The 59,626-nt window shown below is 28.6% G+C and overlaps 2 protein-coding genes across 3 annotated transcripts; one reads left to right on the forward strand and one right to left on the reverse strand.

Moving 5' to 3' along the window:
* Positions 1-9,620: 9,620 nt before the first annotated feature.
* Positions 9,621-27,423, forward strand: LOC112690583 (cryptochrome-1-like). Of its 2 annotated transcripts, XM_025564620.1 has the most exons (11): positions 9,621-9,830; positions 17,080-17,207; positions 17,292-17,470; positions 17,543-17,651; positions 18,319-18,461; positions 20,395-20,579; positions 21,044-21,279; positions 22,093-22,260; positions 22,789-22,929; positions 23,082-23,236; positions 24,907-27,423. In XM_025564620.1, the coding sequence occupies exons 3-11, from the start codon at positions 17,298-17,300 to the stop codon at positions 25,187-25,189; spliced, it is 1,593 nt and encodes a 530-aa protein (XP_025420405.1). In that variant the 5' UTR covers positions 9,621-9,830; positions 17,080-17,207; positions 17,292-17,297; the 3' UTR covers positions 25,190-27,423. The 2 variants fall into 2 exon arrangements, with proteins under 2 accessions (XP_025420405.1, XP_025420406.1); XM_025564621.1 differs by lacking the exons at positions 9,621-9,830; positions 17,080-17,207 and having other exon boundaries at positions 17,379-17,470; positions 17,529-17,651.
* An 8,141-nt stretch (positions 27,424-35,564) lies between these two features.
* Positions 35,565-41,039, reverse strand: LOC112690578 (histone deacetylase 6-like). The gene is made up of 15 exons (XM_025564614.1): positions 40,331-41,039; positions 40,053-40,233; positions 39,731-39,828; positions 39,467-39,640; positions 39,193-39,385; positions 39,081-39,140; positions 38,922-39,011; positions 38,765-38,871; positions 38,505-38,707; positions 38,314-38,435; positions 36,582-36,728; positions 36,370-36,518; positions 36,148-36,286; positions 35,946-36,072; positions 35,565-35,872 (listed from the first exon to the last, which is right to left on the reverse strand). The coding sequence occupies exons 1-15, from the start codon at positions 40,438-40,440 to the stop codon at positions 35,610-35,612; spliced, it is 2,163 nt and encodes a 720-aa protein (XP_025420399.1). The 5' UTR covers positions 40,441-41,039; the 3' UTR covers positions 35,565-35,609.
* Between the last annotated feature and the right edge of the window lie 18,587 nt (positions 41,040-59,626).

A 59,626-nucleotide genomic window follows, 5' to 3' on the forward strand; every position in this document is an offset into this window, starting at 1 on the left:
TATTATTATTATTATTATTATTATTATTATTATTATTATTATTATTATTATTACAATAATAATACTATTAAGTCACCTGTTAACACTAAGTATTGTTATTTTTATTTCGGTGCTAACAGTGTTTCATTTCGTTTAAATATATTATTTCTCAAGAAAATATTTCACAAGACTAAAAACAAAAAAAAGGTTGTAATTAGATAAATTTAGGTAAATCCACTGTTGAACATAGGCTGTCTCACAGGGTTTAAACATGTGACTATTATATTGCACCTACAATGGTGTAAGTATTTATGATTATACATATGATATATATGGATCGCACATTGCAATTATATACGAATGTTATGACGTGATAGGATACAATATGTTAGCAATAAATTATTAAGCAATAGTTTAGTAAGTTCCTACTATTTTATTCTAAATAAAATTATTTGTTTACTTTTATCCTAACAAAATATATTTTGTAGAATAGATGTACTTAATACTACACAAATAAAATATATTATTTATGTATAATATTATTGATGATTCCTATTGCGCTCTCTTTAGTATTCTGTAAAAAGCAATATTGAATTTATATTTCATAGTATACTGTTTACCTTTATGTTTATTCATAATTAATATTAATAAATAATAATGGTCTCTATTGTCAATCGTTTATTTATTTATAATTATCTTTAACTATTGAACTCAATCGTTAATTAAATGAAAGTTCTCAATAAAAAATAAAGAATTAATAGTATCAAGCTTATTATTTTTGTCAATATTTTAACATTTACCTATAATCATTTATTATTATTCTTCCTTCATCCATTAGTTATGTGGTAACAACAAAATGTATATCTTATATACGTCTTTCCAATGGGTGACATGCATTTGCTGTTATAAGGGGAAACTAGAGAGACCTTTCCTTCTTCCATTGGCCTAGGACTTAAGTTAGTCTTGTAATAGTTGAAATGTAAAAATCATAAATTAGACAATTGAATAAAATTATTTCGGAATAAATTTAAAGTTTTTAGGTGATTTTTGATTTTAACCGACTGACGGTTATAATTTATTATAACAAAAACATAATACAATCTTTACTCAAAGAATGAGTGCGTATATTATTATATGGGTAATAATGATGTTAAAAATATTGGCCCATATACTTGGTGTATAGTAGCTACTCGGCTTGTAGTTCAGCGAGAAAACGCTCCGTTTTTACGTAGGTATGTTATTATTTATTCCGAGGGGCTCCCTTCAAACCATGTAATTAATGTAATTCGTTGAGACTTTATTGGCTACTCATTACGTTGTGATAATGAGGAAGCTGCACAATTGATACCTAACTTTTGAACATGTGGCATATCTCAAAACGGTTCATTAGAGGTAAGTACATTAATTTTCATATAAATAATAGATATGCTATACAGTAACGATGTCATTATTTTACGCCTGCGAATCTCCAATGTACACGAAAATAATAATTAGTTTAAATAAATAATGTTGCATGCATATTATTGTAGTCGAATAAGTACCTATTTTATTTTGTTTTATGAATACAATTATTATTCAAAAACTATTATCAACTAAATTATTTTATTTTTATATCCGTGGTGTTATTTATCGCTTATATCAATAAAAACGATATGTTGTTAAGCCGGTTAATTAATAGTATATTATTATTAATTTAATAGTATTAAAAAAAAAATCATATGGAATTTTTCTTTACTATCTTTTTATGAATCTAAAACTCTGAGCTAATGCCTTCAGTATTAATGATCCCTTATATGTGACATCCCAGAAATCATATTATATTTAATAAATACCGTTTCTCTATTAGGGGTATCTTATATTATATAACCATATCATACCAGGAAAAAAAGAATACGCTATTTTCCCTTCCTTGAATTAAATAAATTAATAGCATTATATTGATGGCGTAAATTATGGATTTAGTGCTTCAACTTTGTTTAGTATGAGGGTGCATGATAGTGGGTGGTTGTGTAGAATTTCACGTTTAGTCATCTTTTTCATTTATAGTGAGCTTAAAAAATAAAGGATCGAGAACTTGTGCAAAGAGTTTGTGTGGAGTAACGGAAGATTTTACCGTAGGAGTTGGTAAGAATCAGGAGACGGCTCTTAGCCTTTATTTATTCTCTATAATAATGGATGTAGCGTGCAGCCGGTTACTAGACGGTGTAAAGTACTAAGTGTTAAGACTGGGACAAGTTCACTAAATATACTTTTAAAGAATACTTTTTACGATATTGTTGGTAATTTATTCAACACTTAGAAAAATCAACGGAATTACAACTACGAACCTATATAAACCTATAATAAATCTGAAAAAAGTTAATTATAGGTTGGATGAGTGAAGGTTAGCTCTTGAAGTTAAGGAATTGACAATTAGTAGAAATAAAACATACAGTACATAGAGTATGACTTTGGAAGAAGATACCAAGAAATTGAGGGTACGAGGAGACCAATGACAATAAGTGGATTATAGACTGAGATGGTTTGGGCATGTGATAAGACGAGAGAAAAAGTTCAGTAAGAGTTATTATGAAAATGAACGTTGAAGGGAAAATAAGAAGAGGAAGACAAAAAAAAAAGAGATGGTTAGATACGATTGAGAATGGTATAAGGATCGTTGATGTTTGCGTAGGGGATGTAGAAAATCGAAACGAGTGGAAGTTTAGAACAAGGATGATCGATCCCAAATAGTTGGGAGAAAGGCGAAGGAAAAGAAGAAGAAGAAGTAAGCTTGAATCACACGCGTGTCTCAGAAATCAATAATCAATCAGGTGTAATGATATAATATATTCACAATTAGTTTTTAGTTAATATTAATAACATATATTCTATTATTGCATATCGCATAGAATTTAGTGTTATCTCACCACAGAAAACACTAAAGATGGAACTACCTTTCATATATTTTTTAGCGTGTGGAATCACGTCGTCAAGGTTGATTTTGAAATATTTATTATTTTAATTGTAAATCAATGATCTAACGACGGCAAGCAGTCACATTAATTTTCATGTGCGCGAGCATCACGTGTGCATGTTTGTTGCACGTAACATTTTGATTTATTGTTCATCAATTCCCTCAATTCAGATAACCCCATAGTCGTTGTATCCGTGAACTCCTCCACTATTTCGGATAATAGAGGTAGGAATACTTCCACGAAGGATCACAAGTGGTTGACACAATGAACCATTGTGCTTTTGAGTAGCAGAAAATCACACAAAAACAAAAAAGATATATAAAATATGCAGACCTAACCACCTATAATACATTACAAATGATAAATAATATAAATTTTTCTTCATTTTTGATGTTGTCTAAAAATGTTAAGTATTCATAATCAATAAGTTTATTATACAAATTGATTAACATTTATAAAATGAAGAAATACCGAATGTAAAAAAAAAAAGTGTAAGTTTATTTAACTCTCGTAAGTTTTGTATTTCATTTATAATTACAAATCATTTTAGTTTATAACAAAATTTAAGAAAAATTCAACGATATGAAAATGTAAAATAACTGAAAAAATAAATTAAAGAGTATTTAAACTTCCTTGTTAATTCGTAATATATTCCATACAACATTATTCTTTTTTCTTGTTAACAATGTTTGCAAAAATATAGAAAAGGTTCTATAAATAGGTATTTTTTTTTCGTAATAGCGCTTCTTAAATAAAAAAATTTTTGAAATAAGAATTTTGACGTTTTATTAAATTTCACCGAGCAAGCGTTCTAAAATAAAACCCTTATTAATGCGTTTTAAAATTTGTGATTTTAATATTAAAGTACAAAAATTATTTTATTACATGATAGTAAACTACACTACACACTTATATAAAATCTTAAATTACGTAAGACACGATGTTCAACGTGTATGTGTATAATCAAGGCTAAAAAGTTCATAATTTGTTCTTGATTTTTAAAAAAATCAAGTTGAAAAGTCAAAGTTAAGTTAATTGTAATTGAGTTATATAACGAGTGACTTAATCTTTTTTTTTTAAGTAACTTTTTTCTTAACGAGTTTATTTATTTTTCTCTTTATATAAAAATCCTTAGATTTAAAGTAACATTTTGTGACTATGAAAGCTCTAAAAATACTTTGTTTCATAAAAAGAATTTCCACTGAACTCAAATTGATAGCGCCACTTAAAGTATTATATTGTGCTCTTGTAAGATCAATTTTAGAGTTTGCTACTGTTACTTGAGACCCTAATACAGTTATGTACAAGTAGGAACCGCATTGAAAGGGTTCAACGTAAATTTTTAAACTATGCTGCTAGGGTGCTTTATATTGATCATAGACCTCATGATTACGAACTAGTGCGTATCTTACTAGGACTATCAAACCTATCGGACAGGCGTGTTGCAGCTAAACAGATTTTTATATAAAAACTCATCGATGCTCTATTGACTACCTTGAACTAGTTCAAATTCACAATATCCTTTTTTCATACTATTATACATCATCAATTATTCCTGTAATAAACAATTTTTCAAGATCATGTGTATTGCTTAAGAATATTCATATCCCTCTTTCTGTTAATAATACGAGTACCAGTATGTATATATTTTCTTATTGTAATAATTCTATTTACTACTGTATTTTGAGCCACGGCCCGTTCTGATTATAAAATAAATTATGTTTGAAAATTTATTTATTCATTTTTAATGAATTTTAATTAAAAATTAAAATTTGTTGTTATAAATTTTATTATATTCATTCACAGAAATGAGATTTACAGTGATAACCGTAGTGGCGGTTGCAAATAGTTCAATCAAATCTCTTGTGGCCGTTAAAAGTTATATATAATAATATTTTTTTGTATTGCTTCCTACATGTTAGAAGTATTAACTCAAAAAAAGAAAAAGAAAATAAAAAAATATGCTTTAACATCTATGAAACTGAAATATTGATATATTCAACTTTTAACCAGTTAGTAACTTGTATACATATAATAAATGATAAATTAATACCTATTTAATGTTCAAACAAAGTGATAGTTTTGATTTCATAATAAATCTTTTTAATGTGTTTATTATTTTTTTTTTTTTATAGCGTTACAGGCCATTTAGGCCCTTTACTGTCAATACTAAATTCTTCCATTCTTCTCTATTATACGCATGGTTCATGTCTTCATTCCAATCTGTTTTCAGCTCCTTCATATCTTTTTTGACTATAACCACCGTTGCTTTGGTCTACCACGCGGTATTTTTCTGTTTAAATTATTTACAAAGTACCGTCTTGACAATACTGTTGTCGGCTCTCCAGACGTGGCCTGTTTACTCCAATCTTGTACCTTTACAAATTGTGTTATACTTCCTTTTCCATATAGCTGCTTTATCTGTTCATTTGACCTTCTCTCCCACACTTGGGCATCAGGGTTATACACGGGACCATAAATTTTTCTTAAGTCCTTTCTTTCAAATAAACTTAGTTTATTTTCATCTCCTGCTGTTGTAGCCCAGGTACAACAAGCGTATGACAGATGGTCTGAGATATGTGGTATATAATGTTTCTTTGGCTTTCCTAGACAATAATTTTGACTTTAGCAGATGTAACAAAACAAAATAACACCCATTACCAGCTTTTAAACAAAGTTTGATTTCATTATACATGTAATTTCTATTATTTATATTGACTCCGAGATATTTAAAGTCATGAATTATTGAAAGGACATATGATTTTTAATGTGTTTATATATAAATAAAATTATATATAAAAATGGAACCAAAAATATACAAAATGTCATCAATTGAGAACGGCTGGGCCGATTCGGTTCAAATTTTTTTAATTGTTCGTAATTGCCAGGAGAAGGTTTTTACGAAAACAAATTTTGTAAAAGTGCTATTGTTTAATAAATTGTAGTTTAATTTAATAATATTTGACCCGGTCGATAACTGCGCAATTGAAAATGAATTATTAAATAAAACTATTAAAAACTATTAATTTTATTTTTAGTATTAAAAGACGGGTATTGCATAAATAATAAACGACCATATCTCGCAACAGGTACCAAAACAAACAAGAATGTTAGTTCGAAGGATTATTATGCATATCGGTTGATGATTAGACGCGACCAGGGCAACGTTATTCTACGATAATAATTTATTAAAATTGATCTTTTAAAATTATATATATCGCTAACCATGACAAAATTTGTAAAATACAATATTAATCCTTTAATACAAGTCTCCTGGTAACAAATGTTGTATCTTGAGATTCAATTCGTTGACGTCCACATTTTTTGCTGCTAAAATTGCTCTTTCTGCTAGCTACTTATGATTTGTGTATTGTCTGTGTACATTGAGAAATATCTGGTTAATGAGAGCATCTTGCGAATCAATGATCGTACAGAAATCGGTCGGTAATTTTATGCATCCCGTTTCATCTGTAGTAACTTTTTCATCAACGATATCTAACAATTGTTTTGAGAATCTTCCGCATGCAGCTTTTTTTGATTAAATCGCAATTATCGAAATCGTTCACTCTCTATCTTTATATACATGTTGATCATGAATTATTGAATAATTATTGAAAAAGCTCACGACATCGTAAAATAACGTTGTCCTGATCGCGTCTAATCATCAACCGATATGCATAATAATCCTTCGAACTAACATTCTTGTTTGTTTTGGCACCTGTCGCGGGATCTTATTGTTTAATATTTATATAATACCCATAATTTAATATCAAAAATAAAATGATTATCTTTTAAATAGTTTTTAATAGTTTTTTAATAGTATCATTTAATAATTCATTTTCAATTACGCAGTTATCGATCTGGTCAAAAATTATTAAATTATACTACGATTTATTAAACAATAGCACTTAGGAGTATAAAAAATAGATAAAAACCTATTCGCAGACCTACGTGTGTATACAAAATTTCATTAAAATCGGTTAAGCCGTTTTTGAGGAGTATGGTCACAAATCCTGCAACACGAGATTTTTATATTCTATATCTAAATTTTATATCTAATCTTTGAACCTAAAAATCACATATGATGCCTTTAATAATGATGATTATGTAATATGCGTAAAAAAGTAAATAAATGTTCTTAAGACGAGAGAAATCTAGTAAAAATATGCGTTAATTCTTATTAAACTTTCGATTATCTATTAGTTAACTGTCGACCCAATTATTATTTTCGTATACAAGTAAAGTTTAAGTTACAGAAAGTTTATTATTTTGATTCAAGATTCTATTTAGTGACAATAAATTATATTACTTCCTTACTCGAACTTAAAGCCTAATATAAATTATTTTCGTGAAATGTATGTATAAAAAGAAAACAATGGTTATATATTTTATTAATGAATATTTATAGAAAAAAAAAAATTAATTATAAAATTAATACATTTTTTGTTCAGCTAAGAATATAGAAATATATCTAGAAGTGGGCTCGAATTTCTACTGGACTGATTTATAATATAAGATTCTAAGCAAATTGTTTTATGATTTTGAATTAATTTAATTTATTTTTATATTTATTTCTACGAACGTTTGAAAAATAATGAAATAATATTAAATATGTAATCAATTAATTTAATGTGTAATATCAAGTATTTATAATACGAATATATTAAGTACTTCATTTCGTTTTTTTTATGGTTTGAAAATTATACTCAATGAATTATATGGATTATATTCTAAGAAATGTATATTAATTTACATTAATTTATATTTAATTAATTTAATTTTTTATTTAATTTATATTTATATTAATTTATATTTTATTTTATAACCACTGAATTTGAAGTATGACATAAAGCACTGGTAACGGCAGTGATGCCGAACCCTATATTTAGGCAGAAAGACTCTATCCTTCAATAATATTTCAGTAGTGGGTGAGTTGGTCCAGTTTTATCAAATCTTATTTCTCTAATAATATTTTTCATGTAACGTAAATATTACTATGCTTTAAATCCAAACATGGGTCAGTGGTTAGGCCTCGTCTCGTTTTACGAGTACGTGCACAAATTGTTTTTTTTCGTCACCACTTAGTAACGGTAATTTTTAATTTTCATCAAAGTGAACGAATAGTTTTATGTATAACAATCAATATGTCATCATTTATGTATAACGTATTAATAAGAGGTAATTTTTTTTTTTAAATAAACTATAATCATAAAGATCATAAGTGTAAAGGTTCTAACCATGTATTTAAAATAACTTTTTATTCTTTAAATAATTACTTAGTAGACAATTATTAATTTATCTTTATTACATTTACAGATAATTTAACAATGAAAATTTCCCGTTTTTGATCTCGACTAATAATATATAGATGGGAAAATTCAATAAGTCAAACACGGTTGTAGGTATAAAATTATTACTTAAAATGTTTAGTTATACAACTTTACACTTATAATTCAAGTGAATATAGTAAATATAACAAATTAATTACGTTATACGAGATGTTAAGGTATAGCTAAATAATTAATATTGTTCATTTAATTTTTATTGAAATTCGAGGGATAAAATCTCACAATGGTAAAATTTTAAATTTAAGAGTTACATTTTCGAATATTTATAGAATGCTAATTGAATAATAAATGGCATTTAGTGTTTTATAAATATAATGCACAAAATAAATACAATTAAACTGATAAGTATTTATATAGTTCTCTAAATAATAATAATTCATGTAATTTTACTTAGTTCTTTTGCAGTATGCAGGTGGTATTCAGTTAGTGAAACTCCAATAATCTTTATTCTAAAATTCCTCTGACGTATTGATTATCAACAGATAATCTGTAAGCTCTCTAGTATTGATTACGAATGCGAATAAATTAACTAATTGTGTTAGTATACTAAGCTTCGATCCTGCAAAACAATAAGGTGTTGAAACGATTTTTTGAGAGCCCACAATATTTTCTTTAATTGAAATTTTTAGATATACATTTCATTAAAATTAAATAACTATTGAAAAGTTAAGTAGAACGTTAATTATATTTTCACGAATACCTATACTGTAAATTAAAATATTTCATTTATTATGCGAATAAATTATTCGTTTTTTGATATTTTTAATGTAACAAAAGCAAAATTCGAATCAATTTAATAGTTATTTAGATTTATCAAAGTAGAACGTTGTATAATTTCTTTGATGCATAGAACAAAATTATTATTGATAATATGTAATGTATTTTTTGCTACTGTTTTCAATCAACTCAGATCCAACGTTAATGCTCGTCGGTGGCTGGTGCAAAAGGAAAACATCAATGTGTATTATAATTATTTTACACTCTTCGCGCACAACTTTAAAAGTTTGAATGATTCCGAAAGTACAAATACAAATGTCGACCTACCGCTGAATTATCGGCGTTAAGGAAAACGGAAAATAGTGTAATCGTATGAAAATCAAAAATCGAAACAGGTGCGCGCGAGAAAGTAAAATGTATGCTTAAGAACGAGACGGCATTAACATAATAGTAATAATAATAATCATCAGCGTCGTCAGAATTATTATTATCATTGTTGTGTCGGACGTACCGCGAAACAGACGGAAACCGAATTATGCTCCCCGGTGGCAACGTGACCGGCCGCGTGCCACGTGACCTCAGCGGCGGCGCGTTAGTAGGTGCGTACGTAACAGTCGCCTCGGCGTCCGCCGTATATCCCTCACATTTCTACGAGGTGCGCGCACGTGGCCACGTATGCAACTCGCGCGGACCCATTCGGCACTCGACACCTATTCGACGTGATCCCTTCGCATCGCGCACCAACGATCGTCCGCCCGTGACGGGATAGACACGCGCGATATGTCGTGGTCGCCGTCGTCGTGCGTCAGTGGCGATCCGATGGACTTGGCAGGTAAGCGAACGGTTTTTGATTGATTTCGCGGCCGCGAATAGAAATCACGGTTTATAAAATAAAATAAAAAACTTCTCAACAGCCGAAACCACGATTTATTATCAGACAGGCGCAGCTCCGAGGGGGCACTGAGGCCATGGTCCCCCCAAGGGTTTTTAAGAATTAAATTTTTTTAATACATTTTTGTCCTTGTCAACTATAAAATCCCTATTATTTGATTAGATACCGACCAGACAATTTTATTTCGCCTAAAAAACCATATTATGACATTAATATCTGGTGTGTATCATAATTTAAAAATGTAGTTGGACTCTGTGTGCCTCAATACTAATTTGGGAAAACGACTATTATCAGTTAATACTTAAAATCCCCCCCCTCTGGTAGGTTTCTGAAGCCGCGCCCGTCATCAGTGGTGTCATTTGGAGGAGGGGAGGTAACTCGTGCATTTGCCGTAGTCTAGAATTAAGCTATTCTCCAAAAGTCGTAAATCAGTACATAAATACGTGTTTTATGAAATACTTTGACGTCTTGTTAACCAAAATGAGACGTTTACCTACTATAAATACAAATCATTATATTTTTCGACTGGTTTGACGTCCCCTTCCCTCCCTCGTCAATCGGTACTTTGGTAAAATGAGCCGGCCGAGTCAGCAATTTAATAAAAACCGACTAAAAAAAATTGAAATGACACTACTGGTTATCATCAAGCAAACAAATGTATTATTTATATATATATATATATATATATGTGTATGCTATAGTTTAGTACAAATAATTTTTTTTCAACTTTATTCAGACTTTTATTTGACAACTAAACGTGTAAGAACAGTACATTTTAAATTTGTTCAAATCGCGGCTTATTTTTTCTTAGCGGTGTATCATCATTTTGTACGTAATAAAGAAAAGTCTAGACAGAACCTTGTACTTGATGGCACGCATATATCACTTTTAATATTAAGAAATGAGTGAATTTAATTTTATCATTGCGAGCGATATATTTCATATTTATACATTTTTTCACATAGGAACTTATGAACTTAAATTATCAGTATATTTTCATGTGAGGTTTGTGTAGGACCTCACACATGTAATCAGAAGCGGGTTTTATCACTAACCAAGGGCTAATGGAAATTTAAGAATTTAGTTAGTTGATTTTTTAAATCTGTATAAAATTTTAGATTACTGAATATGTTTTTAAGTCCCTCATAAGTAAGTCATTTTTTTCACAATAATGACAAAGTTTAAATAGTTACATTATTGGTATCAATTTTAATCTGAAACCATTTTAAAATATAGGTAAATACGTATAATTAACAACAAATGTGAGCTATTTATTTATAAAAAAAATATATAAAATAGGTGTCATATTCATCAATGACCATTGACGATATTTTATTATAATTATTAATATATAATATTACTTTTCTTTGTAAAATAGATAGCTTAGTCCCAAGGGGGGGGGCTAATGCCCCCTTAGTCACCCCCTTAAACCCGACCGTGCATGTAATCGACTGTTTGCTGTTTTTCTTATGAGAACCTACGTAACCACACGAGAGCTCGTCAGTACAATACTCGTATAGTGACTCAGAACTTCCTATAGTGTATAGATTGGGATAGACAGATTTGTCTCGTTTTTACTCGGTGATGTGTGGAAAAGTACTTCTTTCTAAAAGCTGATTTTTTTTAGAATAACTGACTAATAAAACCTGAACACATTAGTTATCAAGTGACATTTTAGCATTTTAAAAACATTCACAAACTATGAATACTTATTAACCAAGCGCCACTACGATGGTGATGATGCAAAAAAAATTTGTTTAATGCATAAATATTCAGAATAATATTTATTTATATTGATAAATCTTTATTTATGTTGATATCTATATTTATGAGTGTTTATGTATTTTATCGTGTTTTCGAGATTGATGTAGAAACTGAAAAGGTTTATGTAAACTGTGACACAGGGCTTTATTGATTTTTAGTGCTCATAAAAATAATTTTAAGAGCATATTTTAGTGCATTATTTTTTATTGTAAAACAATTTTCTAAATAAATATTTTTTTGCATTTTATAATTTTATTCACTCTCAGCTTATTCATTATAGTACTAATATTGACACATGATTTCATTCATTTATACCTATATTATAATACTACATCCTCATTTTTACTAATAACATTAAATGTTGTGTATTTTCCTCAAAAAAATTTTTTTGCATCATCAGGACATCGCATCTTTTTTGTCATTGTCGTTTTCAGTTTATTCGTATTGCATAACTTGTCTAACAGTATACATATAAAATATAAACCCGTTTCATATACAGACGAATATTGAGCATATACATGTGCCCAAAGGAAAACAAAACTACAGTAACCAATATTATTATATAAGTATGATTTATGTATGTCAAAAAAAAAAAAAAAACAAATAACATATAATAGTATTACGTAAATGGTTATTGGCATTTGTACTCGGTTTAGAAAAATACGTAACATTATTCACCTAATCAAACATTTTTCATTCGGTCAATTTCACGTAGTGGTAATATTGACTTTAAGGTGCGTATTGAGCAGGGCTGTGTTGTACACCAAAGTTAATAGGTAATAATTAATTAAAAATATATTTAATAGGTATATAACTATGAATATAATCACTTTTTATTATATGTCATAGATAACTCATTATTTTGATTTAAATAATATAAACCAGACAATAACAACATATTTTAAATATTTGATTTATATTTTAAGAAATGCACTGTCAGTTTTATGAGAATTTTTTCTTTCTTGATTTGGCAATTTAAATTATTGATTAAATCTTTTTTTAGTAATTTCTCGAGTTGTTTCTAGTTTGATTGACAGTAATGTCGAGTCTCTTAAACGATCTTATATACGAGTTGATAACAAATCGAATAAGCGACAAATTGCAATTACGGTTTCTTAGACTAGAGATTACACCACTCTCAATGTGGAGAGCGTTTCCTTGTTATTTTCCTTCCAAAATGAATATTATATTTATATAATCGTATACTAATATTACAAACTATGCGCGCCAACGAGCAAATGGTGCATTTAAAATATTCTATAAGCGTTAGTAATTTTTTTAAATGATAAATTAAGTTGAGCATATTTTTTTCTGAAGACCCTGGTGTTTTTGAATTTCGTAATAGTGATTATCTGTTATTTGGATTCTCAACTTTCTTCGATTGTCTCTTTAGAGTCCTTTACTCATGGCTTATATCCCGTCATGCTACCTTATCGGTATACCACTAATACAAATCTAATTTAAATGATCAATGTATTATGTCAAGCCTATAATTTTAGGAATTGTTTTAAATATTCGGTGAAGTCATTTCGGCGACCTACCAATTCGACGATTCGACAAATGGTTGTGTATACAATTGTATTGAAATAAATCTTGAACTATCAAATATTATCGATTATTATAATATGATTATCATATGTTTGAACTTTTAAAAATTTTATTTCAACATTTTGTTTAAAATGAGTCTTAGGACAAGTAAAGATAGAGACATTTTTTCAAACCATGGTTTCATATAATATATGAAACATATTATGGTTTTGGATAAAGTTAGTGCTGGCGGTATTAAACCATTTTGATGATGCCAACCTAAAAATGGGTGTTCAGTTCGTTTACACATGGGTATTGATGATTTCGAGATAAAATTCTAAATTATAATAATAAGTCGCCGAAATGGTTTATCGCCAAAATATCCTAGCCCACTTATTGTACACATAGTGACTTCAAAATAATCAATGTTGGTAGCTGAAAACTATACATATTTCTTATTAAAAATCAATAACGTGGGTGGATTTACAATGAGTTTATTTTAAATGACTTGAGAATAAATGTTATTAATTATATAATTATCCAATCGGAAATGTTTTATAAAGATATAGCTGGTTTCAATATGATAAAGTCGGATATGAATTTATCATGTGCGTAAAATAATTACAATAGAAACCGTTTATGATAACACCGGTTATAGTGTCAAATTGGGAGAAATTACCTTAATAGGTTTGGGCAAAACTTATACTGCAAATACTAATTTGTATCGATTATTATGATTATCATGATAGATTATACGGATATTATGACGGTTATTTTTGATTATATTGAAAAAATATTTTATCTATAATGACTTTACTAAATTGATCGAAGTTACTATAACAGTAAATCATTTTAACGAATTATTAATGACCCAGAATAACGTAAATTCAAAAACAAATTTTTAAAAACTAGAAAAAGTTACTATGATAAATTTTTACTAGTTTTTTGAATGTCATAATAAACGGTTTATATTTATATTAGCTTATCATAATATGAAATTACTTTCATCGTTGATAAAAATGTATTTTTCAATAAATATACGTCAAAACTGCGAAAATCTAAATATTAAATCAAAAGTATAATAACAAGTCTATATTAAATGTGTATTTAGTAATTCAACATTTGCCTTTTGATTTGTTGTACCTCTTACTTTATTGTGCTGTTCTAAAACAATTATAATAAACTTATAATAAATGCTTCCGGTTGTTTTTTACACTACTTTCGACAACAATCATTATATAATATTTTATAATTTACTCTATTAAAATATGGCACTGTAAATTATATACAGTGACATGCGTACGTATATATTCGTTTTAATACTTGTAATAATTCATATTATTCTTTTCAATTACAACTTAGTCTATAACTTACAAGTTAGTCTACCGTCTAACAAATCGCGTGTACAAAAATGTGATAAAAAATATATAAGCATCCTAAGTTTGCTATAATTTTAATAAGCGTAAAAAAATAATTACAATGTTGTACTACTACAAATTTTCCCTTAATTAATAGTAATACAAATCTAAGTTATTGTTTGTAATCGTAATATTTTTGTGTCGATATTTTAATAAGTCAGGAATTATATGTGTTTTGAACCGTTTAGAAATATTCAAACTCTTTATGTTACACGATTAGCATATATCTCAATCACATTTATAATTCATTAGTTCATAATAATTTACATTCGAGGCTGGTTTCAAAAAAAGCTTCTCATTGATTTACATTTTATATAATAGTATCTTTTACTGTTTTTTAATGCATTATAACGGTCAAATATTTAGAACACGTAAACGTTACTGTTTATATTTAAGTTAATAGATTTTATACTTGCAACGAAAAACATCATATTGATAACTCGACATAATTATAGATTTTAGAAAGATTAATGGTCATATTCAAACACTTGAGCGTTAAAAAATTAAACAAATTCATGATACGGAATATAACAATATCATAAAAGTCTTCTATTATAAGATGGAGAAAAATTAAGTCAAAGAAAATAATGATATTATTTCTAATATATTTAACGATTACTTTAAATGTGTAGCATCAGACTTACCAACTAAAATAAATCAAACAAAAATATTAAAAAAAAAATCTTCTAATTACACAGAAAATTACATTCATAAAATACCTCTGTTAATTATTTACACAATATTGATGAACAAGAAATCGCAAATCACCTATCAGATCTAAAAAAAAATGGGTTTTCATCTGGAATTGATAATATTTATGTACCAATTAGTTTATTAAAAGAATACAAATAATTTCTTTTTCTTGTTAATCCTTTAAAATATGTATTGAAATTAAGTTTTTAACTATTAGCAGAACTATATTTATTTTTTTTATAAATGAAGCCACTTCAATTTTATAAACAATTATCATCCGATTTTTGTTATTTAAAAGAAATAAAAAATACGAGTAAATGAGAAAAAAATTTAAAAATTGATATATCATACAAGATATATCCAAACTAAAACGTTGTGTAAGATTTAAAACAGAGACGCAGAGTAAATATAACTGAAAAGGAAAGAAAGAAAAATGATTCATGAACTTCTACTAGCTACTTGTTTTCGAATATCCATAAGTTCGTACAATATAAAATAATTTCAACTATATTTCAGACCAGTGACTTTGAGAGTCACTGGTCATAATGTTAGTACCATGAGATGTCGTGAAAATGTTTAGTATTTCAATAAAAATAGATAAAATGCAAAATGGTTCAAACCCAATTATCTTATTGATTTCAAAATATAAAATATACTTATATGTATGTCTTGTATCTATAATACGTATAGTATGAACATGGATAGTAGGTATACCTAGTTCATTTTAACGAGAGTTAGTAAATTGGGTCCCAAATGACCTTATACAGTGGTCGACGCTTATAGTGATTACTAAGGGCTCGGATTTAAATGCCCTAAAAACATCAAAAAATTAATATCAGCTAAGATATAAGCATTTAGTACATAATCGCAAGATATCCATAAAAAAAAACATCATAATAATCGGTTATAACTGATACACGATTCCATTAATTGTTACAAGAAAAACAAAATTGGAGTCAAGAAGGTTGAGTTTTTGATCATACATCTACCGAAATGGAAGGCTTCCACTGAAGTCAGGAAGCCAAAAAAATTGCTTAGTTATAATTTTATAAAATCAACAATGGTATTATATAACAGCAAAAACAATTGCAATAAATGTTACACACGCTGTTACTATGATTAAACATTATTTTTTTTAAGTTACTTTATTCGTTCAAATATACTGTCGTATTCTGTAGTGTTTATCGTATCACATACATAGAACAAAATTTAATCATGAATAAACAGATTTAAAGGTGCTGCACGTCTTAAATTATTTTCGTTGAAAAAAATTACTATGAAGAATTGAATAAGAAAGTGGGTGTTAGATATTTTAATGTTTATTATAAAGATATGTTAAATGAAAGTGAAGTCAACTGAGAACAGACAACAATCAATTTGCTAAGTTTGATCTTCTAGATATAATGCAAGTACCTACAAGGAACAACCATTATTGAAAAGTGATGCCCGTATGCATACTTATTTTTATAATTATTTAATAAATCTTTATTAAAGAGACGTAGTCATACATAGAGAATAGGTAGGGAAAGTTTTACAAAATTATATTTTACTTCTGCGTGTGTACTCATTTCATTAAAAAACTAATTTTAAGTTTTTGTAATTCATGCAACTCATCATATAAAAAATATACGGGAGAAAATAGGAAAAATAAAGAAAAAAAACGTATGTCATTGAGTATTATACATTCAAACAATAAAATCAAAACTAATGAAAAATAAATACATGATATAACAGCAATAATTTATTTATATTTATTTGTACTGATACATTTTTTTTTGTGATTATAGACGATGATATTGAATAGCAATACCAAACAGCATTCCACGGATGAAAAATACTTAAAAACATATTTGTTCGGAGAATTACAATTAAAAGTTTTAACATGTACTAGCACTATTAATTTTGATACAGAAAAGTAGGTCATTTTTGTTTATCATTGGTTAACTTCTATTAACGTATTCCGAATGTTCCGAATAAATATTCGTGTGTTCTCCATTAGAGCATCATGGATTATAATGTAAAAAAAAAACATACCGTCCACTGGTTCCGTAAAGGGTTACGACTTCACGACAACCCTAGTTTGCGGGAGGGATTGGTCGATGCCAAGACATTCCGATGCATTTTCATACTCGACCCATGGTTTGCTGGTGCATTAAACGTCGGCATCAATAAGTGGAGGTAAACATACTCACTCACTATTTAAGTTGAGTAAACGCAGACGTCTTTACGTGTTTAGTGTTCGTGTTCCAGATTTCTGTTACAGTGTCTTTCAGATTTAGACGCCAGTCTGAAAAAGTTAAATTCTAGACTGTTCGTCATAAAAGGACAGCCAGCAGAGGCATTACCAAAAATATTTAAAGTAAGTTATCAAAATTATAGTTTTTCTTTATTATATTGCCTGAGACGAATTTAGGTGTAGTATGTATCTGTTTCTATACTTGTACTATGAATGTCCGCAAATAATTGGTTCGACAAGTGCAGACTTCTCGTACGATTGGTGTAAAATAAAGCAATATATTTTATTATCTTATACCTTAGAGCAATGATGTCCAACTTTTTTTCCTCGGTGGGCCATTTTAGTAAAAAATTATCTTAGAGCGGGTCACTAAATATAAAAGTACGAATAATATCAATATGTCATAGTAGGTTTACAATATACGTGTAGGTATATATGGAATTTGTTTTCAAATATCTTATTGATTACCAAAAAGATTATAGATAAATGCATATTTGATTAGAACGCTCTTTTAAGTGCACGGGTAATATCGTAAAATTTCTATTTGGAAATTTTCGAATATAAAATAAATAAATTTCAAAAAAAAGAAATCTATTTTTTAATAATTTTACTTTTTTATTTAATATTTTATTTAAAAAAAAAAAATTGTAACGGACCACGTTGAATACCTTCGCGGCCCACATGTGGTGGTGGGTTAGGCACCACTGCCTTAGAGTGTCTTGGGCAACGAATGTATATATTTATATTTTTTGTATTATGTGTTTTTTTAATGCTTGGAATATTTTTAAAGATGTGGGGTACGACGAATTTTACATTTGAAGAAGATCCCGAACCATTTGGCCGAGTAAGAGATCAAAATATTAAAGTCATGTGTCGAGAAATGGGAATTTCCGTTATTACACATTGCACACACACTTTATATAAATTAGACAAGCAAGTATAAAACATTTTAAATTAATTATTTAGTGTCAACAGCTTTTTACTTGGAAAAAACTATGCTATATACATTTAAAAGTGTTCAACGATTAATATATTAAAAGCAGAGCTTAAAACCGGTAACCGGTTTGTAAAGAAAACTGATAAAAAAAACCGTAAACTTGAGAACCGAAAACCGATAACCGCTTTTATTTTTGGAATGCTGGAAGCAGTTATTGGTTATCGGTAATCAAGGTAAATATCTAAATATTAACATCAAAGCGATTATCTCGTATTTTCAATCCCAGTTTTATAACCAAAACCTATTCCCGACCAAAATAATTAACGGTTTTTCGTTGTATTAATACTTGAATTATGTCATAATTATATTATAATATTAAGGTCGCTCCAAACTATGCATGTTTCGCGTTTCGCGTTTTGCGTTTCGCGTTTCATAGTGATTCGTAGCGTTTCGTAGTGTTTTGTAGAAAAATATTTTCGTGTCCTTTGATTTCGTCAATTTTACCGCCTCGTTCGCGAAACACTACGAAACCGTTTTCACGAAAAAAATTTTCGTGAAAAAGCTATACACACTATTCACGAAATTCAACGAAAACGTGAAAACATGAAACGCGAAACGCGAAACATGCATAGTGTGGAGCGACCTTTATATATATATATATATATATATATATATATATATATAGGTATAACTATACATTACAAAACGTCATCGTCGTGGTGTGCTGATTCCTATTACAATATAGTTGGTGGAATAGAGGCTTAGTCTATTTAGTCCATTTAGTATTTATGATATTTTAATACTATCGTTTTAATATCTGCTCATCCATTTTTTGGGGTACTGTATTATATATAATATAACCAAAAAGTTCTGTGGCAATCTATCAATCTTAGTGTCATCTTAGAAAATTATTATATTTAATTTCGATTTTTTACCGTTATAAATAAGAAAATTATAACAATATATTTTTTTATGCAATTTAGTTTTTTGGTAATCATTATCTTGATCATAATATGTTTTAAACTTTAAAGCAGTTTGAAAAAATAAATATTGAAATTGAGTGAAATCGACCAAATTAAACCATATTAAGCTTTTGATTTTGTAATAATAAAAGTTATATTATCAACCCACGAATCGCCTAAATAAACGGTGTTAAAAATATGATTAAAAAATTAAAAAATTGAAAAATATGATTTTTAAAAACCAATTTTAACCGGTAACCGATTACCAAAAAACCTTATCATCATCTTTTAAAGGATAACCAATTACCGGTTTTAAAAAACTTTCGGCATCTACCGGAGCCGATTACCAATTTTCTTAGGAATGGTTTTAAGCCCTGATTAAAAGCGTAAAACAACCAAAATTAGAATACATTAAATATATGCTAAATGTATTATAAATTTTATAAGTTGTAGGAGGTGACCCAATGCCAAACATACTCTATGGGGGTGCTACTCAAACACATTTAGAGGAAACGTTCTCAGAAAAATTATTATTTTCCATAGTTATACAATAATTTGCTCCCAAAACTCTACAACATATTGCCCAACATTACCAAGAAAACAACAAGATATCCTTGACATATTCATCTCTAAAATACCAAACCGTTTAACAACAGCATAGATAATATATCAAATACTCATTCAGACCATTCACCAGTACTTTTCACCCTCGATACTTTTCCTATAGAAATATTAACTATCCCATAATTTGTTGCTGATAGTTTAAATTTGAGTATCTAGTGATGAAATATAATTTAAAAGCAAATTTTTTTCAAAATCATATGATTGGTGATAAAAAATATAATATTTATATAATTTTTAAATCGGCTTTTTAATAATTCAATAGTACTAACCCGATCAATATAATCGTGTAACGAAAAAATAAATTATTAAAAAATGTTTAATTTATGATTATTGTCGGTTCTAGGATCATAAACATAAATGGCGGAAAAGCACCAATGACTTACAATTTATTTCATAAATTGTTAGAGTGTATTGAACCACCAGAGGAGCCTGTCCCTACCATAGACGAAGATTTTCTAGGAGGCGCTGTTACGCCGATTGAATATGATCACAATGATATATTTGGTGTCCCTACACTTGAGGAACTTGGTAAATACCTAATGTATTGTCAAATGTATAACAAATTAATAATTTATACAGTTTATATTGTATACTGTAGTAATACTATAGTAATCATAGAAATTGATAAAACGATATCATATGCATTTAAAATCTGAAAATATTTTTTTTTAATCACTATTATTAAAATTGTTATATTTACTGTTAATTCATGAACATTTCAATGGGAAAAATTTTCACAGACATAAAGTTTATTATTTATTTTCTTATAAAATAAATACTAACCGTACATATTTGTATATAGATATATTACAATGATTACCGGGAAGTTACAATATTATTAATTTACTATAATATTGTATACATTATAATATAAACGTAAATAGATAAAGTGATGTTTTAATCAAAATCCAATATAAAAAAAAAAACATTATTTTATGGAGATCTTTTGTTGTTATATTTTATTCGTTAACTTTTTTATTCGTCCTGTGCAGGATTTATAGAACCAAACAATCTAATTCGACAGAATATATGGAAAGGTGGCGAAACCGAGGCATTAGTACGACTACAGTGTCATTTGGAGCGCAAAGAATTCATCGCAACCTATGGCAAACCACAAATGACATCACATTCATTGCTAGCTAGTCCTACCGGTCTTGCGCCTTACTTAAGATTCGGATGTCTGTCCACCAGACTATTTTTTTCCAAACTAAACAACCTTTACCAAAAAGTAAATACCAAAACAATTTAGAGAAATGACTAGTATTTATGCACTTATAAACAGTGAAATATAAGACAGATCATATTTATAGGGCCTGAAACTGATTTTATACGACCGGTTATAAATAAATTAAAATTTTTTAAGACTAACATTTATATAAATCATAAAAATCTTAGAAAATAAAAATTGATTTTTAAAACTTAAGCTGGTATTAAAAAAATGATCTAGTCAGTATTTAGAACCAAAACCAAAACCCTAATCTATATGTACATCAAAATAGATACATTCCGAAATTATTATGTAATATTACTGATTATATAAAAATTTTTTCGAATGTATTCAAGAAATTATTAAGAGCCGTTTTAAATTGTTCAAATTTTATTTAATTCTAGTCTCATGTTATATCTTATGTGTATATTTCCTAAATTAAATATAACCAAACTCTTTAAAAATTAATTTTAGCCTAAAATTTATAAGTTATTATTGATATTAATTATTTTTAAACATTTAAAAATAAGTAATAAGTAATAAGTAAAATCGTGAAGAAACCGAATTAAATTGTTAAGATTTCAATTCTGGATAACACGATGGAAATTTTACTCGACGTAAACATTAACTAATCATTAAGTTTCCGTCATAATTTATTTTTAGAATTTGTAACAGTTAAGTTGATGAAAACTCGTTTGATAACATCTCCTCAATCCCGTTACGTGTATGATTACGTCTCGGAAACTTTTCACGGAATTGCGTATTGCCCATTATATTTTAAACACCTTTAACGATTATATCTAATGTAACTTAACCGTCCCGAACCTTGTACAGATCCGCAAGACCCGGCCGCCGTTGTCGTTGCACGGCCAATTGTTGTGGCGGGATTTCTTTTACTGCGCGTCTCACAACAATCCGAACTTCGATCGGATATTAGGGAATCCAATTTGCTTACAAATACCGTGGGACAAAAATCCTCTGGCTCTGTCCAAGTGGGCCAACGTAAGTATTCCATCATGATTCCGCGTGATACGTGCGTCAGGGACGGGTTTATCACTCACCAAGGGAGGGGATAATGGAGGTTCAGGAATTTAGTTAGTTATTTTTTAAATCTATATACAATTTTAAATTACAGAATATGTTTTTGAGTCCTTCATAAGTAATTTTTTTCACAACAGTGACAAATTTTAAATAGTTACATTATTGGTATCAATTTTAATCTGAAACCATTTTAAAAATACAGGTATACACCTTTATTATTTATACCTTAATATAAATTAACAACAAAAATGAGCTATTTATTTATAAAAAAATATATAAAATAGGTACCATATTCATCAATGACGATTGGCGATATTTTATAATAATTATCAATATATCAGTATATCATAATACTTGACTTTGTAAAATAGTTAGCATAGTCCCAAGAGGGGAGCTAATCCCCCCTTAGCCACCTTCTTCAACCCGCCCCTGACGTGCGTGATTAATGAAGTACGCGTGGAGTGTATCGACGGGAATCGTTTAACACAGGGCCAAACTGGTTATCCGTTGATCGACGCGATCATGATCCAGCTGAGGCACGAGGGATGGATACACAGCATAGCGAGATACGTAACCGCATGCTTTCTCACGTGGGCTGACTTGTGGCTGTCCTGGGAGGAAGGAATGAAGGTAGGTGTTACCGGTACGGAAGCAACAGAGGAGGACACCGCGCAGACGTCTCCGTCATAGTTACATTGACTGTATACATGGAACACGTCATCACGTGATTGTATCGAACGAAACGTACTTAAAGTTTGTTACACGTATAAATATATGTACAGGTGTTCGACGAACTGCTGTTAGACGCCGATTGGTCGGTGAACGCGGGGTCGTGGATGCGGTACTCTTGTTCGTCGTTTTTCCAAGATTTTACCCACAGCTATAACTGTCCAGTGAAATTCGGTCGCAAAATCGACCCGAACGGCGATTTTATAAGGTATATTTTATTACGGTTTGTTTGTTAGTCAATACAATAGTATTACTATTTATACATTACGTGTTTGAATTACGGTTTTGAATATTGTATCAAAGTAGTAGGTACATTTTTTTTTATTACTTAAAAAAAATTTTAAGTCAAAATCAAGTTCAGAAACTAGTTAATTACCCAAGTACAAATCATAAACTCAATATATTGGTGTAAAGACGATTATCTATATGCTGATACGGCTAATTTGATCGAAATCCCTTGAATGTAAAATAAAATACAAATGCGTACCTATGTATTTACGTTAACAGTTGAACGATGAATCCTAATATTGTATTAAACATTCATAGAGGGATTCTGTTAATTATAAATAATTTTTAAAAAAAAAAAAAAAGTTAAAAGTATAAATGACGGGAAATACATAATTCATTCGCATTGTATCAATGAGTGTGGAGTAAAAATTCGAACTTTTGAGACCAATTATTAAAAACACAAATAAGACAACAGTTCGACATTTTCTTTTGATAACATACAATGTATGCTGTTGGCTTGGAAGATAAACCATTTATCTTTAATTGTAATTCATTAATGAAAATTTTTGCCTCACATATAAACTCATGAGTAAAGATTATGATAAATAATAGCTATAATATTTTAGTTTAATTTTTATAAACTATTATTTAATTGGTCTAAAATCATATATTTTTGAACCCTAATATACTTTGACTAAATAACATTTTGAATAGGTTCTTAAGTTTTCTAAAATATATTTTACGATAAATACAGTCTTCGATCAAATAATATCATTGTGATCACTTTTTTTTTTCGAATGATTGACTTTTGACCTCATTATTTTCGATTAGATCACTTCCATCTTTTCATTACCTACCATCTGATTGTAAATAGCAGTCTTGTATTGTGTAGATATCTTTCGTGGTGTAATCGGACAACTTATATAACACCTAGATTTTACTATGTTGGTATGAACGAAAAATCTCCGATTTTTGTGTATTATATTTTAAAATTTAGTTTAAGGAAATTTAACTGTATGCGTTTCGTCAGTCGGTGGCCGAAAAAGAGACTATAGTAAATAAAAAACCTTAATCAGGTGTCATATAAGTTTCGCCGAGCCTAACCTCATTATTAATAATATATGATTTATAGAAAAAAAAAAAATTGGAGATTATGTATAAAATCTTTACTCCAGATGCCACACTCGTCGTTGTCGATTACCCAAGCCGTACACTGATATATTCACTCATGGATAAGTCTTACTTAAGACACTAACTGTAATGTGCACCGTTTCCCTAACAACAATTTTGCTGATACAATAAAACATATAAGATTTGATGTAAATATTTTAATAAAAGCAGAATCAATTGATATTATAAAAATGATTATATCAATAAATAATAATAATAATAATAATAGTAGTAATTATTACTACAAAAACCAAATAATAGTTTTTAGGGCAACTGTGTATTTTAAACGTTTGTAGTTTTCATCTGACTTGAGTGATATCTTATATCCAGCGTAACGTTTCGAACAAAGTTTTAGCATAACTCCCCAACGATAAGGCATAACCACGTAAAAAGAATAATTTCACCGTCATATGATTCGAAAAGTGTTTATGACATTATTATATTTAATCCACGATATTAATTTGTTTTTTCGTCCCACAGGAGATATATTCCGGCGTTAAAAAATATGCCTACTCAATACACCCACGAGCCATGGTTGGCACCAGAATCGGTACAGATAGCTGCCAATTGCATAATCGGTATCGATTACCCGTTGCCGATTATCAATCATGAGTTGGCTTCTAAGATCAATTTCGAGCGAATGAAACTGGCTTATCAGGAACTGTCCTTCGGTCAGCCGCGATTGGAAAACGGGAAAATGATTATACTCGGCTCACCGAGGAGATCAACACCACGAATGCCATGTCTTGCACCGCAAAAATAGCACAAAGACATAATTGTGTTTTGCGTTATGCGCATAATTTGGCTATTATTAATCCGAAGCACTAAATTGACACGACCCGGTAGTAGAGTCTGCAGGAAAATTATTATTGTAAGGCGACCGATCAATAGTTTCAATGAATTTAAAATCCGTTTCTACGTTGTAATTTTATTTTAATTGCACGTACAATTTTACAAGGATAGGGCATGTAGTATAACAAAAAAGTATACGAGTATAATGTTTCTTCACTTCACTTGAGTTATACATAAAAACATAATCATTTAATGCTACGATGAATTAATACATCTGTGATTTAACTTTTATTTTTATAAATATGCCGTATTCATTTTTATTAGGTATATATTGTATAGATTATAAATTGGTGTATGATAATATTAATTTTACAATGGTGTTCAAATTTAGTTAGAAAACTAATACAGATTTAAAATTAGAAGATTCATCATAATGAACAAACTGGACAAAAACTCTCAAATCCAATTATTGTCTTGCCTTGTGAAAGGGGTAACACCGAGAGGTCCGTATGGTCCCTCTCTTCTAATGGTTATATTTTCGAATTTTTTATTTTGTATAAATATATGTGTGTATTATTCATAAATTTAAAAAGAGAAAATGTATAATGACAGAAACGTGAATTTAATTATAATTTATTCCAAGTCCCTTCAGAAACTCTGGTCACGTAACTCTAGTAGAGCCAGAAAAGAAAATTCGTCGATGGAGTATTTGTACCTCCGCCATTATATTTATTACATGTAATTCGAAAAATAGTTATATAAGACACGTTTACGTCGCTATTCTAACTAATTGTATTCATAATGGTGTGACCAATGGGATTTTAGAAATCAAGGTTTGTCGATTTTTTATTGAACGAAATTTGAAAACAAGGTTTTTTAAAATAAAATGTCATACTTTGTTTCCAAATGTGTACAAGAGTGAAATTTTATAAATAATGAATTAAAAATATTTAACTTATGGATATTTGCTGCCAGGTACCATAAAAACTCATGTGGCTTCTCAGGAACTCAGTAAGTTCAATAATTAATCGAGCTTTAAATATTTATATTCTTGTGTATGCATATCAATATGCTGCCTAAATAGATAGAAATATGACATTCTGAAACCACCATTACCCCTTACCGTCATTGCTGCCAATCATTTATTTTTTCATTTTTCTTCTTACCGCCTGATTGTTTACTCAACCACCTTTGTGTGTGAACCCAGGATCGAGTGGGTGTAAGTAGTCTCATTACTCCATCTAACCCCCATCGTTAATTTAAAAGAAAATATTTACAAATAAGGTTTCCATCACGAGTAGCCACGTTCGTGTAATCTATGTATATTATACCCCCTTCATTTTTTTTTTCGTCAACTGATCACTCACATAATATACCAATATTGTACACATTCCTTTTATTTTGGAAAAGTTCATATACTCCCCTTATACCTATATTATCATAAAAATAAATTATAAAATTATATTATTATAAGACTATATTATTTAAAATTATTAATTATTACGAGACAATGACCCATAAAGTTGTGACGGGCGAATATAAATTCCCACACGAGATATATCAGGTAAAAATTACCCGTGGGTTTGTCTACGTAAGTTTCTACACGAAAAAAATATACCGGTACGTAAGTTCGTACATGATAAAAATTAGCGTAAATGGTTGTTTAATATAATATAAAATTAAAATGAATACAAATATTCTTCCCTCTTTATTTAGATTTTGGATTGACAACATACTTGGTGGGATGAAAATTTGTTGATTTTGTACCTTGTAAAAAAATCTAATCCAATTTTCAATTGAATCTTGTCCATATATATTTATTAACGTATAGTTATTCACATGAATACAGTGGTTAGATCATATAATGAGGAGAGAATGAAGTAGTTAGAGTAGCAATATAATGGAGACTACAAGGAAAAAGACCTAGAGGTAGACCTAAAAAAAGATGAATTGACGTGGTAGAAGAAAACTTAAAAACCCTTAGAGTTGAAGATTGGAAAGAGGCAATTCAAGATGGAAATAGTTGGCGAAGAGTAGTGATGGCAGTTAAATCTGTTAGAGAGTGGATATGCCCATAGAAGAAGTTATTCACATATTATACGTATTTAATATAATGATAATAATATAAATTAAATGTTGTGTAGCCAATTACAAAAGCTCAAATTTTTAACATACAAAATCATACTGTGTTATTTTAAGTTATTGTTTTAAGTTGAACTATAATATTTTGTTGTTTATATAATTTTGTTTCTTTTGCTTATATTTTAAGGTCTATTGGAATCTGATGTTCTTATTTGAATATATGTATTTATTTGAAACATATTTAACTTCTATTATTTAAAATATATGATGATGATAAAAATTTTAATTGAATTCGAAGTAAAAATTCTCACGAGCATTTGAAGTAAGTCTTCTATAAGAACTAGCATTAGTCCAAATATAAGGGCGGAAGTACATTATTCCTCTATGAGATTTGCCATTAAATAATCGCAAAGTTCGTTTTATTTTATCTAGTTGTTCGGTCATGAAACGTACTTTTGTTCGTGTAGGATCATACGTATGCAACGGTTTACCTGCTATCAAAGGCGCGTTTATGAGAGGACCGGGTGAGCACTGCTTCCCTCCTCGGTGGGCTGTGCCTTCCTCAAAATCATACCAGGATAAAAATTAAGACAGTACCAGTAGTGTACATTACAGTTGTCATACTCAACCATGCTGATTTGATTACATTATAATATTTGGAATGGAGTATATTCGAACTGATTGTCTCCATTCATACGCAGCAGTTCGAACTAATTTGCGATTATTTTAATGATTATTATAAAAGAAAACAACATTTCGAAGATATGGCTACAATTATCAGAAATGTCGATAAAGATGTGATATCAAATCATTTACCTGAGAACACATGGAGATTTGTAAGTCAGCTAAAAATATACGCGACAAAATAATTGGCTGAACAATGAGTTATGAACATTTAAAACAAGGTAAATTGAAAACAAATTTTTAAAACCTCTGAAACGAAGGATCCTCATATTTTAATAAAAAATCACGTTTGACAACGCAATCCTACTTGTCGACGTCGCCTCTGAGCTATTTATCAATATTTCCACCGAGCTACTCACTGTTATCGCCACTTAACTGTTAAAAACCATTCTCACATATTAGGGCAATAGATTAAATCATCGAAAAACTTAAAATACTTCAATCAGATCTCAATCAAACATATTCATAAATATTGTATTCCTAAATGTAAAAAAAAATATAAACTGGAAATTTGTTTCTTATCTGAACATCTGAACAACATAACTTATTTTTTTTATAAATTAATAAACGTAAATAATCAATATACTGAGTATTTGCCTACTTAGATTTAAACCTAACTATAACTATTATATATAACTATGTATGAAATAAAATGTCAGTGGTAGTTTCATAATGAGGCATTTATTTTATTCGATAATGGCTTACAATAACGCTCTATTTCTAATAAATAAATTATTTTAAGATTAAAAATGTATACTCAACATTATATTCGGTTTATTTTTAGGATCAATTACACTTTAAATAACATAACGAAATAGATAATTAATTGTATAGGTACCAAGTTTTATATGAATACATACATTATATATTAATATTTTATATTTATAATCTGTCCACGTACAAATGTTACGTGTTTTATAAATTATTGTAATTGTATCAAATGAAATACCAATAACACCATATTAATAATTTTTATTGTGCAATTCGATGTTATCATAGATTTTGCTTTTTAATCTTGATACATCCTTCTTTTTTTACAGAAAATTATGCGAGAGAACTGCATTTCTTTCCAATACGCTATTTTTAAATAGGTACCCATCGGATTAATAATTATTATTGAAATGTGTATCCCGAAGTAACAATCTTACGTGGTGGACTTGATTGATAAAAATATACAGTATAATAATCACTGAACAATTCGGGTTGACTATGACATCAAGTTTACATCAGTCACTAGTTTTTCACGTTTTACCGATGATAAAATCATCCTAAATTTTAATTTTACTTCAAAATATATTCTAATATGTGCCTTGGTTAGGTTAGTGGATTTATTAGGATTAAAAGTACCAGAAACAACTATAAGTGATTACAAATTTTTATTTAAACAGAGAGAAAATAGAAAATTACACGTGTTTACCATTATTGTCTGTTGTCAAGATTCATAACATTACAAGTAAAAACTTTCTTACAAGTATTTTTTTTACCATTTTAACATATCTTCTTTCTTTTTTTTTAAAAAAAAAAATAAATACTATTTAATAAAATTATCTCTTTCATAACAATTAAAATTATGTTTTGAGGATTATACATACAATAATAATAATAACAATATGTTTTACATTATAGTAATAATAAAAAAAATTACAATTTCATAACATTATCCATTTTATAACAATTAAAATTAAAAAGTTTTTTAGGATTAGACATATAATAATAATAATAATACGTTTCACATTAAAGTAAAATATTTATGTTAAAATAATGAAAAAAAAGGTACAGTTTAATAAAATTATCATTTTCTTAAAATTTTTTTTAAGATAACACATATAATGACATGTTTCACGTTATAATAATAAAAAATAATAATTCTAGCGCTTGATTTAAAAATTTACTTGGTATTTATACAATTCCCCCACTTTTCGTTTTATTTTAATTTTTATTTATTTTACTAATGTTGTGTACGCCGATCAAATTATACATATAGATACAAAAATATAATTTTTATAAAAGTAACAGTTAAAATAACGCATATGTTTCCGTAGTAGTTGAGTTATCACGGAAGGCCTTTATTATTTAGTCTTCAATCTTATGTACATTTAGTTTAACCTGATTATACATATTATCGCTTACGCGATAATTTGAACATAGTATAACAAAAATGTTCTTTTACATTTATCTTTTAATATATAAGCCTATTAACTAAATGGACTGCGCCTTGAGCACAAAAAAATCAGATATCTGATAAGCAAAAACCAGTATCTTAGAAGAAAAAAAAATAATATTTATTTGATTATTCCAAGACTTTTTATAATTGTTAACCATTATGGAAAAAAAACCAAAGACCTATTAACTGATAGATAAAAACGTGAATTATAAAAAAAGTAAAAATATTAAAAATTTGTTTTTTAACTTTGTCAAGCGTCTACTGCTCACGTATATGTACAGGGTGATTGTTTAAAAATGCTCACCCATGGTTTTTCTCCATTATTGATACATTTATTCAAATTCTAATTAATACAAGGCTGGGCATTAATGAATTAATAAGTTAAAAGTTAAGTTAACATAGTTTTTTGTTTTAATTATCTTAACTTTAATTTAACTTAATTGATATATCAGAAATGTTTATTAACTTAATTTTTAATTAAATTGAAAAATAATAATTTACCTTAACCAAGTTAAAAAATATTATTAACATTCTAATCAAATCATCAATGCATAAAAATTGAGTGAGCATACTTGAAAAATAACCCTGCATACAACTACTTCCCTTACTTCATTAATAAGTAGAAACATTTTATTATTGGATTTTTTTTTATTGACTACTGTATCAAGAAATTAAAGATTTTTCATATTTGTAGTTGTATCATTGATTATAGATAGTATAGATAGCTCACTGGATAGTTTTTCGATGGCATAGAATATAACTGCCGGTAGATAGCGATAAAAGAAATAAATTTATTTAAATTGATATTTATAAAATAATCCCGTATAGCTCCGTATCGAACCAATGTTGGTGTGCATCTGGTGGGAGAAACAGATAATTTTCTATTACTTATTAGATAAGAATATCATATCCGATGCGCGACGGGCGAAGACAAGTAGGCCGAGCTGTTTCCGTACCATCGCATCGTAATCATTGTTTATTATATATTTTGTATTATAATTTATTTAGTTTAATAGAAATAAGTAATTATAGTATTTATAAAGTATATGCTCGGTACTTACCTCTGTCTTATTGTAATACTTATTATTCTTTGTTATATTTAATTTAATTGATTACTGATGATTACAATTTTTAAAGTGAATTTTTTTTTGTATTATTGTATTCTAAAATCTCTTATTAGTCAGTTTAAGTGCCAAATAGCTGTGACATACGACATATTGAGATGGCTACAACAGTTTTCCATAAGTTGAAGTACAAAAATGAATGGTTATATGTAACAAATAACGATTCATTATTTGTCTCATGTGATGAAGAAACACAGTCAAAAACCCATATTCTCCAAGGAGCGGGAGTCATTGCATTAAACGAAACATGTCGTGGATATGCAAACCAAGACGTCTTGATTCCAGGGCGACTAGCAGGTAGAACACAATATTCCGATTTCATCCCTACTTCAATAATTAAGGAATTATTAGAAGATACTATACGAAGTCGTTATGTTAAAACAATGCAGTCACATCACATAAGAACCAGCCAAATGTATGATTTAAAGTTTAAATTTTAAACAACATAATGTATACACACGGAGCAAATACAACAAAAGGATCAATATGCGAAAATCGAAATGAAAATATATATATTTTTCGTCATTGGAGGAACAGCATTATTATTGGTAATCATAATAAATATTAGTTGTATTATGTGGTATACCAAACAAAGAACACTCAAAAATGCCAATACGAAACTAACACCATATTCAGTTCACATGGAGGACAAATGAACTCAAGTCAACATAGAAGAACACTCCATGGAAGCCACAGCACCAAATGTGGAAGATCTAGCATTAACTCCAAAGGAAGAGAGAGTGAGGAAACCTCATTTATGTATCCCAAATTAAAACTTTTTACTTAACCATAAGAGGTTAGATAGTCTTTATTTTAATTGTTTATTTTATTTTTGTTTGTTTTTTTGGGAGTCAGAGACTTTCAGCTTAGAGGGGAGGGGTGTAGTATGCTTAGCCGGTTCATATACTTCTGAGAGCACACAAAATACTAGTTGTATTCAAAGATACTCCAAAGAAAAGAAAAAAAGGATCCCTGTGCCATACCCAATTATTGTAAAATAATATAATTCCCATATGGGTGGAGTGGACTTAGCCAAGATACAAAAATTTAGAACATGAGGTAGCAGATGCAAAAGAGGACATTTGAACACGAGTCAAGAGTTTGTTAGATGATATTGGTAAAAATAATAGCGATATTCAAATTCAAACATTTGAGACAAAAAAACGATTCCAGTGCACTTGCATTTCTATACGATAATAAGGGCATCTGTAATACAGATGATTCTATAGTTCAATTTCAAAATTACTTGGCAGAACTACAATTACTTGTACAATAACTTGTAGTGAAATGTAAACTTTTTTTTGTACAACTGTTTTTGAAATTGTTAAGTACAATAAATAGCAGATCAAAACTGCTTGTAGCAATGTGCAACAATGTTAAAGATATTTTATTTTAAAAACTAAATTTACTTATTGTATAATAAATCATAAAGAAATTATTATTACATAATATTATTATAAAAAAATATATTTTAGTTACCTATTTATAATGTTTTAATTTAGCTTTAAGTCCAGAACTGTTAAATTATAGTACTTTAATTGAATACGATGATTTAGGTCAGGCACCGGCAACCCGCGGCCCTCGGAACTTTTTGCTGCGGCCCTCCAAATATAATTCATGGTGTTTAAAATTTTAATTTTGTAGCTTAAATTGTTATAAAATATATAAATAATATTTAATCAATGCGAGATAAGCTATGATCGAAAACGTAATCTAATCTTATGTAATGTATGTATCGTCGATTACGACAAATACGTATTGGTTATGGCCTTAGTGGCTTAGTGCAATTCGTTTCGAAACATTCCAACGTGAAGTTTAAATTTCAACTGTTTTATAATAACCTATCAATTCAATGTCAAAAAAAACGTAAAATTAGTGATGAACATCGTACATTCAACGAATCATGGACGGATTTATATATTTTTATCGAAAATAAAGGTAAACTATTATGTTTAATTTGCAAAAAAACCATTTTAACTGTAAAAGAATATAATGTTAAACGTCACTATGAAACAGAGCATAAATTAAAATTTGACACTCTCACTGGTGATCTTAGACAGATTAAAATAAACAATTTTAAAAGTTCATTAACTAATCAACAAAATAGTTTTAAATTACAACATAATCAAAACGAATCAGGAGTACGAGCTAGATTCGTAGTTGCTGAAATGATAGCCAAGTGTAATCGTCCATTCAACGACCCTGAGTTTATAAAAAAATGTATGTCAGCCGTTGTAAATGAAATATGCCCTGAGAAAAAAAAACAATTTGAAGACATCAGTCTCTCAGCTAGGACCTGTGTTAGACGTACCGAAGAGTTAGGAACAAATTTAATATTCAAACTGAAAGAAAAAGTTTCTAAATTTGATTGTTTTTCTATCGCAACTGACGAAAGTACTGATGTTTGTGATACTGCTCAGTTATTAATATTTATTCGAGGAATTGATTTTAATTTCAATATTTCTGAAGAATTAGCTGAATTATGTAGTTTGAAGGGAACTACAACGGGAGAAGACTTATTTATCGAAATTGACAAAACATTTAAAAAACTTGGATTAAGTTGGAACAAACTAGTTAGTGTTACTACAGACAGTTGTTACGTGGTACCCAATAAAAACAGGTACCTATCGTAACGATGTTGTTGGAGTAGGATAAATTGATTTAATAATTAATTGAAACACTTTTAAACACTTACAAATGTATTTACAAATAAATGATTTACAGATACAAACTATAAATTTGTGCACTAACAATATCAAAGACATAACTCAGAAGGGCTTGTACTGATAGCTAGACACGTCTGCCGTTGGTGGTGAAACGGAGCCTTTATATACTCTGTTTGATTCTGTTTTAATTGTGTACCACGTAACAGTGGCGCAGTCGGCATTTCGAACATCGTTCATTGGAATTTTGAGTCAATTTCATTAAAGAAAGCATGAGGGCCATTAGCCAGCCCTTAGATTCATAGGCAATAATATATTATCTATGCGTAAATCGAGTTAATAATTTTATTCAGCTATGATTCTTATCAGGAATCGAGCGAAAATACCTATGTAAACATATATGGTTGATAAACCGTACGTTCGCTTATGGTCCTCAAAGTAGGATCGCACGAAACTCTTCAAAACCGTAGAAGTACGTGCAAACCGTACATCTGGCAACACTACTGTCATAACCTTACAACTATAAGCAAACTTCGTACCAATATTTTCTTATTATTTTATCGAAATTATCTCAAAATCATCTGTGAAATGCCGTTTCCAAATTTACTTTGTACATTTTATTCAATTTAAAATAACGAAAAACTCGATCAATTTCAAATCGTACCATGACAATTAAATATTAGGCTTTCACCGTGTCTCACGATCAAACTAATATTAATAGTAATACAGATCACGCCACTCGACTCCTTCCTTTGATACGGTACTGATTACGTTATTATGTACAATAGTTGTTTTTTATCAATGCGAATGTACGATATGATAACTTGTCGCTCACTGGCATCTATGTGATTCTGATCTGCATGAACTAGATTTTTTTCATTCCGTAATTCATTATTTCGACTAAGTGCAATCAAATGCTTATACATTCATCATAAATACTATAGAAGCAACAACATTTTCTATCTTGGGCACGCTAATTATTTACAGAAATGCTTAAGGAAATCATGGGAATTGTAGTAGTTGCTGTTTCAGCAGGTAAATTCATCCGGTTGACATGTAGAAATGGTTTTTTAATATTTTATTTTTGAATTACATTTTACTAGGTGTAGCAATAGTACTTCATTTTAGAAATCAAATGGCCATCCAAGACCAAATGGAGGAAGAACGAGATATTTATGAAAGACATCGAAAAGAACTGAAACTCAAAAATAATGATTTAGTTAGGAATTTCAGAAATGAAAATAGTTGGTTATGAATTATTAAAATTAATTCCGATGTGATAAACCTATTAATGTTATAACCCAATTTTTTATAAAAAATCAAATATGTATCAAAAATCATTGCGATTATTTTTAGTTTCGATTTACTTTCATGATTTAATTATTCATCAAGATTTAAAATATATTTTTTATAGATTCTCATTTTACATTTTATATAACATTAGCATTTTATTTAATGTAAAAGTATTTTTTGTTGCACATTTATTAATAAATGACAAGATAAAATATATACATAATTAAATAATTGAGTTTATAGAAATCATATTTTAAACATATTGACATTTTGTACACAGATAAATAATTTTTAATTTAAATATTTGTATTATTCTAATATTTTTTTTAAAAAGTTATTATTTTAATTAAGGATGAGCATTTTATGATGGAAAAATATTTTCTAAAATTGTAGTGATTTCCATGTATTCATTTGGTTCTTTATATTATCTTGTATAATATTCTTAGTTTCAAAAGTAAAAAGATTTTTCACACATAATTTTGATATCGGTTTACTAAATAAAGCTCTGGAACATTCCATTAAACATTCTTTTCTGTAATTTGAATCATTGTTTACATTTTGTTCATAAATAACAAGTCTTCCATTTGCCAAAGTACTTAACCATTTAATTAGATATCCATAAATGTTTGGTGTGATTTGTACTCCTAGAAATATTTAGTATGCTTTTATAACAATAACACATTTTTATTTTTTTATTATATTAATTCATTATTTTACCATAAATTTCATTAGTGTGGAGCTCAAATTTTGTTGACACAATTATTAATTCAGGATTGTATTCATAAGCAATTGGCAAAATAAGGTAATGCATTATGGCAGTGAATTCCGCATCATTTAATTTCTTCTATAACAGATAAGCATAATAAATATAAAATATTTTCATATGAGTTTTTAATAAAGATATATTGTTACTATTTACTTTTGACCAAGAAATATTCATACAATTTTTGTCAAGTTTATTACTATTATCAGTTTTTGAATTGTGTATTGAAATAATCATTATTTTTTCATCAGAATATGATTGTGAAACATTACTATTCATTTCAATTATTAAGACCCTGAAACAATGACAATATCATATTAATTGTTTTATCATAATATTTAAAATAATGTGATATACATGTATTTTAATGAATTTAACCTTTGCACAGAATATTTTTTTATGGCATAGTTAGCACTAACTAAAGAAGCATTCAATATACATGTGTCTTTATTTTCATTTGTATTGGTGGTTGATAGTAGCAAAGATATTCCGGATCTTATTTCGTTGTCAAATATTGAATCAATGATCTGTTGGTAAGACTTTTTGATATAAATTATAACATTTAAATAAGGCTAAGAAGGGCAAATAACCTGTAATAACGATCCGACAAAAAAACCAAACATGATAAAAACTGGATTTTCCTTAACAAAATCATCATTAAACTGTTGGCATATTTGTTTCCTATATTTTGTTTTAAACAATGTATTATTGATTTCCTTAATTGTAGCTTGACGTTCCTAAATTATATTTCAAAATAATAATTTATTAAATCTTATCATAAAGCTTACTCCTTAAGTTATTCATAACAAATAAATTCACCAATAAACCTTATGAAACATGTTAAGTGTTCTTTTAATTATTTATTTTATTGGTAGATATTTGGTAAATAATTAGTGGACTTTTTTTTATTCTTAAAAGTTAATTTACTTATTGGTATTTTTATAAACCATTAACTCTTGAAATAAAAAATAATAGTTGATGATTGATAATAAATCTTAAATTATCAACATAGACAGACAAATTAACAAATTAATACTTTTATGGTAGAACCTTAAATAATAATTATTATAACAATTATTATGACCTTTAAACAATTGTAACAAATTTTACAAAATTTTTAACAGAAACTATTTCATCTCTATATTTTGACAAAATATTTACTTTTATGAATATTATCTAAGCCTTCAGTAGTCTAATGACTTTTCAGACCCATTATATTAGGGGTCGGCAAATGGCGGACCACGTTCCGAATCCGGAATCACGAAATTAAATACTATTGTAATAATAGAGATTTAAACTGTGTACATTTTTACCAGTAAAATAAATTTATCAATTTTATTTTTATCAGTAAATTTATATTACCGTATATTTTATATTTATTGCTTATAATGTTTTTATAATTTTGTCAGTGAGTAAATATTTTTTTGATTTTGCATAATAATATAATACCATTTAGTAGAATACATTTAATTTTTAATCAATTTCCATTCTGTCGTTTTAATTTAACTAAGTAATTGTACTCCATATTTTATACTTGTAATTAGTTAAAACTAAAAATTGTATTATTTAGTTAGTAAGTGAATATTTAATCTTATAAAATACTAGTTAGGTGAAAAATATTTAATTTTTCTTCTACTTTTTATTTTTATATTGCATTAAATTTCCACTCTATTGTCTTGATCAGATTGAGAAGAATTGTATTGAATATTTTATAATTTTAATATAAATTTATTGTTACTTTATTTGTCAATGTATATTTCTGATATCACATAATACCAATTAGGTAAATTATATTTTATATTTTTGAGGACATATTATATTTTATTTAATTGTTATAAATAAAACTAAAAGGCTAGACATTTTTCTTATACCTTGTACCAAAATAATCTGTTTTAACTTATTTATAGTTTATTTTATAGGTATATTATGAGCATTTATATTCATATTAAATGAAAACATTATACCAACAATAATAATAATCTATCTACACCTACTATGATAGTAAATAATAAAAATAAATTATATCTTAGCCTATATTATTATGAAAAAAGAAATATTTGATTCTTGTAAGATTTTCTATGACTGCATATCAAAATTTACAGACTTATGTTAAATTGTTCTCAGTTAATTACAGGGAAAAATATTTATGTAAATTTTACAATCATTGAAAAACTTAACTAGTTGACACTATACACACTTTGTATAATAATTACTTAATACAATTGTTTTTAGAACATAATATGGGGTATTCTCAAATCAATATTTATACTTAAAAATTATTTTTAAATGCAATTATTTACAGTATTATTTGTATTATTTTACCTTTAAAACATGTATAGGTCCAATAAGTGATTGTAAACACTGGTATATATCACTATATTTTATACATTTATTTGCGTTGATTGCTAAACCCATTCTAGTTTTTGGATTGAATAGTTTAGTTTCTTTACAAATAAATAAATTATAATTTTATAAAAATATTAATAAATTAAAACAAGTTTTACAGTTCATACCTATTATCATATTGTTTAATAATACATCAAAATGTTTAGTATCAATTTTTGAATACATGTTTCTGGTTAAGTATACTTGAGGTTTTTCACTGAAGAAATTGTATTGAATACTTGGTGAATTTGCATCAGCTAAAATGTTATATTTGAAACAATCCCAATAATATTTATGAACATTAATTACATTACGAATAGTTTCCATTACACTGAAATAATAAAAAGTGAGTGACACAGTGTGATTATAATATTTTTGCAAAGCCTACCTGTTGCACGGTTGTTGTAATGCATCGATAAGCGGACAAGCATCTCCAAGTAATGCTCTTAGTGTCAATGCTGCACTTTCAGCCAAACTCGGTAAGTAGTATCCACCCTAAACAGGTTTGTCTAAAATTTCAGCTTAATTGTTAGTATATTAAGTACCTCAAGTATAGCAACAACTTTGTTATTAGTAATGCTCATTAACTTTTGTGTGATATGAGCATAACACGCCGGAGTGACTAACATTTCACCCTAATTGTAAATAATATTGGAATTATTATAATGAAGTAATAATATGATAGTAGCAATAAGCTTAATTACTTTAGGATCTCCAATGGCTGAATCAAATCCACTTGAAACGATTATGAAATCTGGGGAAAACTGAAAAAATAAAATATACTCATGTTCCCCAAAATTATCTAATCATATGTACCTCGATTGCTAAAGGAATTAATAAATAATGAACTATAGCCAAATAATCTTCATTTTTCATGGCTGTGCTGTTCAATGGGACATTAATGTTAAAACCAGTTCCATTGCCACTTCCAACATGATCAAAATCGCTTTCTCTTAAATTTGGCCAAAATTGACCATGTTCATAGCGGTGAATAGAAAAATACAACACTCTAATATTAAATAATTTGTTTTACAAAGTAAATCTTTCAATATTAATATATATCTTGGTTACTTGAACAATTTAAAAATACCTGGGATCATCGTAGAACATCTGTTGAGTGGCTTGGCCATGATGAATGTCCCAATCGACAATAAGAATTTTTTTTATATCTGTTTGGTCTAATAAATATTGAGCAGCTATAGCTACGTTATTGAAAAAACAATAACCACAATACTCAGATTTCATTGCATGATGTCCAGGAGGCCTATTTATTCAAATAAAATGATCATAAATTAATAGTTTTTCTATGTTACGATTCATCAAATAAAAATATTTATTTTAATAGAATAAATACCGAACAAAGGCCATTCCATTTTGTACACGACCATCAACCACTGCTTTAACTAATTCAATTGAACTACCAGCTGCTAGAAGAGATTGCTTGAATGTTGACTATAATAATATGTATAGACAAAAATTTAAATAATTATAATTTATTATTAAAACAAATGATAAATATTTTTTTATTTTAAATTAAAACAATATTAAAATAATCATAAATATCTAGTGTATGCAAAAATAGTTTTATATTCAAGTATAGTTTGAGAATAGATTCTGAATATCATAATATCATATATTACAATATAATAACTATTATTTCTAATTATTATACATATAGGGTGCACATAAATTGAATCATATTTTGAGGACACCAATTCTAAATTGTTTTCGTCATAGTTCTGGGTACTTTCTAACAAGTTAATATGTTCTGCCGTGTGTTGGGTCAGCAACTCTTCCCTAAATGCTGGACGTGTCTTTATTTTAATGCATCGATCAATTAATCCCAAAGAATTGCACCTATAGCACAATCATTTATGTACACTATTTACTGTTCATGATATTATAAGTTTCAAAGTGATTTTCAACAGGTAGGTATGCAAATTAATAGTCATACCGGTTTATGATGGATGTATATCGTTGTGGATTCTCCGAATAGTTTTCGTCCCACAGACAACTGTGTTCGGTGAACTTTTCATCGTAGACAATACCAGTAGTAATAGTCATTATCAAACAGTAAAAACAATAGCATAAAACTACAAAAGGAGTAAACAGTTTGTGCTCACGGAAATGTAAAATCGCACATGTAATTCAATTATAATATTTTATTACATAGAGATTTAATATATATATATATATATTTTTTTTGTATTAATTGAATTCTTTAATTTGTAAACCGGAACGAGAATTTGGTAATTTGTAGAGTTGTACTAGCTAGCTGCTATCAAGTGGACTGAACTGATAAATCTCAGAATATTTGTTGTTCTATTTTTTATGCATTGACGTCGAGTGAAGATAACGAACAGTAATATTATTAATCTGGAATGAAATATGAATAGGTATATTGAACGCTACGAACTCGCAGCCACATGTCGGCCACGTATAGACGAAAGTAATCCCGTCATCACATTCACACTTTATCGGAAATGTTCCATGAAATAATTAAACATGTGTCTTGTAGAACTAGTAATGGCAACTTGTTATCAATTTCCGTAACTGTTATAAACTGTAATTGTTACACCAAAAATTACGGTGAAAATAATAGTTACTATAATTGATACTGTTACTATAATACGGTCACTGAAAGAGCGCTACTAGGCGGCGATCAAAACTCGTCCGTTATCGCGCATTCCCAACACTAAACCTGCTAAAACGTACTATAGAAATGCTGCTATCGGCGATGGTATTTTCCAATTTCTGGGAGAATCTATAAAATAATTGACTATAATATAATGTCTATTATAATACATCAAATCTTTATCTAATATTCACCTACCTAAAATATGAAAATTAATTTATCTAATATCTGCAATGTGTATGCTGATTAAGTCTGATGGGTGTTATTAAATTAAATGCAGGCTATAACAACCGAATCGCGAATTGTTAAATTTTCTATGCAACTGTAATATTTTAAATATATATTATGTACTGTATAATATTTTTATTTGATATGTTGATTCATTTTATTTAAAACTTAATTTACAAATATCAATTATTAATTACCTAAATACCTAATATTATATTTTAGTATAGCTTATATTATGAATACAGCATTTTTAATTTTTATTGTTATAATGTTATTGCTATTAAGTTATTGCTATATATTTTTAAAAGAAATAAATACCATATATAAGTATTATACACTGTTGATTTTTGTATTCCTCTATTTTAAATAATATATTTAATGTCATCAGTATTCATGAATATTAAAATAAAGGCAAATGGTCGATACTATTGTAACCTGTTCAATTATATGTAAATAGAAAAAAAATGTCATTGACTACACAATAGGTAGTGAATTTAAGAAACAAGATTATTCATTTAACCAAATTTAACTAACTGAATGTGTATACATATATAAAAACGAATCACGAATAATGAAATAACAGTAGTTATTAATTGTTTATCATCACTAGCCGATAACAGCTTTTCTTTCTAGTAACAGTATAACAGTAACACAATAACACATTAACACTATAACAATATATTTTATAGCAAGAACATGAAAACATTGAGTAACAATTATCAATTATCATTTATTCATTTTACATTCTACAGACGTTACAGCAGCTGCAGCTGCTCAGCTAGGGCTGCTGGTAATGAATAACATCGTTATTCGTTAACCCAAAACCTTGGTTAAAACTTCAAAACAAAAAATAACAATAACTGTTACTTTTTCTTCTAAGTAACAGCTTGTTCCTATTACTTTAGTAGTAATTGTTATAAGTCACTGTTTCTGTTATTTTCTCCCATCACTATGTAGAACGTAGTTGCGTAGATTTCATTTTCGTGACTTCCTAACGCACTTAACAATAGTCAAAGGCGTCCATCATAAAAAAATCAGGAGAGGGGACACGTGTGATCGGTGCTTCTCTGCCACTCAGTCATTGTTATCAATGATAGGTTTATAATTAGTATCTATGATTCCTAGAATTCGTTCTCCCGTGGTAAAGTTTTGTCCAAGAGAGGGGGATATGATTTGCTTACAAATTAATTATACTTATTATATATTATTAATCATAATATTTTATATTTAAATGTATAATAAACACGAAAAAGCCAAAGTGTACATGGTCCCCTCCTTACCACTTACCCCAATGGACGCCTTTAACTATAGGCAACTTTGTGCGTGAATATAAAAAAGTACGTTTTGTTCGTTTACAGACGTTTTATTATGGGTACTCTCGTGTTGCCTATCATAAAACTGTATGCGAACATTATGCTACCTACCATATAACTGCTTTACTATTCCAAGTTTAGTGTAAATATAACAGAGGACGATTGAGGGATGGAGTTATAGTTTCAAAAATAGATGACGATGTATCAAGTCACAAGATAATAATTTGTTGGCAACATTTTATAGTACTAGTAGATAGATCGACAATGGCTTACATAAATAATTCTGATAAATATTTTTGATATTAAGCTCAAGTCGCATACAAATATTAAACAGTACTTTAGGCACGCCTCTGGGTAGTACCTATACTACACCGACGAAGGTAGCATACTGCACAAGTACCTACTTCATTATGTTTGTTCTATCTTCATTCTAGTTTCCTGGAATGTATTTTTTATACTGATCACTTTTTGCAGTTTCATCCCGTTCGCAATCCTATATTATCGTAATTTATTGCATTGTGTAATCACTTCAGAATACGAATCAAGGCTTAAGATAGGTGGGGATTGGCAGAACGGGACTCTACGCAACGTCAACCCATCATCTCACGGCGTTTAAAAAGCGTCCACATTAACATATAACTTCGAACATTTCACTGAAAATTTTAACGATTTGGCCAAAATTATCGCTTACATTAAAAATTAGCAATTAGTAATAAATTTATTAAAAAGAAAATTTGTATTATTTATATGATCATTAACTATTCGTCTTGTTGTTGATGGATCCGAGAAAAATTATTTTACTAACAATAAATAATTCATATATATTATATTCAATGAATATGAATATTATTCATATATATATATTAATAGTCGGAAGTGTTCCCATAGCATATAATACATATTCTTAAGGTATTTGTACAGAATTATGTATACTGTGTATATTCTTAAATCCTAATAAAGGAAAACACTTTGGTTATTCTGATTATGCTTTGAAAGTAAATTTAGTTTATTTTTTTAATTACACTTTTCTCATGATTAGGTACGTCAATATTTATTAACGATATATAATATCGATAGCCGAAATATTATACAATATTGACTGTAGTAATCAGGGGCGTTTGGGACCAATAATGTCATCGGAATTTAGAATTGAAGTGGCTATATCTTTGTACCTACCTATTGTTTGCATACAAAAAGGTATATTAAAAACAACACTAATACATTTATAACTTATTACTTATAATATAAAGATGGGATTTAATTTTTTTTTTCATATTTTAACATGTCCTTTATAAACCATAAGAAAAATATTTGTATTGTATAAAATATTCATGAATTGGTACTTGATGGGATAGTAAAATCTCAATAAAATTTATAGGGATACTCATATTGATAGTTTTTCATGATTATTCTTCTTCTTACCATTATTATTACAATCGTGGACTTGCTGAACCTCTGGAGTCGCTTTAGACTACAAACGAAGTAAACGTTTAAACTAAAAAGTGTCACGACGGCATTTATGCGTATAATACTATATGGTCAACGGCAATATGTAAAGTAAAATATTGATGAAGGGACTGAAAACACTTGGAGATGTTTTTCGACTGATCCGGAGGAGACTTCCCCCTTGGCACGACACTAGAATTTTTTTCCAGGGGGCAGAGTGGGGCTCGATATATATAGTTCTTGACAGTTCTGCATGTCATCGTATTTATTTTCAGTTTAACGTTAATAATTAATATACATTATGATCACGATAAGTGGAAACGATCAATAACTTTGTGCATGCTTCATATATTTCAAATCTGCTTTTTTTGTTTACTAATAAACATTATTATACACATTTTCAGATAATTAGACTATTTTTGTCACAACTAATTTAGCGCATGCGCACAAAAATGTTTTTTTAAATGGCATGACCTATTTTTGACCATAAATTATTTTTTCTGTATTTTTTAATGAATTTTAGTGGTTGAATTTATTTTCTAAGTTAAAAATTTGCCGAGTTATAGCATGTTACCGTGTAAATAATATAAAATCAAGTTGTTATAACTCGGCTAATTTTTAACTTAGAAAAGAAATTCAATCACTAAAATGCATTAAAAAATACAGAATAAAATAAGTTGTGGTCAAAAATAGGTCATGCCATTTAAAAAAAAAAGTTTTTGTGTGTATGGGCGAAATTAATTGTGACGAAAATAGTCTAATTATCTGAAAAATGTGTATAATAATGTTTATTAGTAAGCCAAAAAAGAAGAATTAAAATATATGAAGCCTGCAAAAAGTTATTGAGTGTTTCTACTTTCGTGATCACACTGTATAATTGTTTTCCGTCTTCTTTTTCTTCTTATGGACAGAGTTAGATTGAACTTGTAGCAGTGCTACAGAATTAACGTTTGGACGAGCTGTTAAATGGTGCTCTGGACACCATAAGACGTTTATCTGTTTTCATTTTCAAGTTGATCTTATGACTTATATTATCATTTTGAACATGGTAGTTTGCCGGACCTTTAAATAAAAATAAACATTAATGGTTGAAATCATGTAAGTGTAGGAACGTCAAACACATAACATTTCAATTATTAAAGATTTTTATAAAATATCGTTATTGAACTGAAGAGCTTAGTGTTAAAAAGTATCAAATTATGTGGTTGTTTCAGTGTTAGCCTTAAATTCGTGCTTGTTTCAGACATATTTTACAATGTACGGTGTATCGCGTAGGCCAAGGGACCTGTATGTATTGAAGTTTTCGTGTCATATTATATCATATGTTCGTTTAATGTATATATATATTTATATATTATATTTATTGTAATATTTTTAATGTACTATTATTATACCATAGAATAATATTATGCTCGTAAAAATCGTGCCATTTACTGGTTGGGGAGGGGGGATGGACAGCTTGCGGAAATCCTATACTCGTTTAAGTGTATAACTAACCACGGGTAAGTCACTATAATCAGTGCCATGCTTTACATAATTAACACCTGGTATCAAGATCATTTTTAGTGCCTCTACATCCTCTACCAAATATTTTTATATCAATTGATTTTTAAGTTGATTACATAAAAAAAGGGGGTTCTATATAACTATTTATTTTGTATTTATTAAATTAAAAAAGTAAATAATCAAAAACTTAAAGAACATTATAAGTAATGTAACTCAAACTGTACAGGTAGAATAAAACATGTGGATAATAACATATCATACTAAACTAGTATAACTTATTTAAAAATCGAATTTATTCGAATGCACGAAAAATAATTTAAATAATTTATTATTTATTTATTATTTAAATAATTCCCGATGAAAAATAATGAGGTACCGATGCAACTTCTGTGTTCATGAACTATGATGTGAAAGGTATCATAGTTTGTCATGTATTATGATGGGTTCAAAATAAAATCGTACAAGTCGTTCAAGTTGGCATTCGATTATGGGGTCTAGGGCATTTCGCCGAGGACTTTTTTGCCACGAAAATTTTAGTATCAATAATGCACTTATCATTCAATATTGATATACAAAAATACTAATTATATGATATATTTCACCCCTCACCACCCGACATTTAGCATGCGTTCGTTCCTGATTGACACTCTTTGAGTTGTGAAACATCAATTTTGATATGTTCCTCAATTTAAATCAAGTACATTTTATCACCCCCGGGGCCTCACAAGATAATGTGCGCTTTTAATTTCTGTTTATCCATAAGCAGCTATACGCTAGTATACTCTGGGATAGAAGATTTTTTTGTAGACCATAATACGAACAAAGTCTCGAAAAACAACATTTTTGGGAAAGAAAAATTAACAACATATTTTGTATGTACGATCTACGTTTACAGTTTTGTATTAAGTGACAATAATTATGAAATTATTATATGCTTTTCGTTTTTAATAAACACGTCTTTGTAAAAATTTGTTTCCAGTAATATATTTTAGTAAGCAATTTTAATCTCAAAATTTAGTAATGTTATTGAATTTTTAAATAATTAAAATTTATTTCAATACAAAAATTAATAATTTTCAATTTCGTGTGTATTTATTAAGACTTTGAATTAGTAAAAAGTACATAATAGAGATATTTAAAATTATATGTACAATAAAAAATAATGAATTAATTAATATGAATTGTAGAATGTATTTTATACTTTAAGATTACATTCTTACATATATTACAATTTTTCTTCTTCTATAATTTAAGATAAAAAAAAAAAAAAATTGTAAATTGTTGTTTTGAAATGAAAAAGCTTTATGTGCCCCATTGATTATGGTTCTCTGTGCACACGCACCTCTTATACCCCATTAGGTATGGTCCTGACTTAATACTATTTTTTCAAGTGTTGCATTAAGAAACTTAGTTATTTTAATTATTTACAAGATTAATTAATTATTTTTATGGTAGTGAGAAGTTATTTTTATTTCTTTTTTAAAATGTTTTACATTCGTTTTATAAGAATTATAAGGAAATTATTTTTTTTATTTTCTATTATTCTTTTAAAACAACAAACACATTTTTCTAATATATTTAATTATACATCTTATATCAATATCAATATTATGTCCAATACTCGTTTTACCGATACCAGTTATGAGATCAACCACGAGGTTGAAATTTAACTGTACTAATGTTAGGTCAGTAGTTAAGGACTTAATAGTTATCATAAAAAAAAAAGAAAAACAAATGTATAACCGATATTATTATGTGTTTACAATATTAATAAGTAAAATAAACCGAAAAGTGAGGCTTATACAAGTTTAATAGTAAAATTATTTTTCGGGTATTTTCTGTGGGTTTTCTTGGAATTATATCCTTCTGCAATAAGTGTGCATTAATAATATAGGTAAATGTAAAACAGAGTATAATAGACATTTAACTTAAAATACAATAACAATACTCAAAAGAAAAGGTCAATTCTTGATTAGCAAAATCGCAAATAAAGTGCACACATATTATTTGTATGACCTATTCTCAAAGAGCTATTATTATTATAATTTTTTTTATAAACTGCGTTTGGTTTGGGATTTAGTGCCCATATTATGAAACAATGAAATGGTTAGGAGCGCAGTCTTAATGTAGTTTATTGCCTATGTCGTAGTATTATTTTATCTCGAGATTGTTATTTAATAGATAGATAAATGTGACTATAATATTAGATTAAATTTTTCGTCCCTGTGGCAACAGATCATGTAATCGCATTAATGAACGTGTTCACCAACATATTGATCTCTGTAATGTATATTATATTATGAATATGATAATTTTAGAGATTTCGATCGTTCAGCTTGTCTTACAACGAATGTGGTGATTTATTTTTTCAGTAAACAATTTTTAAGTGATCGTAAACTGCACGTTCAAAAAGTTTCACGAGTAACATATGGAACAATCCATTAGAAATTGTATGCAAAACATCGTTTTAGTAGTTAGAGTAATATTGAAAATTTGTTCACATTGTTTCCGAGGGGGTCGTGCAAAGATTAACCACGCACATCCACGAAACAAAAATTTAAATTTCAAAAAACAATAGCGAAATTTTTGCTGAAAATGTGTTATTTTTAATGATTTTCAGGTTTAATGAAACAAACGACACGTTTATTTCATTGCATTACACGCCATAGTTCTCATAAGGTTCTTAGATTTTAAACTAAATGAGCGCTATCACTACACTAATCGCGGAATATTCTTGTATAATAATATTCACGTCGCAATGTAGACACGCATTCTCAAATGCATTTCCTATTTTTCCTCAAATGTATATCGTACTTGTACTGCTTTACATATTTAAATAAATAATATATATTATAGTATTTTTGACTTAAATTTTAACCAGAACTGATATTGGCAAAAGCGATTTATTTTGACAGCAAATATCATACGTCGCATAGATCAAATTGTTAAAATTTTAAATTTTAGAATAATTAATGGAAAGTGTTTGTAGTAGCATAACTAATTATAATGTTTATACGTGAGACTCTGGAGATTAACTACCACATATGCTCACAATACTACGTATTTGTATTACTATAATTTACGTACAAATAAGAAAACCAATAAAACCGATATTTACCAGCAAAAGTATTAACTTTTGACGTATTCGTTATCAATTTTTTCATTGACCATGATGGAACCGAAGGTTGTACTAGTTTATATTTTACATCGTAGAGATTTGGAGCAGCTCGTTGAACGTCTGGTCTTTTTATCTATAAAACAGTTTGTTTTAAATTATTTTTTATTATTTTATCCACATCAAATTAAAAATAATTTTCTTAATTTATAGATACTATTGAGTTTTTACCCACACATTTATATTTTACTTACCGGAAAGGTAGGACGATATTTGTATAACCGTACTTTGTTCTTGTCGAATGCAGATTTCAGCATATATGCTGCGGGTCCAGGAGTATCCTTGATGACAGAAATAATACATTTTTCTTTGATTAGGTTAGGTTAGGTTAATAGGTAATTTTTTTCAGACTAGTAATTTCCTTTTGTTTTGAGTAAATATGCTATGTAAGTCAAGCAAGTCAAATACGTGGCCCATGGCTCATATTTTTATAGTTCACAGCACCAATATTAAGGTACTATTAATTGTAAAATTGAATTAATAAAAAAAATTATAGAATTTTCATTTTGTGTCACAACTATGATTTTTTTTTTTTTTACTTATTATATAATTCTTATCTCATAAATAAATAATAAATAATAATTTATTTAACTCTACCTGTTGTGTTGGAAATAAATAAAATTAAAAGTTTATTCAAATGTTTTTTTTTCGACACAATTTTATCTGTGTGGTAAATTATTCAATATATATATAGCTCGATTAATACTTTGAGTTTGACATATCTTATGTAAACTGAATATTTTATAACCGTCATTGCGGATATATAGTACTGAGTTCGCTTTTTGGAATTAAAAATTAAAACGATATGAAAAAATTAGGCATTCACAATTATTAAAATCATCTTATCATGAAGCGTTCAACCACTTTTTGAAAGTAAATTCATAATATAACGATAACAATGTTTACCATGTACCTCCTACTCGGACGATTGTTGGATTTTTTCGTGAAATCAATGAATCCGGTTTTATCCTCATGGTGAAATTATTGTATTGGGATATTGTTTATAGATCTATTCACATTTTCACTTAAGAGGACTCGACACACCAATCGTTTAAGCTCGAGACACGTTTTACGTGGAATAATTGATGCGTCTACCTTTTTCCGATCAACCACCTGTCCACGGGGTGCACCCGGTTTCCTGTCCACCGTCGGAGAGGGCCCTGGAACGGTCGCCATTGTGCGTGTATCCCACGATTGAAAAGCCATGACCTCGCATATTAAGAACCCGTCCACCCGAAAAACTTCTGCAATTTGCATATCGATTGTAACCGATTCGTATAACTTGTTCAAGTGCCTATGTTTATCACGGTAAAAAAAATTGTTGCACAATCGGACATTTAGGGGTTATTTTAATTTCCATTGACCGTCATATCGTGTTAAGTTGTGTTTTCTGCAAAATAATGTTATGTAATGCGAAATTCATTGCGGAGGTTTTATTTTTTTGTTTCGAAGCGATTTAGCGTTTTTATTTTTCCACAAACAAAAATTAATTTAAGGTTGTTTATTTTGTTAACAGTTGTACAGTTTTAAGATATTTGTTTAGAAATAATAATTACAATGGTTTCGCTGTAAAAAACATATGAATAAATGATGGTTTTTTTTATTTATACATCCGCGAACACGAATACGATCATGTGTCGCACTCAAGTACGTTATTCGAATGAAATATTATGTAGATAACATTTTATTCGATTAAATTATTATTCGGACGGGTTTTCACAATTATTCAGATATGTACAAATGTGTTAGAATAAAAAGTTATCTGAATAATTTTCAAACATAACTAGAATAATAAATCAATTTAATAATATTCGGTTATTTTATTTGAGTAAACATATGGTTGTTGGTTGGTAATTTAAATACACATGCTAAAAACAATAGTTGACATTGTATTTTAAGGTACCTATAGGATTTTATATCTTATTTTTGTGTAAAGATTTATACTTAAACTAGTTAATATAAGATCCAATAGTTATTGTACTTATTGCCGTATATAGATACGATGATAGCTACACGCTTATATCCAATAGTTAAACGATATAGGACATGTGCATGTGCATGTTAATGTTGCACCTTGCGTAGTAATCATTCAAGATAGGTAAGAGCTGCTGTCCCTTCAAAAAATGTTTTATCACACTACCATAAAAAAACTACCATGAGCCGCCACTGCATATATACTTATATATCTATGTATACATATAAAATTTAGTAATATTAACTTCTTTGGTAGCGTGCATGACCAACGAGTCTAAATATCTTGTCACAGACTTTTGATTTGGTTCGCAGTATGGCTCGTACGTGGGTTTTCGGTCGAACATCGACGGTAAATTATAAGAAGCCGGCCCCGGTCTTGGATCTTTTTCTTTTACGATTATTTTTTTTTTCTCCTTGGGTATGGCAGTAGTTGGTTCCTTTGGTAAATCTTCCGTTTGCGTCTCCTGAAACAGTTTTAGTGTTATTATTTTAAACGTTGACCATTCGGTCGTTACACTGCACTCTGAAGACAAACGTACTGGTTTAAATTTGGTGACTCGAACCAATTTTTCCCACTGGTAATAGAGGGGGAATCTATCGACAAGGGGCCATTTCAACATTCCGGCCACAAGCTAATAATAAAAAGTTATTGAAATATTTCAATTTTGAGTAAAAAATATATGAAATAAATAAAACACTATTCCGTACATTTCGTTGTTTGGGCCGTTTTCCCAAAACATTGGTGTCAATATAAGATTTGAAATCCCGAAAGTTGAATGTGGAGCTTTTTCCGAAATCCTGTGATAAATTCAAGTATATATTATAATTTGTTATATTATCATTTGTTTAATATTGTTACTGAATTTTAACACTTAATAAAAAAATACGTTGACTAATGGGTTGAAAATATGTAAAATATGTAAAATATGTGTGGGTGATCAAATAGCGATGGTATAGATATATTCGCAATCAAGTGGGAGTTAGTGTGGGGGGGGACTTAATCTTCCAAATATTTGTCCAGCCTTCTAAGTATTTATTTATACTTCGAATAATAGATACCAGATAAAATTAAAAAAAATAAGAGTAATTTATCAAAGGGATACCAAAAAAATAATGAATTAACCCCAAAAATAAGACCCTAGCGCTAATGGGTATCGGAATCGTAATAAAGGCGATTGAAATATACAATGAGACTTATTTATTAGCTATATATTAGTTATTAGTTATTATACTTGTTGTACGATGTGCCTGTATAAAGTTTAATATAATATACTCAAATATGTGTAAGCCCGAAAAATTTGTCAATATAAATTTTGTCAGTAAATTTTCTTTCACCGAAACAATGTATATGTTAAACTCTAAATTAAACGCCTTTACGGGATTATTAATATTCAAAACATACCAGCCGTATGGTACTATACGAGTATTATGTATATGCGATGGTTTTTTTTTTTTTTTTTATAATATTGTACTTCGTAGTCTTCGGATTCATAGCTGCTATCTTCTTCTTCGATACTGGTAAACTTCTTGGCGGGTCTCAAGTAGTCGGGCAACGGCATGACATCTCTAGCCTCCGTGTACTGAAGCGAACTCCCAAGCTGTACAAATTTCACACACACATACTCACGATAATTCATGTTAAACCTTCATAAATCGGGTGCCCTTGAAGAAGGATGTTGTTGAGGGGGGGATTATAATGAATAGCAATGATATATTATAACCACAACGCGATGTTTTCGGTACAGTGGATAGTATTCAGCAGGGCTTATTTTCAAATCATGTTTGCCGCCAATGGAATTTTGCACGCCGGATACGCGGATCGGTGCCGAATTTTCTGTAATTATTATAATGCATATTACACTACAACAAGAACACATAATAAATTATAAACATAGGACGAATGCGCCAATCACGCTTAATTTACGGAATTTTTTTGCCCATATCCCATGAAATGTGGGATATATTCGTGTTAATATTTAGTTATCATACTAATTGTTAATTTTGACAATGATTGACGCGTTGCAACTCGTTTGCGTACAACGAAAATTCACACACATAAAATGTGTGTACATATATCGTCACAGATGCAGTACAAATTATCAAATATATTATCTTAATATTATCTTATAATCGACTGTGTAGACTGTAGATTATATAAATTTAAATTTTCCAAACAACTTTTAGTAAAGTTTCAGTAGGTATGGACTATGGATATGGACGGTACAGTGGTGAATAGTGTGTTGACAACGTAAACTTTAACATAGACGTAGAAATTTCTAATATTTTTGAATCCCGGTGAAGAAAACAATGTTTTAATATTGATAATTATAAATTAAGTGAATACAATGTTTTAATGAGTATATGTTCAAATTTTAGATGCACTAATAAAAAATTTCCTGTCAGTGTTATTATTAATAAATCAAACAAAATAATAAAAATAACCAACTATCATAATCACTAGGAGTATAATAATCAACGATAATAAGCAAACGAGTTCTGACACTAGGGATTTTTGTCACAGGTATCCAAAATATGTGTGTGCAATCGAGTTGTGCATTTTTGCCGATTGACTGTCTAAAGGTAAAAGGTAAAATTTATACTAATCAAACGTCACGAACATCATATTTGTTGTATTCTCATCGATTTGATTTGTTGTCAAACACGATTGTCAAAAAATTTGAAATATACATAATACGTATAGTTAAAATAAAATATGAATAAATATTATAATTAATATTATGTATTGTTTTAAAAAATAGACGAATGCTCCACTTCAAGATGTTACGAATAATAGTAGTGTCCTATTTGAAATACATTGATAATGTTGCGGGTGGGTTAGTGCTTTGTATGAAAATCAAAAAAACGTTTGTACGAGATTATTATACATTTTACTTATTTTATGAATGGATGATTAAAATTGAAAGTAGTTGATAAAAATATTTTTAATTGTTGTATCTAAAAGAATCGTCATTTTCATATTATAAATTGTACTAACATTGTTTTTTTTAATAATAAGTTATCAGTTTTTATGTGAAAAATTCTGTATAAACTATTATCTTTGAATTTTGGTTAAGACACGATAAATATATGATATATAGATAGTAGACTCAGATCTTTTATTCTAAATAAAATATTGGCGCAGTAAAAAAAAAATAATAATAAAAAAATAGGTTTAAAATAATATTAAATGGATTGGCGCATTCGAGTATTAGCGATATAATTATATTATATGCATACGAGTACGTATCACATTTCAAGGTAAGGAGTATATTGTTATGTTTTAAAATTTGTGTTAGACATAGAAAAATATATATTGGTTGCGTATAAAATATCCTATATGAGGTATGGTTGAAACATTGTAAATTTGTGGTGCGAAAGCCAGTGACGTGATGAAATTGACAACATGTTACTATCATTATACAACGATGTGCAAACCCAGTCGTATTCTTAATAATTGCACGCAGTCATCGTCATTGTTACGATTTGTCGCGTATAAGAAAAGCTTTAATGACGGGTCGGAGAGTTTGTTTTTTTGTTTTAAGTTATACAAAGGGCCGGACGCTCTACTTTGCTCGCTAACAATGAGTTCTCTGTCTTTGAACTATATTCATGAATTTTGTTTTTATTTTCACCCAACAAAAGAGCAATTTTCACAGATTAATTAAAACCATTGTAGGTGTATAAAAAAAATTATAATATTATATGTATATGGACGTCACTAATATAATTTAAGTAAGCGCACGTAGTATATAGACGCAAATGTTTTTGAACATGTAGAGTTAAACCTACTTATAACGGATTTCATATAAGATGAAAACATTTGATATTAAAATGGAAGTCTTACACGGAGAAAAATCTTTAAATTTAAATTTTCAATCGTTTTTGATTCAAATGCTGAATTTTTGTTAACAAAAGTTTGAATGTACATTCTGCCTTTAATTATTGAAAGTAAACAAATATTATGAATTTTTTTTTTAAATTATATAAATGCAATTAGTAATAGTTAATGTGTAATAAAATAAAATATAATATTTAATTAAATAAAAAATAAGTATAATAAAACGAAAATGTACTTAGTAAGTACCTAAAAATGATGATTTTGGTTTTCAATTATTGATGTAAAATAATTACTAAATTATTACTAAATTACTAATTAAAATATTACTAAAATATTTTTCATACCCCTTCTTTAGAAATTAAAATGGCTATTACTCAGCAAATATTTATCGGATATTTACGTATGTTACATCAGTTTTTAAAGTAATATTTTACACAATATAAATATACTGAAATTTGTATAGTAAAAACAATTGGAAAGTTATTTTTTTAAAGTGATTATGGGGTAAGAAAAAAAATATATTAGTAGTTATAAATGTGTATCCTTAACACAAAATAAAATTGAAAAGATAAAAACTAATAAATTTCAATATTAACTACCGAAATAAAAATCGGTTAGACACTGTGAGACACTCCGTATATATAAAGAATTATATATTTATATACATATAGTATTTTATTGATTTTCAATGTCAATAGTTAGTATTATACATAGTTAGTTCTTATCGTTTTGCTCCACAAATTTATAAGCATTGAAATTAAATATACCTTTTGTAGAAATTCAAAATTAACTTTGCTAATTTTAGTAATTTTAGCATATACCAATAAGGTGCTGTGTGTCTCTTCAATACAACATTGTTTCTTTTCAGTACCGACACTTATTCGAAGAGCGCCAATATTAAATAAATGCACTGAGCACTGCTTTCCTGATGAAAATCATGCTCGTCGCATTATACGAGTATACTGTCCAAATATTTTTATTTACAATTGTCGAAATTCGTTGAAAATTTTTTTACGTATAGTTAATATTGAAAATTAATTTGTTTGCGAAATGTACGCAGAATCCAATCAACCGCCAATGATATTAATTCTGTGAGTCAAAATGTCGCAATGTCGAGAACAGTAAAAAGTTAATAAACAAAAGAGGCGTGGATATTAAAATACGATTTATTGCAGTTTTGATAGAAATCTGTTGATACAAAAATTGTTGCATGCAAAGAGAAATGAACACAAAGTGAACCAACAGATGATATTGGTATGATATGAAAAAAAAAATTAGAAACAACATTTTAACTTTCCGCCGACGAACTGAACTTTTCAAAGTTTACTGCACGCTAAAGATATATATATATTTTATCGTTGCGCAATGTCACGGACCACTATTGACCGTCCATTAACCCGCCAAAGACGACCAGTGCTCATTGTGAAACGCATAACATTACCACGTACTGTTCAGCAGTGGCGTCAGTCTCATTCGCCAAGTGCAGCACCGTCTTCGCACACCTTAAATAGGAGTGATAGGCAGGACCGTAGCAACCAAATATTGCGCTCGGGGCGTAACTTCGAAATGCTGCCTTAAGTATTTTAATTTACAAAAGACTCTCAAAAAACTGAATATTCTTTATAAACGCAATATAAATAATAAATTTTTCTTATAATTATATAAGCGTTTGTTAATTTTATTTAAATCAATAACTTATTCAAGTATAAATATATATATAATAATTATAAGTGGATTCGTGGATATAACATAATAATATTTATAAATTATATAAGTAAATATATAATTACATAATATTGTTACTTTTGTTTATAAGTAACAATTAAATTGAAATTTTTTCATTTTTGCGCCCTCCCAGGATCTGCGCCCGGGGCGTAGACTCCTCTACCTTTGCTACGGCCCTGGTGATAGATGCTCAGAGAACGTGCGCAGATCGATATTGAGTTCTTAGGTTTTCAGATATCAAAAGAACGGGTGGGCGGCGGGCTCCGGATTTTAGATTTTTGCTCCTGCTCGGCGCCATCGCGGCAGTAATAACCGTTGTAAGGGACGACTCACGATTGTTTTGTTTTGGGATGCCGCACCGCTGTGGTATTGTTGTGAACTTGTGTCGAGGTTTGTCCGTAGCAGCTCCGTAGCGGTGCATTGTGACTATTACACTGCAGTGCCGTACGACGAACTGAAATACAAGATAAATGCAGGATGGAAGGAATAAAAAATAAACGTATACACACTGTGGTACGTCCACATTTTTCATATAAACTTACAACTTTATTGTCCAATAACAACATGTATTATTCTTACTATATTATTATTATAGTTATATATCGTTATGACTATTATTATTTTTATTACTATTACATCTTTACATTATATCTACGTAGCCTTCGGACAAACGGCTCTTCGTGTATTATTACGATTATTTATTGTACGAGATATAGGACTCGCAAACGGTGTTACATTGAACTCGTGACATTATGTACGGCCATTGACGACCGAACGAAGACGATATTATTTCGCGATTCACAATGTGCAAAAGAATTATCAGTTTGTAATTATTACCCAACGTCCGTACGAATTTTTTTCGAACGAATATTAGCCGTACGGACAAAAACATCGTGTCTGTGAAACGAGTCATAGGAGTTTTCGTGCGATTCGTAAAAATCGATTTGCAGTGTTTTACCTATCGATCGTGCGCCAGAACAACATTCGGTTGACCGTAGCCGTACATATGATGTTTATTATTGCCTACAGCGTTTCAAAATTGACCACGTGGTCGTGAGACAACGGTTATCAAACTTTTTTTGCTCGCGGAGATCCTACGAACAATTATAAAACTCCAAAACTCAGGAATGGCAATTGTGTTCAGCTACAAATTATAGTATTTGATAATTTTCTACTTTTTAATTGGTTTTTTTTTTTGTATGTATTAGTTTTTTAATATTATCAACACCATTCATAATTTTAATCAGTAATTCTCGAACTTTTTCCTAATGCAATTCTAATCCCCTTAATTTAATAAAAAATGGTACGGTCTCTAAGGTCTAAAGCGTAAACATTTTTTTCCATCAAAATCGTTAAAAAAAATAGGAGATTTTCGTTCTTAACCATACACTAATATTAAATAATTATATAAGCTAATATGTCACGTTTCTTCCCTCTTCCCATATTATACAAAGGCCTACAGTTTAAGAAGCATTGCTCTAGGTGGTTTTCAAACAGCCCAAATAATAATATTGTACAATCATTATAAACGTAAGAATCGAACTAATAATTGAATTATTACCCTTGGATTATGTCTTTCGCGGAATATAGTTTGAGAGCTGTTGCCGCAAGACATTCACTATATTATCATGTACACGTGCGCGGACATAAAATGCGGAGGGAATCGAAAATGGTACATAGATCGGGCCGGAAAATAACAGCAAGTCGTACACGCGTATGTATACATGTATGTATGTAAATATATTGTAATTGTTATTACATTATTGTTACGGTCAAATGTTATATTATTTTGTTTCTACCGGTCGGCTGATACTTATCGACTGCGCGAAAGGACGAATGGGGTGGGGGAGAGCATTAATGACGAACGCGGCGCGTTTCCGTTGCAACAACTTTCACGCACTACATAATATACATGGGAGGTTTTTTTTTCTAATAAATTATAACAGGTATAACTTAAAATATTTATTATAATAATAATGTATAATAAGTACTTACGCGTGTGCATACAACAATAACAATAACGAAATGTCGTCGACTATATAACAGTGACCGCACTCTACGGGACGACTTTCGTCTAGTAAGTTAATGTTAACTTAACAAAATATTTGTTTTATTTCTTCTCTATCGTCTAATTTCTATACTTAATTTAAACACGTACTTGTATATATTTATATACCTATATAGATAAGTATAAATTATATATCATTACAATAGTACATCAAATAAATGATTCATACGAACGTAAAAATTATAATAATGCACGAGCACACATAACGCGTAGTTATGGTTATAACAAGTATAACGTATTGTCGTGTTAGTTACAACATAATAATTGCATAAATATAATATATTGATATCATCTTATGTACGTACATAATATTGGAGATTAGGTCGCATTATGAAACAATATTAATGAGATCTCGAGGCTGTTCGCATTCTTATTTTTATTTTTTTTACAAATACATGTATATAGTTTTGAGCGGGAAACGTATTTTTATATAATTTATTGTATATAAAACGAAATAACGCTAATGATAACAGTAATAATAACAATAAAATACTACAAATGGCAGTGGAATACAATAGTCGTCTACTTTGATATATAATTTTTTTTGTCAGCTTACGGTTAACACGCCCAAAAATTGACGCCTAAGAACAAAATGTGCACATTTTCATAGAACTCACAAAACTTGTTTTTTTTTTAACTCCATTTTTAAAAATATTAATTTAGGTCAGTGGTAACATGCTGTTACAGTTTACATTGTATAGCTAGTACGAATTCTTTAATATTGTGTCTACTGTAGACTAACAAATAAATGCAATAAGCATGAATGTAAAAATAATCGTTTTGATGGACGTATTGTAGTAAGTGCAGATTTGTTGCCTTTAGATCAAAAATGTCGATATGTATCGAGAGTTGATTTTGTGTGTGTTATTTGATTGCGTAGTATACTCGTTAAAAATAATGAAATTTGTTTCGGCAATTATTTATTGGGAAGGTAGGGGGTCAGAAATAGATAAAGTAAAATTGTTTTATTTCACGCGATTTTATTTTTTTATGAATTTTTTTACGTTTACCATCGAAACGGTATTTAGATATCATTAGAATGACGATGTTTTGATCCCGTACAATAAACATGAGCATTTATCGCCTAAAATGTTATAATTAAATAGTATCTACAGTAAATCATTATCAATAACGGTCAATAGCCGAGGCGTAAATGAATAGAACAATAAAAACAATATTACAAAGTACCGAACGAAACGTAATATTCCAGGTGTGGTGAAAACGAGATTTTGGTCCGGAGACAATTTATATATATACATTCGATGATATAATGTTACATGGTATACCACCACCGCCACCATCGATTCGATATATTAATATTATTGTTATTATGGGATTGCAG

Source organism: Sipha flava, unplaced genomic scaffold, assembly GCF_003268045.1.
Source record: "Sipha flava isolate LNK unplaced genomic scaffold, YSA_version1 50_pilon_pilon, whole genome shotgun sequence".
Lineage (NCBI taxonomy): Eukaryota > Metazoa > Arthropoda > Insecta > Hemiptera > Aphididae > Sipha > Sipha flava.

Coding starts and splice junctions, on each gene's coding strand:
- LOC112690583 (XM_025564620.1), top strand. CDS start 17,298: ATGGATTATAATGTAAAAAAAAAACATACCGTCCACTGGTTCCGTAAA. Junction 21,280..22,092: donor TAAACAACCTTTACCAAAAA/GTAAATACCAAA, acceptor AACCTTGTACAG/ATCCGCAAGACCCGGCCGCC. Junction 22,261..22,788: donor CTCTGTCCAAGTGGGCCAAC/GTAAGTATTCCA, acceptor CGTTTAACACAG/GGCCAAACTGGTTATCCGTT.
- LOC112690578 (XM_025564614.1), bottom strand. CDS start 40,440: ATGACTATTACTACTGGTATTGTCTACGATGAAAAGTTCACCGAACAC. Junction 39,386..39,466: donor ATGTTCTACGATGATCCCAG/GTATTTTTAAAT, acceptor ATTTAATATTAG/AGTGTTGTATTTTTCTATTC. Junction 38,436..38,504: donor ATTAAACAATATGATAATAG/GTATGAACTGTA, acceptor TTATTTGTAAAG/AAACTAAACTATTCAATCCA.